At 44.4% G+C, this 72,089-nt stretch overlaps 1 protein-coding gene across 1 annotated transcript; it reads left to right on the top strand.

Annotated features, from left to right (window-relative positions):
* The first annotated feature begins 20,755 nt into the window (after positions 1–20,755).
* sstr1b (somatostatin receptor 1b) lies at positions 20,756–47,644 on the top strand. The gene is made up of 2 exons (XM_055938926.1): positions 20,756–21,519; positions 43,963–47,644. Exon 2 carries the CDS (start codon positions 44,931–44,933, stop codon positions 46,035–46,037), a length of 1,107 nt encoding a protein of 368 aa, XP_055794901.1. The 5' UTR covers positions 20,756–21,519; positions 43,963–44,930; the 3' UTR covers positions 46,038–47,644.
* Positions 47,645–72,089: the final 24,445 nt, after the last annotated feature.

Here is a 72,089-nt window from a genome sequence, read left to right as displayed (position 1 = left end):
CTAGCTGATGTGTGGTGAGCGCAAAATGATTGATGTGCATCACACATTGGTGTTGATTGAGGCGGGTTTCCTCCTTGCAGATGTAGGATTTGATCACTCTTTTGGTGTTGAGATATCTTCTGCCTAGCCGGTAATGCAAACTTGTGGCATATCCAAGGTTTAAAAAGGTATATGTATGCCCGCGGGCCTCTTGCCTAAGCACTTCCTAGGTGCCTTCCCCTTCCCCCCTGGGAACAAATTAAACAGAATATCAAACAATTACCCAAACTAAGAAACCAAGGACATCAAATAAGCTCTATCTGATAATGCAACTAACACAGTACATACCAAATCGCTTTCTGAGAAACAACAAACAATATATAACCCTCTGCTCCCTGAAAAATGACCTACACCACTCTCAGCAATTGAATTCTCTCTATCACAATCAAAATCCCAGCAATGATCTCCCTTCTGAACAGAACGCTGGCTTTTATATAGTTTCAGAAGGAATGGGTAATTGAAGACAGCTGCGTCCTGACGAGGGGGCAGGGTCAGCTCCAATTAGCCATGGAGTCGACCAATCAGCTGCTTGGGGAGAATTCAGGAAGCCATCTCCTGAACCACACACTTAAATACACAAACTACAACACAGAAACTGGGGAACGTAACACCCTGCGTATTCTTGTTTTGGCCGGTGTAGGCTGTCATTGTATATAAGAATTTGTTCTTAACTGACTTGCCTAGTTGAATCAATATAAAATATTCTACATCTGTACTATGTAAAGCGCTTTCAGTAATACCTCAGTAGGTAGGAAGGCACTATATAAATCCAATCCATTATAAGTGTACATTGCAGACGTGTTCAAATACATATGTATCAATACTTATTTCCTGTGTATTTTCAAATAATGTGGCCTGAATCAACTACTTCTATTGGAAGTATTTGAAAGTGTACTTCCAAATACATTCCAATATTCAACTACTTCTTTTCAAATAGAAAAAAAATCTAAATGTCTTTAAAAGTAATTGAAATACCCTGAATGGTTATTGAACCCAGGTCTGGTACTGTGCTGTGTCATTCTAGGTCTCACCTAGGTGACACAAAAGTGAGCTAAAGTAATAATATACAGTGATATACGCAACACAATGTCTCCTCCAGGTAATGCAAAGCTCTTCGTGTCACATGTAAAAGGTCACTGCCACCGCTGACACGTAATAATAAATATGCTCTAACATTTAGCAGATACTGATAATTATGAAAAATACCTGACGGTTACAGGTTAGTGAACGCTTTCTTCCATAGCACGACTTCCAAACCCCTGACACAGACAGAGATGCCCAGGTGCCAGATTCACCTTTATCTGAAAACCCTTGGCAAAGCCTTAATACATTCTCCAAGGTGAATGCGGGAGATGGCATTTAGACGTGCCTATCTTCAAGTTAGGTCAGGTTATCATTGGGGGGCTGGAAAGGACCTGGCTGGAACAAATGTCTATATTTACTGTACCCAAGGATGATGCTTCTCTTATCGGTTGGTAGTTGCCACGGCAACGAGGGCATCACTTAATTGAGGGCATCACTCCGGCGATGCGGGAGAGGGAGGCATGCAGACGGTACGGACACAGCTACACACACATCTGCCATTGTTCTTTCCCTTCCCTTCTGAGTCTTAACTCCAGAACACACACACACACACACACACACACACACACACACACACACACACACACACACACACACACACACACACACACACACACACACACACACACACACACACACACACACACACACTCGCACATTTCAACACTGCCAAGATCTCTTAAGCCTGTGTTTACCACAGACCGTATTTACGGCATTTATCCAAAAACCCTACAAAAACGCAATTCATTTTCCTCATAGTCTTTGTCCAACTCTACGTCAGTGCCTACAAAAAAGACGCCATTACTATCTTTCTCTATTCCAAGTATCTAAAAGATAATCACATCCGAGGAGATGAGGAAGCATCCTGGGATAATTTACAATGAGAGCTGGGTTAAAATACTATTTAATATAACTAAATTACTTTCACATACAGTGGTGTCCGAAATGATTGACGCCCTTGATAAAGATAAGGACAAATGACTGTATGAAATAAATAATAAAAAAATCTGAGCTATATTGTAAAAAAAATCTGAGCTAAATTATTTTATACTAATAGAATTTCTCAGAGAAAGAGATTTTGTTTAACAAGTAGGCTATATCTTTGAACTTGGTTGTAGCTCTAATGCAGAAAATAAAGCCTGATGAGGCACTGTATCTCTCTCCCTTTCAAGTCCATCATTGATGCATATGCAGAAAAGAACCCCATAGTCGTGTAGTCGTGGGGAATACAACCCGTGGTTACCTTGGTTACACAATTGACTCACAGCAAAAACTTGACCTTTTTCAAACGCAATTTTCTTGTTGTCTGTTTGTTTCAGTCAATTACAAAACTGCTCCCAAGAGTTATCACTGCTTAGAAACATCTAATATCGTAGGGCTTCCCTCATGCCCCTTTTCATGATGGTGCTAACGTTAGTGTCAGCTACCAACCAGAACATTAAGCTAGCCAAGACCAACAACACAAACAAAACGGACTATAAAGCTACAAGTAACAAGTGGAGTTACAAACGGACTATACTAAACGAGCTAAATGTCTTACCTGTGATAAAATGAGCTAAAGGCTCCGCACTGAGCTAAAGCCTAGAGCTGCCGCTTTCAAGAAGCGGGACTCTGATCCGGAAGCTAATAAGAAATCCCGCTATGCCCTCCGACGAACCATCAAACAGGGAAAGCTTCAATACAGGACTAAGATTGAATCGTACTACACCGGCTCTGATGCTCGTCGGATGTGGCATAGCTTGCAAACCATTACAGACTACAAAGGGAAGCCTCAGCTGAGAACTGCCCAGTGACACGAGCCTACCAGACGAGCTAAACTACATCTATGCTCGCTTCAAGGCAAATAACACTGAAACATGCATTAGTGCACCAGCTGTTCCGGAAGACTGTGTGATCACTCTCTCCGCAGCCAATGTGAGTAAGCCCTTTAACCCTTTCATGCGTGAGTTCCAAATATCTCTAACGGTCGCCCCAGCGTGAGTTTTTTTATGCACGTGATGTTAGAATGTGATTGTTATGCAACAGTACATTTAATCCGCGCTGCCCTCAAACCAAGGAACTTAGCCTGTTTTTACTTATGGGCTGTTTCAACTTCAATTTCAAATGATTTTCGAACAAGTTTTTATTTTCTAAGAACAGTTTGAATTGAGGTGTGTTCCGCCTCCTCTTTCATTCACATAAAAATAGTCCTTTTTACTTTTGCGGGCAATACATTTTTGGGACATTTCTGACCCAGACAAGATTCCCCAAGCACTTCCCAATTGTTTGTGCAGTTTAAGTCTGCAGACATTTGCACATCTCCTGTGAGAACAGGATCTACACACATGTTCCCATCGCAATCATTGTTGGTTTTGTTACTAATAATAACTTTGGAAATGTGTGCGTTTCTATCAAAGTAAGTGCCTTATTACGTTGTAATTGTTTCTGTATGTCGTTTCTATTGTAGCTTACTCTATGGGGCGGCAGGTAGCCAAGTGGTTAGAGCATTGGGACAGTAACCGAAAGGTTGCAAGATCGAATCCCCGAGCTGAAAAGGTTAACATCTGTTGTTCTGCCCCTGTTCCTAGGCAGTCATTGAAAATAATAATTTGTTCTGACTTACCTAGTTAAACAAAGAAAAAAAATGTGTGGAGCATAATATATTTGTGTATATTCCTAATAACCGCGGACACGTGAGTCAACGTTATTCATTTCATAACCTTTATGACGTTATATTCAATCGCGCTTATGTAGCTAGCTACATTCTTCTATTAGCTCTGTAAAACAATGCTAATTGCATCAGAGAAGTATTAGCTTGTGCTGTATTTTGAAGCTAACCTGGCCTTATGAATCCCAAGTGGCGCAGCGGTCAAAGGCACAAAACCTCAATGCTAGAAATGTCACTACAGACACCCTGGTTCAAATCCAGGCTGTGTTTCTATCAAAGTAAGTGCCCCCAAGCCATAAGACTCCTGAACATCTAATCAAATGGCTACCCATACTATTTACATTGCCCCCCCCCCCCTTTTACACCGCTGCTACTCTCTGTTGTTATCATCTATGCATAGTCACTTTAATAACTCTACCCACATGTACATATTACCTCAATTACCTCGACTAGCCGGTGCACCCGCACATTGACTCTGTACCGGTACCCCCCTGTATATAGTCTCGCTATTGTTATTTTACTGCTGCTCTTTAATTACTTGTTACTTTTTTTCTTATTCTTATTCATATATTTTTAATATATATTTTTTTTTAACTGCATTGTTGGTTAGGGTCTCGTAAGTAAGCATTTCACTGTAAGGTCTACACCGGTTGTATTCGGAACATGTGACTGATAACATTTGATTTGATGTTTTCCACACACCCGTAGCCCACTTGGACACCGGGTTCCCACATTTCCCACACTCCCACACCGAATAGCCTGAAGCCACAGGGCTCTTCTCACAGAATCTATTTCCCTACTGGGGAGCATTGCAAACTGGAGGTCGGGATTTTCCACCTAGTTACATGTACATTGAACAGCACTGCAGCCTTTAGGCCTTGTTTGTTATTTCTGCATAACAAAAAATCGATGAAGAAGTTGCTTTTTTACAATGGTGGTCAATGGGAAACAATCTTTGTTTTCCCCAATTTGTGGGCGTTGTTGAGGGGAATTCCTTCATATTACATGAATTCCGACTCGGAGAATACCTACTGTAAAATAGGGTGGTGGATCTTTGATGTTATGGGGCTATTTTGCTTCCACTGGTCCTGGGGCCCTTGTTAACGTCTTACGGCTGAGATCCCGTTAACAGGATCGATATGACAACAGCCAGTGAAAGTGCAGGGCGCCAAATTCAAACAACAGAAATCTCATGATTAAAATTCCTCAAACATACAAGTATTTTACACCAGTTGAAGGATAAACTTGTTGTTAATCCCACCACAGTGTCCGATTTCAAAAAGGCTTTACGACGAAAGCAAACCATCTGATTATGTTAGGTCAGTACCTAGTCACAGAAAAACACAGCCATTTTTCCAGCCAAAGAGAGGTGTCACAAAAAGCAGAAAAAGAGATGATCTTCATCAGATGACACTCATAGGACTTCATGTTACACAATACATGTATGTTTTGTTAGATAAAGTTCATATTCATATCCAAAAATCTCAGTTTACATTGGCGCGTTATGTTCAGTAATGTTTTGCCTCCAAAACATCTGGTGATTTTGCAGAGAGCCACATCAATTTACAGAAAAACTCATCACAAACATTGATAAAAGATACAAGTGTTATATGTGGAACTTTAGATAAACTTCTCCTTAAAACTTCTTTGGGGTAGGGGGCAGTATTTTCACGTCCGGATGAAAAGCATGCCCAGAGTAAACTGCCTGCTACAAAGCCATAAAAGTGAGAATATACATATTATTAATATAGTTGGATAGAAAACACTCTGACGTTTCTAAAACTGTTTGAATGATGTCTGTGAGTATAACAGAACTCCTCAGGCAGGCAAAAACCTGAGAAAAAATCCAACCAGGAAGTGTGAAATCTGAGGTTGGTATATTTTCAACTCAGCTCCTATTGAAGATACTTTGGGATATTGGTAATGCTGCACTTCCTAAGGCTTCCACTACATGTCAACAGTCGTTAGAACCTTGTCTGATGCCTCTACTGTTTAGTGGGGCCGAAGGAGAGAGGATTTTTTATATTTTTTAGTAATTGTTAAACAAGATATCTTTCTCTGAGCAATTGCATTAGTATAATAATATGTAATAATATAATTTCCCGAAAAATGTATAGCTCAGTATTTTGGATTATTTATTTTATACAGACATTTTTGCTCATCTAATCAATGGTGTTAGCGACATTGGACCCCAAGTATTTACAGTTGAAGTCGGAAGTTTACATACACCTTAGCCAAATACATTTAAACTCAGTTTTTCACAATTCCTGACATTTAATCCTTGTAAAAAATTCCCTGTGTTAGGTCAGTTAGGATCATCACTTTATTTTAAGAATGTGAAATGTCAGAATAATAGTAGAGAGAATGATATATTTCAGCTTTTATTTCTTTCATCACATTCCCAGAGGGTCAGAAGTTTACATACACTAAATTAGTATTTGGTAACATTGCCTTTAAATTGTTTAACTTGGGTCAAATGTTTCGGGTAGCCTTCCACAAGCTTCCCACAATAAGTTGGGGGAATGTTGGCCCATTCCTCCTGACAGTGCTGGTGTAACTGAGTCAGGTTTGTAGGCCTCCTTGCTCGCACACGCTTTTTCAGTTCTGCCCACAAATTTTCTGTGGGATTGAGGTCAGAGCTTTGTGATGGCCACTCCAATACCTTGACTTTGTTGCCCTTAATGCCATTTTGCCACAACTTTAGAAGTATGCTTGGTGTCATTGTCCATTTGGAAGACCCATTTGCGACCAAGCTTTAACTTCCTGACTGATGTCTTGAGATGTTGCCTCAATATATCCACATAATTTTCCTTCCACATGAACCCATCTATTTTGTGAAGTGCACCAGTCCCTCCTGCAGCAAAGCACCCCCACAACATGATGCTGCCACCCCCGTGCTTCACGGTTGGGATGGTGTTCTTCAGTTTGCAAGCCTCCCCCTTTTTCCTCCAAACATAACGATGATCATTATGGCCAAACAGTTCTATTTTTGTTTCATCAGACCAGAGGACATTTCTCCAAAAAGTACGATCTTTGTCCCCATGTGCAGTTGCAAACCGTAGTCTGGCTTTTTTATGGCGGTTTTGGAGCAGTGGCTTCTTCCTTGCTGAGCGGCCTTACAGGTTATGTCGATATAGGACTCGTTTAACTGTGGATATAGATACTTTTGTACCTGTTTCCTCTAGCATCTTCACAAGGTCCTTTGCTGTTGTTCTTGGATTGATTTGCACTTTTGCACCAAAGTACGTTCATCTCTAGGAGACAGAGTCTAGGCGACTCCTTCTTGAGCGGTCTGACGGCTGCGTGAACCCATGGGGTTTATACTTGCGTACTATTGTTTGTACAGATGAACGTGGTACCTTCAGGCATTTGGAGATTGCTCCCAAGGATGAACCAGACTTGTGGAGGTTAGAAACTTCTAAAGCAATGACATCATTTTCTGGATTTTTGCAAGCTGTTTAAAGGCACAGTCAACTTAGCGTATGTAAACTTCTGACCCACTGGAATTGTGATACAGTGAATTATAAGAGAAATAATATGTCTGTAAACAATTGTTGGAAAAATTGCTTGTGTCATGCAGAAAGTAGATGTCCTAACCGACTTGTCAAAACTATAGTTTATTAACAAGACATTTGTTGAGTGGTTTAAAAACGAGTTTTAATGACACCAACCTAAGTGTATGTAAACTTCCGACTTCAACTGTAGATATATTTTATTTAAAAGAAAAGTAGTTACATATTCATTGCTTTTAATCTAGGTATTTAAAATTAGTATTTGGTAGAATACAATTTGGTAGAGTATTTTGTTTTTACAAATAACCATTCCAATACTCAAATAAAAGTACTTGTTTTGGGCAGTGTATTTGAAAATATTCAAATACACAGAAAACATATTTTAAATGCCAGATACTCAAATACACATGTATTTGAACCCAGGTTTGCTCACAATACATCAGCTGTGGTTCATGACATATGCTCACAATACAACTAAATTGAAATGCCTTATCGGATCGACTGACCCATTACAACCATTCATCACCTTGTCAACCAACAAGCAACATTTGTCAAGGAGTGCAGAGAGAGGGAGCATTTATTTTGATCAAGGAGATGGAGAGTGCTTTCTGTCCACGCAGATCAACAACCATGTTGTCTGAACCGAGCAATTTCTCTCCAGCTTTTTCAAATATACGTCAAGAGATTACAAAAATGGAACGATGATGGACTAGAAAGGGACAGAGTTCATCGGGCTTTATTTTCTGCATTAGATCACAACCAAGTTCAAAGACATAGTCTGTCATACTTCACTCACACACAAGGATGTTATGTTTGGTGTCCATCCGTCCACATCTCTCATGGTGTTGGAGAAAAGTCGATATTTCACAGAATCTATGCGGTCAGACTTAGTGTCCGTCATGGCTGTTCTAGGTGGGTGCGTTGGTGGCAGAAGTGTAACATCATTTGACCCGCAATGACCTAGTCAGAGCGCTCAGTTGATTGCTAGAAAGGCCTTGAACTCTGGATGGCAACAACAACAAAAAAATCCACCAGATTTGTGCATTCCTAACTTTGGAGTGCCCGCAGAAAAAAAGACTGGAGTTGTGCACTCAAGTAAATTGAGTTCTCAAGAATAAATGTTGAAGAATTGCTGTACAAAAGGGTCTTGTATGGAATTCTGAACATAGCTTTCCACTACCACGAAATCAAACATAATTTTTGCACTCAAGTAACTTGAGTGCTCAAGAAAAACTGTTGAGTAGTTAGACAAAAGGGGCTTGCATGAAATTCAGAGTAAAACTTCCCACTACCGTGAAATCTGAAAAAACGTTCAGTTAATTCTTCCTCTGCTGAGATCGAGTGGTAATGAGACCATTTATATCTGTCAGTGACATAATAAGAAAAGAGCTGTGTTGTGAAAAGTTAAGTGCCTTTTTGCGTTTGTCTTCAAATTGACATAGTCAAAGAGAAATGGACTGCTGACATTTCTAACTAAGTCTCTCCTGTACTGGGTTAGCGACAGTTCAAAGTGAACGGGTACAAACTAAACCCACAAGAAGTCATTTTCAACCGCAATTGGACACATGCTTTCTTCAGTGTTAATTTGTATAGCCCTTTGGTCAGCAATTGCTTGCATGAAAACTGATAAACCAAATCAAATTTCAAATCAAATGTATTTATATAGCCCTACGTACATCAGCTGATATCTCAAAGTCCTGTACAGAACCCCAGCCTAAAACCCCAAACAGCAAGCAATGCAGGTGTAGAAGCACGGTGGCTAGGAAAAACTGCCTAGAAAGGACAAAACCTAGGAAGAAACCTAGAGAGGAACCAGGCTATGAGGGGTGGCCAGTCCTCTTCTGGCTGTGCCGGGTGGAGATTATAACAGAACATGGCCAAGATGTTCAAATGTTCATAAATGACCAGCATGGTCAAATAATAATAATCACAGTAGTTGTCGAGGGTGCAGCAAGTCAGCACCTCAGGAGTAAATGTCAGTTGGCTTTTCATAGCCGATCATTAAGAGTATCTCTACCGCTCCTGCGGTCTCTAGAGAGTTGAAAACAGCAGGTCTGGGACAGGTAGCACGTCCGGTGAACAGGTCAGGGTTCCATAGCCGCAGGCAGAACAGTTGAAACTGGAGCAGCAGCATGGCCAGGTGGACTGGGGACAGCAAGGAGTCATCATGCCAGGTCGTCCTGAGCCATGGTCCTCGGGCTCAGGTCCTCCGAGAGAGAGAAAGAGAGAATTAGAGAGAGCATACTTAAATTCACACAGGACACCGGATAAGACAGGAGAAGTACTCCAGATATTACAAACTGACCCTAGCCCACCGACACATAAACTACTGCAGCATAAATACTGGAGGCTGAGACAGGAGGGGTCAGGAGACACTGTGGCCCCATCCGATGAAACCCCCGGACAGGGCCAAACAGAAAGGATATAACCCCACCCACTTTGACAAAGCACAGCCCCCACACCACAAGAGGGATATCTTCAACCACCAACTTACCATCCTGAGACAAGGCCGAGTATAGCCCACAAAGATCTCCGCCACGGCACAACCCAAGAGGGGGCGCCAACCCAGACAGGAAGATCACGTCAGTGACTCAACCCTCTCAAGTGACGCACCCCTCATAGGGACGGCATGAAAGAGCACCAGTAAGCCAGTGACTCAGCCCCTGTAATAGGGTTAGAGGCAGAGAATCCCAGTGGAGAGAGGGGAACTGGCCAGGCAGAGACAGCAAGGGCGGTTCGTTGCTCCAGAGCCTTTCCGTTCACCTTCACACTCCTGGGCCAGACTACACTCAATCATATGACCTACTAACGAGATGAGTCTTCAGTAAAGACTTAAAGGTTGAGACCAAGTCTGCGTCTCTCACATGGGTAGGCAGACCATTCCATAAAAATGGAGATCTATAGGAGAAAGCCCTGGCTACAGCTGTTTGCTTAGAAATTCTAGGGACAATTAGGAGGCCTGCGTCTTGTGACCGTAGCATACGTGTAGGTATGTATGGCAGGACCAACTCGGAAAGATAGGTAGGAGCAAGCCCATGTAACGCTTTGTAGGTTAACAGTAAAACCTTGAAATCAGCCCTTGCCTTAACACAGGGGTGTCAAACTCATTCCACGGAGGGCCTTGTGTCTGCAGGTTTTTGGTCTTTCCTTTCAATAAAGCCCTAGACAACCAGGTGTGGGGAGTTCCTAACTAATTAGTGATGTTAATTCATCAATCAAGTACAAGGGTGGAGCGAAAACCCGCAGACACTCGGCCCTCCATGGAATGAGTTTGACACCTGTGCCTTAACAGGAAGCCAGTGTAGGGAGGCTAGCACTGGAGTAATATGATCACATTTTTTGGTTCTAGTCAGGATACTAGCAGCCGTATTTAGCACTAACTGAAGTTTATTCAGTGCTTTATCCGGGTAGCCGGAAAGTAGAGCATTCTAGTGGTCTAACCTAGAAGTAACAAAAGCATGGATACATTTTTCTGCATCATTTTTGGACAGAAAATGTCTGATTTTTGTAATGTTACGTAGATGGAAAAAAGCTGTCCTTGAAACAGTCTTGATATGTTTGTCAAAAGCGAGATCAGGGTCCAGAGTAACACCGAGGTCCTTCACAGTTTTATTTGAGATGACTTTACAACCATCAAGTGTCACGGTATTCTAAAGTTGAACCCAGAAGCAGACCAGGACAAGGAGAGTAAGACGAAGGTGAGTATTTATTTACAAGTTTGAATGTAGTGATAAAAAAATCCAAGTGACGGAGCGGGCAGCGGAGGTGAGTTGATGGGATTGATAAGGCAGATCCAAGGAAGTAACTGAAGTCACCGACGACCAGGTAGGGATGAGATGAGTGTTCCGGGTGAATGATGTTCATGACTAACGATCCGGCAGGGAATGGATGTCAGGTCAGTGCTTATGAAGTGGAGGGGTGATGATCAGGACCAGGTGTGCAGATAGCGGATTGGAAACAGGTGCGGTAAATCAGAGATCTCCCAACCAGCTACGTCGCCCGGCAACCAGACAGGGTGCGTTCCAGGACACCGGAAAAAACACTCCAGGACAGAACACAGGCAAAAACAGACTCAGGAAGCGGGATTCGTGACATCAAGATTAACTGTCAGATTCAACAGAAGATCTCTTTGTTTCTTGGGACCTAGAACAAGCATCTCTGTTTTGTCCGAGTTTAAAAGTAGAAAGTTTGCAGCCATCCACTTCCTTATGTCTGAAACACAGGCTTCTAGCGAGGGCAATTTTGGGGCTTCACCATGTTTCATTGAAATGTACAGCTGTGTGTCATCCGCATAGCAGTGAAAGTTAACATTATGTTTTCGAATGACATCCCCAAGAGGTAAAATATATAGTGAAAACAATAGTGGTCCTAAAACGGAACCTTGAGGAACACCGAAATGTACAGTTGATTTGTCTCTGGAAGGGCATCAAGGAATCTTTGTGTTGTCTGAGAATTTATAGCACGACTTTTTGATGCTCCTTGGTTGGGGTCTGAGCAGATTATTTGTTGCGATTGCAAACGTAATAAAATGGTGGTCCGATAGTCCAGGATTATGAGGAAAAACATTAAGATCCACAACATCCACAACATAAACAAATGGCATTTATCAATATTGTGATCATTATTCTTCCCAGTTATATGAAAATAGCACTGGAAGTCTGCAGCGGGATGTCCAGTGGGGTGTACAAATACACAATGTGCAAAACAAAATACATTCTTTTTGGGACAGTCGTTCATGCTGCTCATCATGCAGGTGTGAAGACAAGGTAAAAAATAACATCAACAAAAAGAACAGTGTGTAAGTAGCTGTGAATTATACAAACCATGTATACGCAAGGCACTAAGTAGGCTAGATAATAGCCATTCAGATGTCGCACAAGCGTCGCCCCATGATAATTACCTCCATAATACGTTAGCAAGCAGTTGTCTCCTTTGCCTGAAGTGTTCGTTCAATACTGTCAACACTGTCACACTGAGCACAGACATCAGTTTAACATTTAGTTTTGATTTACATTTGGTTGAGTCCTCAACTAACGTGAATTCAACATGAAATCAACGAAAAAAGGGTACATTATCATTGGACTTTTTTAGGTTAAAAGTAAAAATAATTAAAAAATGATCTTATGTTGATAACTTTTTTCAAATCCGTTTTCCACACTGATTCAACACCATCACATAGATTTTTATTTAAAAAAAATGTACAGAAAAAAACGTTGATTAAAACAGTTTTGCCCAGTGTGTGTGTGTGTGTGTGTGTGTGTGTGTGTGTGTGTGTGTGTGTGTGTGTGTGTGTGTGTGTGTGTGTGTGTGTGTGTGTGTGTGTGTGTGTGTGTGTGTGTGTGTGTGTGGCTTTGAAAATGTACTTTGGATTTAGATAACATATCTCAGTAGTATACTATCTGGGATTCATAATTGAACATTTCACAATAACCAAATTACAGATTGGATAATGGAGTTGCAATTGTGGTAGTGGGCAACGTGAAAATACTTTTTTGTTGTCTGGCATATAAAGGTCTCTCACACACAACACACGCACGCACGCACGCACGCACGCACGCACACACACACACACACACGCACACACATGATGGTATGTGTATGTGTATAAATAGAGACGAAAGTATAAATCAGCTCTATACTCTTTTCTATACTCTATTTAACACTATGGAACACTATGGTACACTATGGAACACTATTTAACCCTATGGAACACTATGGAACAATATTTACACACATAGGGCTCTGATAAAAAAGTAGTGCACTGTGTAGGGAATAGGTTGCAATTTGGAATGCATACAGCCTATGGTAAACAGAAATAGACCTGGATAATAAGTTACATGTCAAGTGTCTCGAAGTTTCACGTCAATATGTATCAAGTCATGGTGAGATTTAAAAGATATAGATGTTTGGAGACGCTGTGGGTTCACTCATATGTTATTAGTGTTAATACTTATTACTGTACAGACCATTTACATTTCTCAACATCAAAATGCTACTTCAAATATCTGAACATAATTTCCAATGGTCCAATGTTCCAATGTTCCGGCATTGCTTCAAACACATACATCCCAGAGTACTGTACACATCCATGGCTGGCCCCAGCAGCTATTTTGGACTGCTCATTTCGTGAATCATCTTCTGCCTGGAGTAGGGTGGTCCACACACACAGAGAGAGGGTCAATTAGGTTTCTTTCTACAGTTTTGAAAAGGCACTAGGAAGGGAGTCATCTCTGAGGGGAAGAGAGGAAAAACTCAAGCGTGAGGGATGATAAACCAAGATTCCGAGTCTCAGAGGCTTTGTTTGCTACAAATCCACCTAAATACACATCCAAACAGCCCCCGAATCTTTGAATTTAATCTCCAAAACCCTCGCAGAGATATACTTCTAAACGAATGGATCAAAATCAGGAGACCTGGCTGCAGCTTCAAGTGAGACCTAGCTATCTGGTGGTTCAGGTGGTCTGAAAAGATGTTGTGGGAGTGAGTAAATCTCCAAATTCTGGAGCTGGAGTTTAAAGAATGGAACACTAGTCACTTTAACAATGTTTACATACATATCTGGCATTACTCATCTCATATGTATATACTGTATTCTATACTATTCTACGGTATCTTAGTCACTTAATATTGTTTACATATCTGGCATTACTCATCTCATATGTATATACTGTATTCTATACTATTCTACGGTATCTTAGTCAATTAATATTGTTTACATATCTTGCATTATTCATCTAATATATGAACTCAGCAAAAAAAGAAACATCCTCTCACTGTCAACTGTGTTTATTTACTTAACATGTGTATTTGTATGAAGATAACAAGATTCAACAACTGAGACATAAACTGAACAAGTTCCACAGACATGTGACTAACAGATATGGAATAATGTGTCCCTGAACAAAGGGGGTAGGGTCAAAATCAAAAGTAACAGTCAGTATCTGGTGTGGCCACCAGCTGCATTAAGTACTGCAGTGCATCTCCTCCTCATGGACTGCACCAGATTTGCCAGTTCTTGCTTTGAGATGTTACCCTACTCTTCCACCAAGGCACCTGCAAGTTCCCGGACATTTCTGGGGGGAATGGCGGATTGAGATCCGGGCTCTTCGCTAGCCATAGCAGAACACTGACAATCCTGCCTTGCAGGAATTCACGCACAGAACGAGCAGTATGGCTGGTGGCATTGTCATGCTGGAGGGTCATGTCAGGATGAGCCTGCAGGAAGGGTACCACATGAGGGAGGAGGATGTCTTCCCTGTAACGCACAGCCTGCAATGACAACATTGCTTGCAATGACAACAAGCTCAGTCCGATGATGCTGTGACACACCGCCCCAGACCTCCAAATCGATCCCGCTCCAGAGTACAGGCCTAGGTGTAACGCTCATTCCTTCGACAATAAACGCGAATCCGACCATCACCCCTGGTGAGACAAAACCACGACTCGTCAGTGGAGAGCGGTTTTTGCCAGTCGTGTCTGGTCCAACGACGGTGGGTTTGTGCCCATAGGCGACGTTGTTGCCGGTGATGTCTGGTGAGGACCTGCCTTACAACAGCCCTACAAGCCCTCAGTCCAGCCTCTTTCGGCCTATTGCGGACAGTCTGAGCACTGATGGAGGGATTGTGCGTTGCTGGTGTAACTCGGGCAGTTGTTGTTGCCACCCTGTAACTGTCCCACAAGTGTGATGTTCGGATGTACCAATCCTGTGCAAGTGTTATTACACGTGGTCTGCCACTGTGAGGACGATCAGCTGTCCGTCCTGTCTCTCTCTAGCGCTGTCTTAGGCATCTCACAGTACAGACATGGCAATTTATTGCCCTGGCCACATCTACAGTCCTCATGCCTCCTTGCAGCATGCCTAAGGCACGTTTACGCAGATGAGCAGGGACCCTGGGTATCTTTCTTTTGGTGTTTTTCAGAGTCAGTAGAAAGGCCTCTTTAGTGTCCATAGTTTTCATAACTGTGACCTTTATTGCCTACCGTCTAAGATCTTAGTGTCTTAACGACCGTTCCACAGGTGCATGTTCATTAATTGTTTATGGTTCATTGAACAATCATGGGAAACAGTGTTTAAACCCTTTACAATGAAGATTTGTGAAGTTATTTGGATTTTAACGAATCATCTTTGAAAGACAGGGTCCTGAAAAAATGACTTTTCTTTTTTTTTGAGTTTATATACTGTATTCTATACAATTCTACGGTATATTCGTCACTTAATGTTTACATATCTGGCATTACTCATCTCATGTGTATATACTGTTTTATATGTTATTCTACGATATCTCATTCACTTAATAATGTTTACATATCTTGCATTACTCATCTCATATGTATATACTGTTTTCTATACTATTCTACTGTAATTTAGTCCGTTCGCTCTGACATCGCTCATCCATTTGTATATAGTCTTAATTCATTCCTACTTAGATTTGTGTGTATTGGGTATATGTTGTGTAATTTGTTCAATTTTACTTGTTAGATATTACTGCACTGTCGGAGCTAGAAGCACAAGCATTTCGCTACACCCGCAATAACATCTGCTAATCACGTGTATGTGGCCAATAACATTTGATTTGATTTGATATGGCAGCCGCTGCTCTATTCCTTTCCATCCCACACAAAATGGAAGGCCTTTAACTTGAATCTAAGGGTTAAGTGGTTGAGACATGACATCACTCCCACGGCGACTTTTAAGTCTAAACCAAACTTCAAAGCCGGTCGAGTCCAGAACCTCAAACGATACTCTGTAAAGATTCCGCCGGACTGAAATATAACATGCATGAGTAGAAAATAGCCCGAGAGCTGGGGGTGGGTGGTATGATCCTCCAGGAAAGGTCTGGTTCTAACTGAGCGAGACCGCTCCTCTAATGTGGAGGCACGCTGAGACTGCATCATTAGCGAGAGAGTAGGCCCTGACTCCGACGGTGGCGTAACCATGACACACAGCTTCAACTTAGCATTCTGGCACTCCCATCTTGTCACTCAGCATTTCTGCTCTGGTGCTCGTGCACTTTAATTGGATGTTGCTGGGTGGGTTGGTGAGGAGGACTACTTTACCGCACTGCGGTTCTCCCCCTCTCTGGACAGGCCACTTCAGCTCAATTCGTATTGATCTTGTTTCTTCGTCTCACCTGGTGTCACCTGGCTGGTCCACTGGGCTCCAGTATTATCTCTGAGTCACCAGCCACTGAGGATCCAGTCAGGCCTTTAGCCCAGTCTGGGGAAAGGCAGAATGGGACCGGATGAAGGCCCTTATTCCTGGAGTGTGTGAGTGTGTGTGTGTGTGTGTGTCTGAGTTGTTTCTGAACGCTCTCTCTACTGCTACTTAAAACTGTATACTGATGGAAGTGTTCCTGCTGTTGGGTGTGAATGGGGTGCTACTCCTACAAAGTGGATAGACTAGAGTGGGCGGGGGGGGGAGGGGGTTGACCCATACCGAGAACCCAGAACTCCAACCCAAGAAAATTTGAAATGCCAGTTAAAGTGAAATGTAACTCCCCAAAATAAATAACATTTTAAAAGAGTAGACATTCTTTGACACTTTCAAGGTGGTGTTAGCACACCTAGTGTGTGAAGTGGATTCACAGGGAGAGGTGAGTCAGCACGGATAAAGGTTTTATCTTTCAAACAAACGTCATGAACATGACAGAAACTTTGATAGTCAGTCAACCTTTCTTTCTTTTTTTTGCAAGTGACAAAATTGTCACCAAATAGACACATTTCCTCATCGCCATATTTGTTTTTGTTTTTCTGCTCTTTTGCACACCGGTATCAAATAAAATAAAATAGTATTGGTCACATACACATGGTTAGCAGATGTTAATGCGAGTGTAGCGAAATGCTTGTGCTTCTAGTTCCGACCGTGCAGTAATATTTAACAAGTAATCTAACAATTTCACAACAACTACCTTGATACACACAAGTGTAAAGGAATGAATAAGAATATGTACATTAAAATATATGGATGAGCGATGGCCGAACGGCATAGGCAAGATGCAGTAGATGGTATAGAGTACAGTATATACATATGAGATGAGTAATGTACGGTATGTAAACATTATATAAAGTGGCATTGTTTAAAGTGGTTAGTGATACATTTATTACATCCAATTTTTAATTATTGAAGTGGCTAGAGATTTGAGTCAGTATGTTGGCAGCAGCCACTCAATGTTAGTGATGGCTGTTTGAAAGTCTGATGGCCTTGAGATAGAAGCTGTTTTTCAGTCTCTCGGTCCCCGCTTTGATGCACCTGTACTGACCTCGCCTTCTGGATAATAGCGGGGTGAACAGGCAGTGGCTCGGGTGGTTGTTGTCCTTGATGATCTTTTTGGCCTTCCTGTGACATCTGGTGGTGTAGGTGTCCTGGAGGGCAGGTAGTTTTCCCCCGGTGATGCGTTGTGCAGACCTCACTACCCTCTGGGGAGCCTTACGGTTGTGGGCGGAGCAGTTGCCGTACCAGGCGGTGATACAGCCCGACAGAATGCTCTCGATTGTGCATATGTAAAGGTTTGTGAGTGTTTTTGGTGACAAGCCAAATTTCTTCAGCCTCCTGCACAACCTCATCTGCACATATATCACTCCATTGCAAATTGCTAAATTGTAATTACTTCCCCACTATGGCCTATTGATTGCCTTACCTCCTTACTTCATTTGCACACACTGTATACAGATTGTTCAATTGTGATATTGACTGTATGTTTGTTTATTCCATGTGTAACTCTGTATTGTTGTTTGTGTCACACTGCTTCTGCTTTGTTTTATCTTGGCCAGGTCGCAGTTGTAAATGAGAACTTGTTCTCAACTGGCCTACCTGGTTAAATAAAGGTGAAATTATTTTTTAAATATTTTTTTAATTTAGTAAAACAGAAGACACATCTCATTAGGACACAAAGCACATCAAATATGCAAATCTACCTCTTTTTTGGGTTCATGCTAATTTAGAATCAAAAGCATCCCGCATAGTTAAGCCCAGAATTATATTCTGTGGATGCAGTGGCTTCCAATTGGTAGTTACTGTACAGTCTTGTCCCATCGCTGCAACTCCCGTACTGACTCTGGAGAGGCGAAGGTTCGAGAGCCATGCATCCTCCAAAACACAACCCTGCCAAGCCGCACTGCTTCGTGACACGCTGCTAGCTTAACCCGAAAGCCAATCGCAACAATGTGTCGGAAGAAACACCATACAACTGGTGACCGTGTCATCGTGCATGCGCCCGGCCCTCCACAGGAGTTGCTAGAACGCGATGGGACAAGGACATCCCGGCCGGCCAAACCCTCCCCTAATCCGGACGATGCGACACAGCTCGGGATCGTATCCGGATCTGTACTGATGCCTCAAGTGTCTCGCCCTGACCTTAGAGAGCCTTTTTACTTCTCTATTTGGTTAGCTCAGGGTGTGACTTGGGTGGGCAAATCTATGTTTCTATTTCTTTGTTGGCCTAGTATGGTTCCCAATCAGAGGCAGCTGTGTATCGTTGTCTCTGATTGGGGATCATACTTAGGCAGCCCTTTTTCCCACCTTAGATTGTGGGATCTTGTTTTTGCATAGTTGCTGTCTAGCCCTGCAGAACGTTACGTTCGGTTTTTGTATTTTGTTGTTTTGTCGGAGTTCAGTAATATCACGAACACTTTCCACGCTGCGCTTTGGTCTCATTCTTCTAACGACTGACGTAACATCAAGCACTGCAGTGCCTTAGACCGCTGCGCCACTCGGGGAGGCTGGTGCAATGTTTATAGGTGGTAGAGAAGGTTCAAAACAAGAGATAATTCAATATTGTTGTCTTTGGTTGGTGTGTAGAACAGACTTTGTCATTCATTTAAAGTAGAAAATGTGTGTTTTGCACTCCAAAAGTTGTCTAAAGTTTTTACTTAATTTTCCTGTTTCTTGAATAAAAAATAAAATAAAGTATCTGAAGAAGTGGTCTAAGGCAATGCAGTGCTAGCTGTGCCAGCAGAGACTCTGGGTTCGAGCCCAGGCTCTGTTGCAGCCGGCCAAGACCGGGAGGTCCATGGGCCAACACACAATTGGCCTGGTTTCGTCCAGGTTTGGCAGGTAGGGATGTCTCATCGCGCACTAGTGACTCCTGTGGCGCGCCGGGCACAGTCCACGCTGACCAGGTCACTAGGTGTACAGTGTTTCCTCCGACACATTGGTGTGGCTGGCTTCCAGGTTGGATGCATGCTGTGTTAAGAAGCAGTGTGGCTTGGCTTGGTTGGGTTGTGTTTCGGAGGACACATGTCTCTCCTGAGCCCGTACGGGAGTTGTAGTGACAAGACAGTAACTACTAACAATTGGATACCATGAAATTGGGGAGAAAAAGGGGGTAAAAAAAGTAAAGTATTTTTAAGTATCTGGAGAAGCATGTTCGCCATAGGAGCCTTCTACAGTGTGACCTAAGGCATAGGGACACAATCATTTTTCCCACATACACACAGAGAATAGAGTCTAGGGTAAAGAGAACAGTGGGGGACAGAGTACAGAGAGAGAAAGACAGAGAGAGAGAGAGAGAGAGAGAGAGAGAGAGAGAGAGAGAGAGAGAGAGAGAGAGAGAGAGAGAGAGAGAGGAGCGGGGATCTGAGTCTAAGCGATACAGTAGTGGTAGGCTCCCCCATCACCATCTCCTTCTGGTCCACCTGACTGCTTTGGAAGGAATCAACCTTGCAGCAAAAAAAGACAAACACACAGGGGTAAAGAAAGATAGAAAGAGAGAGAGAGAGTGAGCTCACTCCATCCGATGCTGCCAGTGGCAAAAATACCCACTGAGGTGCTGAAAGCCCCACTAAAGAAAGAGAGAGAAAGAGAAAGAGAGAGTGAGATAAAGGAGTAGAGACTTGAGGGATGGTGAGCGACAGAGAGAGAGTGAGAGAGAGAGAGAGAGAGAGAGAGAGAGAGAGAGAGAGAGAGAGAGAGAGAGAGAGAGAGAGAGAGAGAGAGATAAAGGAGTAGAGACTTGAGGGATGGTGAGCGACAGAGAGAGTGAGAGAGAGAGAGAGAGAGAGAGAGAGAGAGAGAGCGAGATAAAGGAGTAGAGACTTGAGGGATGGTGAGCGACAGAGAGAGAGAGAGAGCGAGATAAAGGAGTAAAGACTTGAGGGATGGTGAGCGACAGAGAGAGTGAGAGAGAGAGAGCGAGATAAAGGAGTAGAGACTTGAGGGATGGTGAGCGACAGAGAGAAAGTGAGAGAGAGAGAGAAAGAGAGCGAAATTAAATAGTAGAGACTTTAGTGATCGTGAGAGACAGAGAGAGAGCGAGAGAGCGAGAGAGAGAGAGAGAGAGAGAGAGAGAGAGAGAGAGAGAGAGAGATAAAGGAGTAGAGACTTGAGGGATGGTGAGCGACAGAGAGAGAGTGAGAGAGAGAGAGAGAGAGAGAGAGAGAGAGAGAGAGAGAGAGAGAGAGAGAGAGAGAGAGAGAGAGAGAGAGAGAGAGAGAGAGAGAGAGAGAGAGAGAGAGAGAGAGAGAGGGAGCTCACTCCATCCGATGCTGCCAGTGGCAAAAATACCCACTGAGGTGCTGAAAGCCCCACTAAAGAAAGAGAGAGAGAAAGAGAGAGCGAGATAAAGGAGTAGAGACTTGAGGGATGGTGAGCGACAGAGAGAGAGTGAGAGAGAGAGAGAGAGCGAGATAAAGGAGTAGAAACTTGAGGGATGGTGAGCGACAGAGAGAGTGAGAGAGAGAGCGAGATAAAGGAGTAGAGATTTGAGGGATGGTGTGCGACAGAGAGAGAGTGAGAGAGAGAGCGTGAGATTAAATAGTAGAGACTTTAGGGATGGTGAGCGACAGAGAGAGAGTGAGAGAGAGAGAGACAGAGAGAGAGACAGAGAGAGAGAGAGAGAGAGAGAGAGAGAGAGAGAGATTAAATAGTAGAGACTTTAGGGATGGTGAGAGACAGAGAGATAGAGAGAGAGAGAGAGAGAGAGAGAGAGAGAGAGAGAGAGAGAGTGAGAAGATCGCGTGAGTGTGCAAGCTTCGAGATCCTCAGAGAGAGAGAGAGAAAGAAAAAGAGAGCAGAGAGCGGTAGAGAGCAGCAACAGCAACACTGAGAAATTGTAAGTGCTATGGATAAGTGGACTGCTGAAAGATAGCGGATAATGGACAAAGTGAGACGAAAGACAGTTCTCCACAGGTCTATCACATTTTTATCTATCCATCCATCCTGGAGAGGGAGAAGGAGAGAACGGAGGACTTGAACAGGCTGACTGGGATGGGACTCTGACACTACTCAGTTACCTGGATACGGTGAGTCTCTCCTTTCCTATGAGGACTCTGACACTACTCAGTTACCTGGATACGGAGTCTCTCCTCTCCCATGCTTCCAGGAAAATATTAGATTTTCACTATATTCATCAAAGATCCACCACCATATATTACTGTAGGTATGAGGTACTTTTCTGCATACGCTTCTGTTTTACAACGCCAAACCCACCACCGGCATGTGTGGCCAAAGAGCTCTATGTTCATGTAATCTGACCATAGCACCGCCTGGAGTTTGATCAACGGCTTTGGCGCTTAGAATGGAACCGGCTCTACGGTCAGATGAAGAACACAGAGCTCTTTGGCCACACACACCTGTAGTGAGTTTGGCGTTGAGAAACAGAAGCGTCTGCAGAAAAGTACGTCATACCCAAGGTCAAATATGGTGGTGGATCTTTGTTGATATGGGGCTATTTTGCATGATTTATTGTCTATTCAAACAATGTATATGTCAATTCTACAGCTCACAATTCTATGCAAAAGACGAATTGTTGTTCAATATTTTGTTTATCAATAGATGATTATGTTTGATTATTGTTGATGATTTTTATCTCCTGTCTTTGAGATTAATTGGGATGTCGTGCCTCTATCTCAGAGCAATACTGTAGGCTACCAATTTTTTGCTTTTGTATATCGACCATTATTACATGCGTCAAACACCTCCATTCCCCCCCCCCAAAATAACAATATTTTCTTGTAATAAAATGGATCAACCACTAGAAGTTGTGGGTACGCACAGTCTGAGCTGTGCTTGGAGATACACACAATTTCGCGTCAAGTTCAAAAGTAGAAAATGGAATATAGAAGGTTCAGATTATTTGTTTGTACAAACACACCTTCAGTTCAACATCTAGTTTGGATTTACATTTGGTTGAGTTCATTTTTTAAAAACCTTTATTTAACTAGACAAGCCAGTTAAGAACAAATTCTTATTTACAACGACGGCCTACCCCAGACAATTGTGCGCTGCTGTCACGTTCCTGACCTATTTATGTTAGTTGTTATGTGTGTTAGTTGGTCAGGACGTGAGGTTGGGTGGGCATTCTATGTTTTCTGTTTCTGTGTTGGTTTTGGGTTACCTGGTATGGCTCTTAATTAGAGGCAGGTGTTTGGCGTTCCTCTAATTGGGAGTCATATTTAGGTAGGCGTTGTCACAGTGTTCGTGGTGGGTGATTGTCTCCTGTGTCAGTATGTATGTTCGTACCACACTGGACTGTAGCGTTTGTTTGTTTCGTTTCGTTTCGATGTCGTCTGTTTCCTGTACGTAAGTTTATGTTTAGTTATGTAAGTTTATGTTCAGGTTTCGTCAACGTCGTTTTCTTGTTTTGTAGTTTTGAAAGTGTTTTGTTTCGTTTCGTGTTGCCATCGTATTCATAATAAAGATGGCTTATTTCCCAAATGCTGCGTTTTGGTCTGAAGATCCTTCTCTCCTCACCTCATCCGAGGATGAGGAGAGCACCAGCCGTTACAGAATCACCCACCACGCTAAGACCAAGCGCCAAGGGAAAAATAGACGGAGTAAGGGACAGGAGAGAAAGGAGCAATGGACATGGGATGATGTATTGGACGGAAAGGGTTGCTACACTTGGGAGGAGATCCTGGCTGGTAGGGATCGCCTCCCATGGGAACAGGTGGAGGCACTGAGGAGAGCAGAGGCTACCGGGGAGAGGAACCGGAGCTATGAGGGAACGCGTCTGGCACGGAAGCCAAAAAAGCCCGTAAGTAATTCCCAAAAATTTCTTGGGGGGGGGCTAGGAGGTAGTGGGCCAAGGGCAGGTAGGAGACCTGCGCACACTTCCCAGGCTTACCGTGGAGAGCGGGAGTACGGGCAGGCGCCGTGTTACGCAGTAGAGCGCACGGTGTCTCCTGTACGAGTGCATAGCCCAGTGCGGGTTATTCCACCTCCCCGCACTGGGAGGGCTAGATTGGGTATTGAGCCAGGTGTCATGAGGCCGGCTCAACGCGTCTGGTCTCCAGTGCGTCTCCTCGGGCCGGCATACATGGCACCTGCCTTACGCATGGTTTCCCCGGTTCGCCTACATAGGCCGGTGCGGGTTATTCCACCTCCCCGCACTGGTCGGGCAACCGGGAGCATTCAACCAGGTAAGGTTGGGCAGGCTCAATGCTCAAGAGTGCCAGTACGTCTCCACGGTCCGGTATTTCCGGCACCACCTCCCCGCCCCAGCCTAGTACCTACAGTGTCTACACTACGCACTAGGCTACCAGTGCGTATCCTGAGCCCTGTTCCTCCTCCACGCACTCTCCCTGTAGTGCGTGTATCTAGCCCGGTGCCTCCAGTTCCGGCCCCACGCACTAAGCTACCAGTGCGTCTCCAGAGCCCTGTACAAACTGTATCTTCTCCCCCTACTAATCCTGATGTGCTTGTCCTCAGCCCGGCGTCACCAGTGCCGGCACCACGCATCAGTTATAGAGTGGGCTTTGAGAATACAGTGTGCCCTGTTCCTGCTCCCCGCACTAGTAGGAAGGTGCTTATCCTTAGCCCGGTGCCTCCAGTTCCGGCACCACGCACCAGGTCTACAGTGCACCGTATCCGGCCAGAGCCATCCGTCTCCCCAGCGCCATCTGAGCCATCCGTCTCCCCAGCGCCATCTGAGCCATCCGTCTCCCCAGCGCCATCTGAGCCATCCGTCTCCCCAGCGCCATCTGAGCCATCCGTCTCCCCAGCGCCGTCTGAGCCATCCTTCTGCCAGGAGCCTGCAAAGCCGCCCGTCTGCCATGAGCCTACAGAGCCGTCAGCCAGACAGGAGCCGCTAGAGCCGTCAGCCAGACAGGAGCCGCTAGAGCCGTCAGCCAGACAGGATCTGCCAGAGCCGCCAACCAGACAGGATCTGCCAGAGCCGCCAACCAGACAGGATCTGCCAGAGCCGCCAACCAGACAGGATCTGCCAGAGCCGCCAACCAGACAGGATCTGCCAGAGCCGCCAACCAGACAGGATCTGCCAGAGCCGCCAGCGAGCCATGAGCAGCCAGAGCCGTCAGAGAGCCATGAGCAGCCAGAGCCGTCAGAGAGCCATGAGCAGCCAGAGCCGTCAGAGAGCCATGAGCAGCCAGAGCCGTCAGAGCGCCATGAGCAGCCAGAGCCGTCAGAGCGCCATGAGCAGCCAGAGCCGTCAGAGCGCCATGAGCGTCGAGAGCCGTCAGCCTGCCATGAGCGTCGAGAGCCGTCAGCCTGCCATGAGCGTCGAGAGCCGTCAGCCTGCCATGAGCGTCGAGAGCCGTCAGCCTGCCATGAGCGTCGAGAGCCGTCAGCCTGCCATGAGCGTCGAGAGCCGTCAGCCTGCCATGAGCGTCGAGAGCCGTCAGCCAGCCATGAGCGTCGAGATTCGTCAGTCAGCCATGAGCTGCCCTTCAGCCTGAAAAGGCTAGATACCCAGAACTGCCCATCAGTCCAGAGCTGTCTCTCTGTCCGGAGCTGCCTTTCAGTCCGGAGTTGCCCCTCTATCCTGATCTCCCTCTCTATCTTCATCTACCTCTATATTCTTATCTATCCCTCTGTCTTGATTTATCTCTCTGTCCCGGTGTTGTCCTTATTAGGTATGTTATTAAGAGGATTTTGTGGGGGAAAAAAGAGGGTGGACATTCTTGGAGGGAGGAAGCTAGGATGGATTATGGTGGGGTGGGAACCGCGCCCGGAGCCTGAGCCACCACCGTGGTTAGATGCCCACCCAGACCCTCCCCTAGACTTTGTGCTGGTGCGTCCGGAGTTCGCACCTTGTGGGGGGGGGTAATGTCACGTTCCTGACCTATTTATGTTAGTTGTTATGTGTGTTAGTTGGTCAGGACGTGAGGTTGGGTGGGCATTCTATGTTTTCTGTTTCTGTGTTGGTTTTGGGTTACCTGGTATGGCTCTTAATTAGAGGCAGGTGTTTGGCGTTCCTCTAATTGGGAGTCATATTTAGGTAGGCGTTGTCACAGTGTTCGTGGTGGGTGATTGTCTCCTGTGTCAGTATGTATGTTCGTACCACACTGGACTGTAGCGTTTGTTTGTTTCGTTTCGTTTCGATGTCGTCTGTTTCCTGTACGTAAGTTTATGTTTAGTTATGTAAGTTTATGTTCAGGTTTCGTCAACGTCGTTTTCTTGTTTTGTAGTTTTGAAAGTGTTTTGTTTCGTTTCGTGTTGCCATCGTATTCATAATAAAGATGGCTTATTTCCCAAATGCTGCGTTTTGGTCTGAAGATCCTTCTCTCCTCATCTCATCCGAGGATGAGGAGAGCACCAGCCGTTACAGCTGCCCTATGAGATGCAGCCTGAATTTGAACCAGGGACTGCAGTGACGCATCTTGCACTGAGATGGAGTGCCTTAGACCGCTGCACCACTCAGAAGGAGTTGTCAAGTTATGTGAACTCAACATGAAATCAACAAAACATTTCACCATGACATTGGATTTACAGTGGCTTACGAAAGTATTCACACCCCTTGGCATTTTTCCTATTTTGTTGCCTTGGAATTAAAATACATTTTTTGGGGGTTGGTATCATTTGATTTCTACAACATGCCTACCACTTTGAAGATGCAAAATATTTATTATTGTGAAACAAACAAGAAATAAGACAAAAAAACTAAGAACTTGAGCGTGCATAACTATTCACCCCGCCCAAAGTCAATACTTTGTATAGCCACCTTTTGTAGCAATTACAGCTGCAAGTTTCTTGAGGTATGTCTCTATAAGCTTGGCACATCTAGCAACTGGGATTTTTGCCCATTCTTCAAGGCAAAACTGCTCCAGCTCCTGGGTTCTGCTGGTGTACAGCAATCTTTAAGTCATACCACAGATTCTCAATGGGATTGAGGTCTGGGCTTTGACTAGGTCATTCCAAGACATTTAAATGTTTCCCCTTAAACCACTTGAGTGTTGCTTTAGCAGTATACTTAGGGTCATTGTCCTGTTGGAAGGTGAACCTCCGTCCCAGTCTCAAATCTCTGGGAGACTGAAACAGGTTTCCCTCAAGAATTTCTCTGTATTTTGCGCCATCCATCATTCCTTAAATTCTGACCAGTTTCCCAGTCCCTGCTGATGAAAAACAACCCCACAGCATGATGCTGCCTCCACCGTGCTTCACTGTGGGGATGGTGTTCTCTGGGTGATGAGAGGTGTTGGGTTTGCGCCAGACATAGCGTTTTCCTTGATGGGCAAAAAGCTACATTTTAGTCTCATCTGACCAGAGTACCTTCTTCCATATGTTTGAGGAGTCTCCCACATGCCTTTTGGCAAACACCAAACGTGTTTGCTTATTTTTTCTTTAATGTTTACATACCCTACACTACTCATCTCATATGTATATACTGTACTCTATACCATCTACTGCATCTTGCCTATGCCGTTCGGCCATCGCTCATACATATATATTTTTATGTACATATTCTTATTCATTCCTTTACACTTGTGTGTATAAGGTAGTTGTTGTGAAATTGTTAGATTACTTGTTAGATATTACTACACGGTCGGAACTAGAAGCACAAGCATTTCGCTACACTCGCATTAACATCTGCTAACCATGTGTATGTGACCAATAAAATTTGATTTGAGATGAATACTTTTGCAAGGCACTGTAGGTTAAAAGTTGGTTGAAAAAGACACGAAAAGCTCTTACAGTGATGACTTTTTGCAAATCGAATTAGTTTCCCACGTTGATTCAACGTCATTACATAGGTTCTTGGCCTCGAAATGACTTGGGAAATGTTTGATTTTCAACCAGTTTTTGTCTAGTGGGTTTGATAACTGAGGCCCTTGATGGTCTGTTGACAGTTAATTGGACTTTGTGTATTCTGGTGCTGATTGGAAAAGTGGCCGTGTCTATTTCCTACATGGAGTGGTCCCTTCTGCCTTGAATGCAATGCATGCCATTGTAGGAGCTTCCCTGCTTTGCTGTTAGTTATGGACTGGGCCAAAGAGCAAATCGTTTATTTCTTTGAATAGTTAATTATTTAAAATCCTGTGAATTCAAAGTGAATCAGGAAAATCTGCATGGATGTTTTCAAAAAGGCATGGAGGAGAAGAGAAAGAGAGAGAGAAAGAGAGACAGACAGAGAGAGAAAGAGAGAGAGTATTTTTAATGTTGCAGTTGAAAGCAAGTTTGCTGCAATTCTACACATTTTGCCATGGGACTGATCATTTGTTTGACAGTTTTACACCTAATGTCATGCAATTCCACACAAATGTTTGCAGTTTTGACATATTTATTATAGTTCTTTTGCGTTTTGGGAAGTTGGTCCCTACAAAAGGTGCCCATCCCCGGGTTAGGCCTTCTCTGTATTCCCATTCCTCCTATACTATCTGTCTTTCACCCACAGCTAAGTGGATCCTTTAATGAGGGTTTTAGGCTCGTTAGGCCGCTTAATTAGCCCCTTTACACTGAACCATAAATGGACCCTTTTAAGATGATTGATCAGTTGATGCCTCACAGTTATTGATTGATTAGATACACTAGAAGCACAAGTAGCTCACTCAACAAAAGAGGAGCTGTCCTCATAGTATAACATGGGCTGGTTTCTTACTTCCGTATGCACATCCTTGATTTGGGAATCGCAAGCACGCATAATTCCAAAGGGGCGGTCCACGACATAGAATGTGATTATATATACGTACATCATGTAGTGTAGTCTTCTGTACCTCTGTGAGTGGATGGTTATATTATTGACTACAGATGCAGTTCCAAGACTGCACCTGCATGTGTTCTGATAGTAAACGTGGAAAAGGTGACGTTGTGGTCCATGGACTGTGTAATATGATTGTGAGACTGATGAGCTACACCTGTTGCCTGACCGCTCACCTTTATTTGAATTCCTCTGCTCTATCAATCGCTACGTAAGTTCAGTCTGAAACTGACATCCTAGGAGTTGTTTGTGTGACTTGAAAAAAATGAGGGGCGTTGGTACAGAAACAAATGTGCTTAATATGAGCAGCTGATAAATACATATAAGAACACTTGTTTCAGTCCACGCATCAACCACTGTATGAGGAGCACGTTCTCCCTGCGCGGCAGGTGATATTCCACCCAAACTCTGAATGCCAAGGGCTCTAGAACCTTGTTCCTGCAGCTACCAAGTGCTTATTAACTTGGAAAACCAAGTGAATTCTGTTTGGGGACATCGATAGTAACATGTTTTCACAACTAAACATATTTCACTGACAGACCGTCTGAGCGCTCTAGAAAGGAATAGAGGAGAGAGAGGAGGAGATTGAAACGCCTGGTGGTGAGATACCCTGTATAGTCAAAGGTAATGTGTCACCTAATTAATACAAACATTCCTTATTACTAGGCTATTGTAACGGTCCTGACCTGTTTTATGTTGTTTTTGTATGTGTTTATGGTCAGGGCGTGTGTTTTGGGTGGGCAGTCTATGTTTTGTATTTCTAGGTTGGTTTTTGTGTTCGGCCTGGTATGATTCTCAATTAGAGACAGGTGTGTATCGTTTGTCTCTAATTGAGAGTCATACTAAGGCAGCCAGGGTTTCACTGGGGTTTTGTGGGTGTTTGTTCCTGTGTCCACACATGGACGGTTGAAGGTTAGTCACGTTTGTTGTTTTGTAGTTTTGTAGTGTCTTGTTTGCTGTTTTCATTAAAAGATGGCTTATTTCCCTCAATCCGCATCTTGGTCCTATCCATGCTCCTCCTCGTTTGAGGAGGAGAACAACATTGACTGCCTTTACAGAAACACCCACCATAACAGGACCAAGCGGATTGAGGAGAGAGAAAAGGAACTAAGGCACTGGACACAGGAGGAATGGTCTTGGGAGATCATGGACGGAAAGGGACCCTGGGGAAGGGTTGGAGAGAATCGCCGCTCTCGGGAGGAGAGGAAGGCAGCCACAGCCCAGGAGCGGTGGATTGAGGAGGCAGCACGTATGAGAGGCTGGAAGCCCGAGAGGCTCACCCAAAAATGTCTTGGGGGGGGGGGGGGGCTAAAGGGGAGTGTGGCGAAGCCGGGTTGGATACCTGAGCCAACTCCCCGGGCTTGCCGTGGAGTAAGAGGGCATCGTACTGGTCAGACACCGTGTTATGCGGTAAAGCGCACGGTGTCCCCAGTACGCGTGCTTAGCCCAGTGCGGGCTATTCCACCTTGCCGCACTGGGAGGGCTAGGTTGGGCATCGAGCCGAGTGCCATGAAGCCGGCCCAACGTATCTGGTCTCCAGTACGTCTCCTCGGGCCGGCGTACATGGCACCAGCCTTACAGGTGGTGTCCCCGGTTCGCCTGCATAGCCCAGTGCGGGCTATTCCACCTCGCCGCACTGGCAGGGCTACGGGGACCATTCAACCTGGTAGGGTTGGGGAGGCTCGGTGCTCAAGAGCACGTGTCCTCCTTCACGGTCCGGTATATCCGGCGCCACCTTCCCACCCCAGCTCAGTACCACCAGTGCCTACACCACGCACCAGGCTTCCAGTGCATCTCCAGAGCCCTGTTTCTCTTCCACGCACTCTCCCTATGGTGCGTGTCTCCAGCCCGGTACCTCCAGTTCCGGTACCACGCACCAGGCCTAGAGTGCGCCACGAGAGTCCAGTGTGCCCAGTTCCTGTTCCCCGCACTCGCCCTGAGGTGCGTGCCCTCAGCCCGGTACCTCCAGTTCCGGTACCACGCACCAGGCCTATAGTGCGTCTCAGCCGGCCAGAGTCTGCCGTCTGCCTAGCGCCAGAGCCGTCCTGCCATGACCAGCCAGAGCCGTCCTGCCATGACCAGCCAGAGCCGTCCTGCCATGACCAGCCAGAGCCGTCCTGCCATGACCAGCCAGAGCCGTCCTGCCATGACCAGCCAGAGCCGTCCTGCCATGACCAGCCAGAGCCGTCCTGCCATGACCAGCCAGAGCCGTCCTGCCATGACCAGCCAGAGCCGTCCTGCCATGACCAGCCAGAGCCGTCCTGCCATGACCTGTCAGAGCCGTCCTGCCATGACCTGCCAGAGCCGTCCTGCCATGACCTGCCAGAGCCGTCCAGCCAGGGCCTGCCAGAGCCGTCCAGCCAGGGCCTGCCAGAGCCGTCCAGCCAGGGCCTGCCAGAGCCGTCCAGCCAGGGCCTGCCAGAGCCGTCCAGCCAGGATCTGCCAGAGCCGTCCAGCCAGGATCTGCCAGAGCCGTCCAGCCAGGATCTGCCAGAGCCGTCCAGCCAGGATCTGCCAGAGCCGTCCAGCCAGGATCTGCCAGAGCCGTCCAGCCAGGATCTGCCAGAGCCGTCCAGCCAGGATCTGCCAGAGCCGTCCAGCCAGGATCTGCCAGAGCCGTCCAGCCAGGATCTGCCAGAGCCGTCCAGCCAGGATCTGCCAGAGCCGTCCCTACGCCCGGACCTGCCAGAGCCGTCCCTACGCCCGGACCTGCCAGAGCCGTCCCTACGCCCGGACCTGCCGGAGTCCCTACGCCCGGACCTGCCGGAGTCCCTACGCCCGGACCTGCCGGAGTCCCTACGCCCGGACCTGCCGGAGTCCCTACGCCCGGACCTGCCGGAGTCCCTACGCCCGGACCTGCCGGAGTCCCTACGCCCGGACCTGCCGGAGTCCCTAAACCAGGACCTGCCGGAGTCCCTCAGCCAGGACCTGCCGGAGTCCCTCAGCCAGGACCTGCCGGAGTCCCTCAGCCAGGACCTGCCGGAGTCCCTCAGCCAGGACCTGCCGGAGTCCCTCAGCCAGGACCTGCCGGAGTCCCTCAGCCAGGACCTGCCGGAGTCCCTCAGCCAGGACCTGCCGGAGTCCCTCAGCCAGGACCTGCCGGAGTCCCTCAGCCAGGACCTGCCGCCCCTTATCCCGGTGCTGCCCCTTATCCCGGTGCTGCCCCTTATCCCGGTGCTGCCCCTTATCGCGGTGCTGCCCCTTATCCCGGTGCTGCCCCTTCATTTAGGTGGTGTTAGTGGGAGGGTGGTCATTGGGAGGGGGATAAAGAAGCGGGGATTGATTATGGTGGGGACCTCGCCCTCAGCCTGAGCCACCACCGTGGTCAACTGCCCACCCAGACCCTCCCCTGGACTTTGTGCTGGTGCGCCCGGCATTCGCACCTTGAGGGGGGGGGTTCTGTAACGGTCCTGACCTGTTTTATGTTGTTTTTGTATGTGTTTATGGTCAGGGCGTGTGTTTTGGGTGGGCAGTCTATGTTTTGTATTTCTAGGTTGGTTTTTGTGTTCGGCCTGGTATGATTCTCAATTAGAGACAGGTGTGTATCGTTTGTCTCTAATTGAGAGTCATACTAAGGCAGCCAGGGTTTCACTGGGGTTTTGTGGGTGTTTGTTCCTGTGTCCACACATGGACGGTTGAAGGTTAGTCACGTTTGTTGTTTTGTAGTTTTGTAGTGTCTTGTTTGCTGTTTTCATTAAAAGATGGCTTATTTCCCTCAATCCGCATCTTGGTCCTATCCATGCTCCTCCTCGTTTGAGGAGGAGAACAACATTGACTGCCTTTACAGCTATTCCAAATCAAATACAAATTCACTAAATGTAGGCTAACTGTAAGCCGCCCTGCACAATCAATGAACCAACAGCATCACCTAGGGCTTTCATGGACTCTTCCAGACTCATGGATATAAAGTTTGGAGCGTAGCATCAGGTAACCAGTCCATCCAGTATGGATAATAATACAGTCCTCACTCAAAGGTGATTACTAGAATTTGTTTAATGTTGGAGCATAGTCTAGAGGCCAAAGACATCTTCAATTAGTTTTGTTTGATGTTTTTCTGCCGTGCGTAATATGCTGTAGGCTATTTGTTGTATGAAGGAACAATCATAATTTGAATTCAGTTTTCTGGGGGGCTTGGGCCTGTGCAGGAACTTTAATATGTGTATACTGTAGGTGTTTTGAATGAATCATCACCTTAGAAAGCGCTGTACATTTCGTTGTATTAGGCTTTGAAACATCTACAATGAACATGTTTTGTACTCAGTGAAGTGAGTTTTAAAAGTAAGATATGCCTACTGTTTTGATGATAAGTGTTTGATGTGATTTTCGATGGCATTTGCATTGATGTCAAAGTGGTTAGAGGGACAATAGAGCCCTGAGTACCAGGCCATTAGGTCCTGATGGTTGTTAGTGACTTGGGTACTACCAACCATGTCCAGAGTGCATAAGAGGAGATTATGTGGTAATAGTATGGTTACCAAAACAGCCCTACTCTGGCCCAACCCATAGGTTTCTGGGACCAATCAGAACAGTCAAAATGTGTTTCCATTCTAGACATCGTCAGGGAGGGAGGCAAATCCAGATTTATTTTGGAGAAGAAACATCAGTTGGTAGGAATGATGTGGCTGGGTAGCCAGGCAACAACACCTGTTACCAGTGACCAGTGATAGCGAGTTGGGTGTCTGTTACTGATTATTTCCTGTCTACCCATGCCTATAATACTAATCATTTCTATAGCATATGTCTGATTCAGTGTCAGTGTCCATGTAAATTGGAAATGGTTTATGACAGAACTGTAGTTTGTATTGTAATGTATGGCTGTTAGTGTGGAGTTTGGTTTCTGTGACATGACACTGAGTCTATGGCAGGGATCAGCAACTAGATTCAGCCACGAGACATTTTTTCTTTTTTTTTTCTTGAGCGGATGGTCAGGGGGCCGGAACATAATTACAAATAACTTGTAGAATGCAAATTGACCGCAAGAAGCCCAAACAGATATAACATTTTACTAAAATAATAATTTCAAGATCCCATGTCTCTCTATAATGCATGGGAATACTTGGGAACAGTTTTCCAAAATGTAGAAATCATTTGGAGATGATTTCCTGTTTTTCTTTTACAGTCTTTCATGTCCAACAGTGAAAATATATGTTTTTAAATTAAAATATTAATAATCTGAAAACTTGGGTGGCCAAATAAACCCCCCCGTGAGCCAAATTCGGCTGGCAGGCCGCCAGTTGGGGAACCCTGGTCTATGGTGTGTGAAACTAAGTCTGAGCCTTCTGTGACGTTAGTGAGTCTATAAAAGTTTGTGGTGTTTGATACTGTTTGGATAGTTTAATCAGTGAGGAGCTGAAGCAGTTGCAGTAATATCGATAGCAGACAGCCTTGCTGTCGAGTGAAGGGGCTGACTGGGTAGATAGACAGCAGCTCAAACAGCCAGACGGACTCAAGCTATCTTCCCTCTGACAGACTATTTCTCAGTGTCTCAGAAAAAATCCATGGTGTCTTGTATATTAATTTCTCCAAAGAGTTGAGTGAGACCTGCCTATAGCTTAAGTTTAAAAAATAAATATATTTATTAACTCTATTTAGACAGTTATGAAATGCTTTGCACAGAGACTTGTATCTAAATCTGTCTTTAGGACCTTTTCTCAGACCACCAACTTGACGGTACACATCGCTTGTCTATTTGTTGAACTACACAACATGTGGTTGGTTAGCGAGGCTAAATGTCATGTTTGATGTGTAATGAAGGTGCTGGTGCACCAACTGTTGGAGAGCAGAAATATTAAACATGCAATTAATTAAGAGGCATTTAATGAATTCTACAGCACGTCTGGAGAACTCACCTCCTGACATATCATCATGGAATCAGAGATTCAGAAGTGATGTACCTGAAAATGTACAGCCTAAAGCGTAATACAACTGAAAACAGAAACAACAAAAAAAATCCTACATTTTGCGAACATTGCTCACAACTAAATCAAGAATTCAATTCAATTTCAAGGTTGCTATATAATGATGAATACCACAAACTACACTATTGAGAAGGATACTGTGTTCTTATTCTCACTGAAACGTGCAAATGAAGCACCAACCACTTGCCTGTCAAGTTGTGACAACTGTTCCGTGAGTGGGGTTGTGCTACAGACCGTTATCAACAATGACAGTTTAAACATAATTCACTATGGGACAGACCAGTTCCACTTCAATGACTCTCTGTCTCATGTTGTCCTGTTGTGTGTCTGTTTCCCTTCACCAAGTCATTAGAATAAATGCATGTCCTTCAGTAAGGACCGCGTGTGCTCTCTGGAGCTTTCAATGTCTTCTTGGTACTTGTCATTTGACCACAGGATGAAAGAGAGCATACCATTTCCTTGTCAATGCCCTGACAGCCAACCAACCAACAGACACAGAACATGCACACACGTGCACACACATGCACGTCCAAACACGCACGCACACACACAAACCGAAAAGCAAACTGCCATGCGTCTATACATACATTACAAGACCGAAATTATGTGGACATCTGCTCGTCGAACATCTCATTCCAAAATCATGGGCATTAATATGGAGTTGGTCCCCCTTTGCTGCTGTAACAGTCTCCACTCTTCTGGGAAGGCATTAATATGGAGTTGGTCCCCCTTTGCTGCTGTAACAGTCTCCACTCTTCTGGGAAGGCATTAATATGGAGTTGGTCCCCCTTTGCTGCTGTAACAGTCTCCATTCTTCTGGGAAGGCATTAATATGGAGTTGGTCCCCCTTTGCTGCTGTAACAGTCTCCACTCTTCTGGGAAGGCATTAATATGGAGTTGGTCCCCCTTTGCTGCTGTAACAGTCTCCATTCTTCTGGGAAGGCATTAATATGGAGTTGGTCCCCCTTTGTTGCTGTAACAGTCTCCATTCTTCTGGGAAGGCATTAATATGGAGTTGGTCCCCCTTTGCTGCTGTAACAGTCTCCATTCTTCTGGGAAGGCATTAATATGGAGTTGGTCCCCCTTTGCTGCTGTAACAGTCTCCATTCTTCTGGGAAGGCATTAATATGGAGTTGGTCCCCCTTTGTTGCTGTAACAGTCTCCACTCTTCTGGGAAGGCATTAATATGGAGTTGGTCCCCCTTTGCTGCTGTAACAGTCTCCATTCTTCTGGGAAGGCATTAATATGGAGTTGGTCCCCCTTTGCTGCTGTAACAGTCTCCATTCTTCTGGGAAGGCATTAATATGGAGTTGGTCCCCCTTTGCTGCTGTAACAGCCTCCACCCTTCTGGGAAGGCTTTCCACTAGATGTTGGAACATTGCTGCGGGGACTTGCTTCCATTCAGCCACAAGAGCATTATAGAGGTTGGGCACTGATGTTGGGCGATTAGGCCTGGCTCCCAGTCAGCGTTATAATTCATCCCAAAGGTGTTTGATGGGGTTGAGGTCAGGGCTCTGTGCAGGCCAGTCAAGATCTTCCACAATGATCTCGACAAAACATTTCTGTATGGACCTTGCTTTGTGCATGGGGGCATTGTCATGTTTAAACAGGAAAGGGCTTTCCCCAAACTATTGCCACAATGTTAGAAGCACAGAATCATCTAGAATGTCATTGTGAGCTGTAGAGTTAAGATTTCCCTTCACTAGAACTAACAGGCCTAGCCCAAACCATGAAAAACAGGCCCAGAACATTATCCCTCCTCCACCAAACTTTACAGTAGGCACTATGCATTTGAGCAGGAAGCGTTCTCCTGGCATCCGCCTAACCCAGATTAGTCCGTCGGACTGCCAGATGGTGAAGCGTGATTCATCACTCCAGAGAACGCGTTTCCACTGCTCCAGAGTCCAATGGCGGAGAGCTTTACACCACTCCAGCCAACGCTTGGCATTGCGCATGGTGATCTTAGGCTTGTGCGCAGCTCCTCGACCATGGAAACCCATTTCATGAAGCCCGACGAACAGTTATTGTTCTGATGTTGCTTCCGGAGGCAGTTTGGAACTCAGTAGTGAGTTTTGCAAAGGAGGATAAACGATTTTTGTTCAAATATTTTTATTGAACACACACAGGAATGGTGTATAGGTATGAAAGGCAGGTATACAATTTTTAACTAAACATAAAAGAGCAGACAGAAATAAAAAGATCCAGAGTTCTGGGTACCAAACAATTATTACAAAACAAGGACAGGTAGAAAGAAAGAGGGTGGGTGTCACCCCCCCCTTATTCCCCCCCTTTATCCCTCCCCCCCTTTATCCCTTCCCCTTATATCCCTCCCCGCTGCTCGGGTGGCGGTGCCAGCACGTGCTGCCCAGAGGTGGATTAAAATATTACAATGGAGAGTGCGTTAAAAAGTACAAATTCACAGCGCCGAATGGTCCAAGTAAGAGAGGAAAGGCTGCCAGATCTGATCAAATGTTAATAATTTATTGTTCAGAATATATCTAATCCTTTCTAAGTGTACAGTGTTTGCCAATTCGCTGAGCCATAATTTGGTAGTGGGCGCTTCCCTCTTTTTCCAGAACAACAAGATTAGTTTTTTTGCCGAAATGAGACTGTAAGAGAGGAGTTGTTTTTGGGGGTTGGTTAGTCCGATTAGGGAATCAGACACTCCCAGGATTATCAGAAGCGGGTCTGGGTCAATTGAAGTCTCCAGAACTTCAGAGAGGATCCTAAAAATTCCACACCAGTAACCATGCAATCTAGAGCATAGGGCAAAGCAGTGGAGAAGTGTACCCTGTGCAGACTGACATTTATCACACAAAGGGGATGTATCAGGAAATATCCTATGCAGTTTGGTTTTGGAATAGTGTAATCTGTGTAATACCTTGAATTGTATGAGCCGATGTCTGGAGTTAATGGAGCAGGTGTGGATATACTCCAAGCTATCTTCCCAGTCTGCCATCGAAATGTCAGTCCCTAGTTCTTCCTCCCATTTTGCCTTAAGGATAAACGATTTTTACACCGTACGCACTTCAGCTGTTATACTCGTTGGTGGAATGAGTGGACCAAGGTGCAGCTTGGTAGACGTACATTTAAATGTATTAAATGAACACCGAAAAAAAAGAAACGTAACGTCTAGTAGGGCTAAACAGTGGAAAAAAGCTGCATAAGTATGATCCCCAATCAGAGACAACGATAGACAGCTGCCTCTGATTGGGAACCATACCCGGCCAACAAAGAAATAGAAAACATAGATTGCCCACCCTAGTCACACCCTGACCTAACCAAACAGAGAATTAAAAGGATCTCTAAAGTCAGGGCATGACATCAGCACTCGGCAGTCCCGTTCTGTGAGCTTGTGTGGCCTACCACTTCACGGCTGAGCCGTTGTTGCTCTCAGACGTTTCCACTTCACAACAACAGCACTTATTGTTGACCGGGGCAGCTCTAGCAAGGCAGAAATTTGATGAACTGACTTGTTGGAAAGGTGGCATCCTATGACGGTGCCACGTTGAAAGTCACTGAGCTCTTCAGTAAGGCCATTCTATTGTGTATGTTTGTCTATGGAGATTGCATGGCTGTGTTCTCGATTTTCTACACCTGTCAGCAAACGGGTGTGGCTGAAATAGCAAAATCCACTAATTTGAAGGGGTGTCCACATACTTATGTATATTTAGTGCACTTTGATGAGAAAGTACAATCTCAGAGACTTTCGCATGTCCCATATTCAGTTTCTCTCTTTCTGATTGCCTTTTGAAGACATCAGAAGATAGTGTTTCCATCAATTCCATCAAACACTGTAGAGGGAGACAGGGATAAGAGAGCCTGACTTGAGCTTTATTTCTATATTTAAATATATCAAGTCAGGCTCTCTTATCCCCGTCTCTCTCTATAGCACTTTACTGTTATGTGAAATGCCAATATTGCGTTGAGATGAGGAAAGGCTCCAGGCTCTGAGTACCTTAAGCCAGTGGAACCATCCAGTGTATGAAGTGCTTACAAATGTAGATGTGTTCTCCCCACAGGTCCTTTTCCCACTACTTTGTAATCCACCCAACTGATCATATGAAAATAGTGGGAACATTTCTGAAGAAGCAATTTCGTAAACACTACTATGACACAATCCAATTTGGTTCTAAATTGCATGGTGACAAATGTACTATTTTAATACTTATGGAATCATTAAAGCAGGAATTATGCTGTGGCTTTTGTTTTCCAAAGCAAATTAAATGATACAGGAGGTGAAAGGAAATGGGCCTTTAGAGATGTGGTAATGAACCAGTGTGTGTGTGTGTGTGTGTGTGTGTGTGTGTGTGTGTGTGTGTGTGTGTGTGTGTGTGTGTGTGTGTGCGTGATGGGGAACAGTGTATTTTCCATTTGCTTAACAAAATAACCGTGTCTGAATAATGCCTTTTAGGTAAAAACAGATAATATGGTAGTTTCATGATGGTTCCATGACTTATTTACGATTTCAAAAGCACTATAGACATGACTAACAATGTGTTGCTCAATGAAAAATCAACATAGACTTTGATGGTATTTGTATAATTTGTGCCTTGATCGAGTGGCCATTACCAAATCCTGAACTGCTAATGGATAGTGTATGATATTACAACATCCATTCGGGAACATGAAACACTGCTGTCAACTTCAAAGGTGGTCGTTTCAGTACACTCCGGTGGACGGAGAATAATCAATGCTGCTGCCTGTCTCCAAGGTGGACTGAACTTGTCAGGGTCGTTTCAGTACACTCCGGTGGACGGAGAATAATCAATGCTGCTGCCTGTCTCCAAGGTGGATTGAACTTGTCAGGGTCGTTTCAGTACACTCCGGTGGATGGAGAATAATCAATGCTGCTGCCTGTCTCCAAGGTGGATTGAACTTGTCAGGGGAAGAGTGATGAGGTGAGTGATGGACAAATAAATAGTAAGGGGTGAGAGGGAATGATTAGAGGGAGACAATCAGAGCAAGGCAGAGAGAGTGGGAGAGACAGACAGAGAAACAGAGAAACAGACAGACAGTGGAGTCTGCTGAGTAGAAGGATGGATCATAATAATGGCTGAAATGGAGAGAACATTTGAAAACCATTTGTGTTTTGATACAATTCCATTTACTCCATTCCAGACATTATTATGATCTGTCTTCCCCTCACTCAGCAGCCTCCACTACAGACAGACCAAATCCTTCCAAACTTCATTACCCAAACAAAGCTACACCCTCCACTACAGACAGACCAAATCCTTCCAAACTTCATTACCCAAACAAAGCTACACCCTCCACTACAGACAGCCCAAATCCTTCCAAACTTCATTACCCAAACAAAGCTACACCCTCCACTACAGACAGCCCAAATCCTTCCAAACTTCATTACCCAAACAAAGCAACACCCTCCACTACAGACAGCCCAAATCCTTCCAAACTTCATTACCCAAACAAAGCTACACCCTCCACTACAGACAGCCCAAATCCTTCCAAACTTCAATACCCAAACAAAGCTACACCTTCCTCGATGCTGTCCCAACCATGTGTTTTAAAAGGATGGTGGACTGACTAGAGGTGGTAGCAACTTAGACTAATGTCACCCTGCCATCCACAGGGAAATGTAAAAATGGGAAAGGGGGATACCTTGTCAGTTGTACAACTGAATACCTTCCGCTGAAATGTGTCTTCCGCATTTAACCCAACCCCTCTGAATCAGAGAGGTGCGGTGGGCTGCCTTAATCAACATCCACGTCTTCAGGACCCAGGGAAGAGTGGGTGCCTTGCTCAGGGGTAAAACTACAGATGTATACCATGTCAGCTCTGGGATTCAAACCAGCAACTTTTTGGTTAATGGCCCAACGCTCCAACCACTAGGCTACCTGCTGCATGTACGTGATGTTGCGTCGACCTGATTGGGAAACTTTCCGGCTGATTAAATTGCCTTGGTCCCTCTGACCCCCAACCCCATCTCCCACTCCGCCAATTATAAAGTCTGCATGTTTTATTAGAGGTTCACTGTGACTACCATTGCCTGAGTTTTTGGGTTGCCCTCACTGGCCACCAGGGGGCACTAGCTCCCATTGACACCCTGTAGTGAGCTGTGGTTAGTTTAGAGTAGTCACAAAGATACTTTTTGTGTTGGCCAGAAATCATCACTGGTTATGATGATGTAGGGAATTGTCTTCTATTATCTGTCTCCCACTCAAATACAGTAGTCATCACCAAGCTCTTTATCTATTGAAATAAAACAAACCGGTGCGTTCAATATCAAATCAAAATCAATGTTTATTTGTCACGTACATAGAGCAGGTATAAATGATGTCTACTTGCAAGCTCCCTTTAACAATGCAGTACAGATATCAATATACTCTACAACAAAAACATAGAAATACTACTATATATTAGTAACTGAATACAAGGAATACAATGAACCTAATAAGACACATGGATCGGGTAGATCGTCAGCAGTAATGGAGTTGAACCCTGTCTAACAGTGTCCCCTAGGAGATATGTCTACTGTCATGTGTCTCAAAACTGAGGTTTAATTCACTGGGTTCTATGGGAGATATTGTCCAGCTGGGACCTGCTGCTGTTACTTTGCTCTCTTTCACAGCCTTTCTCTTTCCCTCTGATATACACCCTTTGCATGTCATTTTCTCCTGCTGTTCCTGTCTCTGTCTCCGATGTCTCCTCTGTCTCTGTCTGTGTTTGTCTCGCATCTTTTCTCTCGCACAGCCATTTTCTCTCTGCCCTCTACCTCATATATTCATTTACATCATTTATCTTCTTCCTGTAGTTTCTCTCGCTCTCTCTCTCTTGCTCTCTCTCCTATCATTGCTAGACGATGCTTATCCAGCTGTCCATCTCCTCCTTTCTCTCTTTCTCTCTCCCTCTCCTACGTTCATCAATATCTGTTTCGCTGAGTGTTCAGAGAACAAGCGTGGCATGAATGTTATTTTAGCCTTTGAATGCTTTACGTCAATCTTCCCCTTCAAAACCCTACGTAGTGCCTATAGTTCTAATCCAAGCTCTCGTCCTCAAGAGGAGCCTACAGCGTTAATCTACAGTATATCGCTAATCTGAGCTCTCGTCCTCAAGAGGAGCCTATATCGCTAATCCAAACTCTTGTCCTCAAGAGGAGCCTACAGCGTTAATCTACAGTATATCGCTAATCTGAGCTCTCGTCCTCAAGAGGAGCCTATATCGCTAATCCAAACTCTCGTCCTCAAGAGGAGCCTACAGCGCTAATCTACAGTATATCGCTAATCTGAGCTCTCGCCCTCAAGAGGAGCCTATATCGCTAATCCGAGCTCTCGTCCTCAGGAGGAGCCTATATCGCTAATCCAAGCTCTCGTCCTCAAGAGGGGCCTGTAGCGCTAATCCGAGCTCTCGTCCTCAAGAGGGGCCTACAGCGCTAATCCGAGCTCTCGTCCTCAAGGTGAGCCTATATCGTTAATCCGAGCTCTCATCCTCAAAATGAGCCTAGATTGCTAATCCAAGCTTTCGTCCTCAGGGTGAGCCTATATTGCTAATCCAAGCTCTCGTCCTCAAGAGGGGCCTACAGTATATCGCTAATCCAAGCTCTCGTCCTCAAGATGTGCCTATATCGCTAATCCAAGCTCTCGTCCTCAAGAGCCGGTGAGATCAAAATAAATGAGTGACTCATATTAGCGACTTAATTACTTCACTACCTTTTCTGGTTAACCTATTTCTATGCTTGTCTCACATCTTTTCTCTCGCACAGCCATTTTCTCTCTGCCCTCTACCTCATATATTCATTTACATAATTTATCTTCTTCCTGTAGTTTCTCTCGCTCTCTCTCTTGCTCTCTCTCTATCATTGCTAGTTGATGCTTATCCAGCTGTCCATCTCCTCCTTTCTCTCTTTCTCTCTCCCTCTCCTACGTTCATCAATATCTGTTTCGCTGAGTGTTCAGAGAACAAGCGTGGCATGAATGTTATTTTAGCCTTTGAATGCTTTACGTCAATCTTCCCCTTCAAAACCCTACGTAGTGCCTTCCTGTGTTCTCCTTCTCTGCTCTGGGTAGAAGAAGCCCCCAGGGACTGATCTAGGATCAGCTTGTTCTCCCCAAATCCTAACCATAACTATTAACTTCACCCTATACCAGGGGTCAACAGGTTGGCAACAGGCTGCCCGCGAGCCAAAACCAGCCTGGGAGTGATTAAAATAAATAATTAAAAAATCTATTAAATATCAGCAAATAAAATCTGTTTTGATTTAGAAAATCTGTTCCCAAGTAGTCCCACAAATACAAAATGAGACCTGATTTTTATTCAACGTAATCAAGGTATACGAATACAATCTCTTGTGGGGCTTAGCTGTGGTAAATTAGTATTTGACAAATTATTCTAATTATGTTCCAGACCCCCGACTGAATCTAGTTGCATACCCCTGTACTATACCTTCAGCTCAGCCTTGTTTATCATGCCCGGTAGTCTAGTACCGCTGTGAGTAGAAATGGCGCCATGACTCAGGCATAATGGAACGGGAGAAGGTGACCCTTAAAGAATCAATAAAAGATACGTGATGATTGGTTGATAGAGATCAGCAATATCACAAGCCACAGTGTTAATGCTCACTTCATATCTCTACAGTTCTGCCTCGCCCTGCCAGCTACACACACACACTCACACATGCACACACATACACGCACACACACACTCACACATGCGCACACATATACACACACACACACACACACAGACACACAAATACGAACATACACGCACGCATGCAGCCACACAAGCAGTCTTGCACTATTTTGATATCAGCCTTGGTATTCTGTATGGATGCACGCACGACTGTCAGTCGCTTTGTAAAACACACTCAAACAAAAACAAGTTAGCTTATATAGATGTAATTTCTCCTTATGGCTATTCAGTCTTGTACAAACACTACAGGTCATTCTTAAAATGTCATGTCGGTGTGACGACTGGGAAATGCGAAGGCGACATGGAATTGTAGCTTGCCGTGATCATGTGACCTCAATTACCTTTTTGTTCCATTAAAGGTGCAGAGAGACAGTGATACCTCAATATTTAATCATAAGCTGTCGAAGGAAGACTCTCACGGCCAAATGTTTTCTTGTCTATGAAATAATCACAAACTGGTTGATGAACAGCTATACAAAACAACAATTCATGCATCAACCTTTTCTTTTCAATTTAAACTATTAAATAAAAAAGAGTGCGCAATATACGGGGCATTTAACATTCAGCCCTGTTCAGACTCTGCCATGAGGAAACAGAATCAACAGATTTCTTTTGGTGATGTCCTTCGATGGCTCACTTCTGGAGTCAGGTCCAGGACTGGTTGTTAAGTCATAATGTCTGTGTTCAGATGGACCTACAACCAGTACTGTTAGGAGATCTGTACAACCACCAGCAATCAATGGGGAAATAGGATTATACTCTTAGATAAAGTTTATTTTTATTTTTACAAATGGTCCAAATGGAGACGTTCAAAGACCCTCGTAAGACATCACAGAAAAAAATACATAAATAGTAAAATGGTAGTGTACTGGGAAATATTGGTTTAGTTTGTAGACATCTGAGGGTTAGAATTAAGATCAGTGTACTGTATATGTAATCGAACATAGCAGTAAGTATCAATAGAAGACGTATTGTTGTCCATCCATTAGCTTACTCCAATCAATGGAAGGGTGGTAGTGCCTTTTTTTTTATTTTTTTAAAGAACTAGGTGGATTAGAAATAATGCAAATAATTACTTTGAAAGAACCCATGGTCTATCTGCAATGTTGATGCTGATCTGGCCCATGTGATAGCTACATCTAATGAAACCTCAGAGTTGTTAGAGCCAGAACTCTTCTGCTGTTTTGGTTGGAGTTCATTTGGGGACTAGGCCAGTGATTGCTCTTTGTGTTTTCTTACAGGCTTCCTGGACTCAAAGAAAAGTGGGGGTGTAGCTGGGAAGAGCTCAAACCAAAACCCAGTGATTTACATGGACTTGTTCAGCCTGGGTGTAACGATGCAGAATTCACCGCAACACTTCTTACCACAAACCACTCCTGAGTGTGCCATTGGACCAGCATGGACGGACCAGACAGAACAGAACAACTCCCAACCACTCCAGAATTCTCTCCAACAGGACATTGTAATCAATCAAAAGGAATGTTCTCCCTTGGCAAAGTTTTGAGTGATACCCAGAAACCTTGCCTGATTTTAATTAAAGAAAATACTCCTAAGAACCGCTTACAAACAGATCGGTAATAAGATGTGAGTTTATTTGTGAATGAATATGGAATGTTAAGCGTTTGGCTGCCAAGAATCCATTGTTTCAGCCTCCTAAATTGCTTCAGTGCCCTTATCGGTTGGTTGAGAAGCTGGGTTCTATAATGACAAATCCCTGGGAAACATGAGAACTGTGAGAGACTCAAGGACTCTGATTTAGTTCAGATTAACCTCATCTCTGGACCCTGAGATAAGAGAATAACATTTTACAGATATAACATTCTCTTCAGAGCCGCACCTACAGTATTTAAAGTATGAGGATCTCTCCTGCTCCTGCTGCTCCTGCCTCACTCCTTTTTGACCCATTTATTTAAAGGAGTTTAACAGAGACCCATGGTACTTTACACTAAAGCAACACTTTGGCGATAACGAAGAGCCAGCTAATCACATTGAGAAGTGTACTATATTCTATAATGTGACATAGAGACTCATAGATTTAGTTTAGCCGGTGGTAACTTGTGGGAACAGACACCGGTTGGAATGTGATTTTAATCAATCAGCATTCAGGATTAGACCCATCCGTTGTATAAAAAATTATATACACAAAGTCAGATCTTAGCTCACAGTAGGAGAAACCCAAAATTAAGGTAAACTGGACAAAATAGACAACATGGCCGCCAATGGGACTAGCAACTACCCAGCATACCCCACCGACTTCCCCTACAACTCCAGCCTAGACTATGAGGACTACGACCAGGAACCTGACACCAGCAAGATCATCATCCCCTCCATCTACGCCCTGGTCTGCTGCGTGGGTCTAACAGGCAACACCATGGTTATCTATGTTATCCTTAAGTACGCTAAGATGAAAACTGCCACCAATATTTACATATTGAATCTGGCAATTGCAGATGAACTGTTTATGTTGAGTGTGCCGTTTCTGGCGACATCGGCGGCTGTACGTCATTGGCCATTTGGCTCGCTCATGTGCCGTCTGGTGTTGAGCGTGGACGGCATCAACATGTTTACGTCCATCTTCTGTCTGACGGTGTTGAGCGTGGATCGATACGTGGCCGTGGTTCACCCTATCAAAGCTGCCCGTTACCGCCGACCGACTGTTGCCAAAGTAGTCAACGTCTGCGTGTGGGGCCTCTCGCTCCTCGTCATCCTCCCCATTATAATTTTTGCTGACACGGTCCCGGCGCAGGACGGCGGTGTGGACTGCAACTTTCTGTGGCCTGAGGCAGCGTGGTCGGAGGCATTCGTGGTCTACACCTTCCTGCTCGGCTTCCTGCTTCCTGTGGGCGCAATCTGCCTCTGCTACTGCCTGATGGTGGCACGCATGCGGGCGGTCGGGCTGAAAGCCGGTTGGCTGCAGCGGCGACGCTCTGAGAAAAAGATCACACGGATGGTGGTGTGTGTGGTGGCGGTTTTTGTCCTCTGCTGGATGCCTTTCTACATCGTCCAGCTGGTCAGCGTGTTCCACCACCCTCCCAACCCCATGGTCACCCAGCTCTTCGTCATCCTAAGTTATGCCAACAGCGGCGCCAACCCAATCCTCTATGGCTTTGTGTCGGATAACTTCCGCCGGTCGTTCCAGAGGATTGTGTGTTTCCGTTGGTTGGAGTCTGGGCTGGACTGTGAACAGGTGGACTACCGTGCTGTAGCCCTGAAGAGACAGGCCACCAATGGACAAAAAAACTTCCCTAAAGAATGCCTGGCATCTGATATGGTGTTCCGGAATGGGACATATACCTCACGCACTACTACATTGTGACTGGGACCAGGTGTTGTGGTTGAAACCCCACACTGAGTGTGATGGGGAAGCAACGAATGACAAAGAATAAAACCACACATGAACAATGAGAGAGAGGCCAGTTTTGATAAGGACCAATTAAAAACATTTCATAAATTATGTTCTCACACTATATGCTGTGACCATTATACGAGCACTATTTAACTTCATACCACAGCGTTGTTGAATACTCGTTTCTGATTGGCTAGAAGGGCAATCTAGAATGGGCATTTAACAAGATATGCGGGATACCTAATCAAGACGCACTATAAAGCACTGCACATGCTACAACATTAGAGAAAGCTAAACTAGCAACCACACAAACCGATTATTGGATACATTGTCAACACAGGTCCAACGAGAACCTAGCAAGCTAGCTAGCATTCATTTGTTTTTGCAGAGACATCTGATGACCTAACGTGGTGAGTGATGGAATGAACATGAATTTCTATGCTGTCAAATCCACATGTTTCTAGTTTGACCTGTTTTCAGCCACTGATATTGAATTAGGTTGTCATATTGGCAGGTTTGCTAGCAACAAATTATTTAGCTTGCTTCTAGCCTTGTGTTTGATATGCAATGCGATCTCCTCAGTAAAAAATAAAAAAAGTGCCCTGACGAGAAGGGAAACTTTTCCCTGCCAGGCAAAATCACATCATCAGCTCATTGTTATGTATCCAAATGAATGTCAGTAGAAAACAGCTTAAACGCAAATGCGGCTACTTTTCTGTTAATTCTGGCTGCAGATGTTGACGTGACTGTGTTAGCCGTGGTTGGCTAGTTAGAAAGCAAGGGATAAGAACGTTGTCAGACAGCATGGCAATAAAAAATAAATAAAAATAACAATGGGTCTTGTCCATAGATATAGAACAAAAGTAATGAACAACAGCGATAGAACTACGACCAGATTTAGTGGAAAGATGAAAGTATGAATTCACTTACCAAAATGAAAATATCATGATTGTTATTTATATCGATAAATGTGTGCTTTAATATTGTTTGTTGGAAACCGTGGTATAAGCGGGATAAACTCCTCCGTTCTGTACATTACCTCTGCCTCGTCCCACTGCATCATCCATTATTTCCAAGGTAATGTACAGAACGTCGGTGTTTATCCCAACGCATAGCACAGGTGAATGTACGCACAAAATGGAGACTTTAGATGTCAGTGTGTTGGTTGACTTAAAGCCAAGTCAGGTGACAACTTCTCGTATTGAAGTGGTAGTGCTATGACGAGTTCATGATTTTGACTTTGCATTGGTCTTTTATCTGGAGTTTACAGTACATATGTTTGTTTGACCCGTGTCTGCCTGTCTGTAAATCTATTGTATCTGCTATATATTAAATAATTCATTTATTTGTTTATTTATTTGGGGGTTTATCATGTTTCATTTTTTTATTTAACCTTTATTTACAAAGGCAAGTCAGTTTTAAGAACAAATTCTTATTTACAATGATGGCCTACACCAGCCAAACCTGGTGCTTTGCTTAAGTACATGGACAATAATTGAATAATTGACAGACTCATTTTCCACAGAGGTCAAGTCTCTGAATCATTCTAGGGGTTATAAAGTATTCATGCCAAAGTCTCTGAGTGTTACTGTGTTCTCTGTTTCTTTCATTTGCTCAAACAAGCTCAGACAAGCAGCCCAAATGGACAACTGTAAATAGCCAAGCTGAAATAAACGTTCCATTTGGAACTGTGGTCATCCTTTTACAACAAGAATTGTACACACACACACACACACACACACACACACACACATTATTTCAGCAACCGATCTGTACAATCAATCATTTTCTCAAGGTTCTGTATCATCGGTGAGGTCTATCCAATTGATTTGCCTTGCGTCGCTTATGGAATGATATCGCCGTGGAGACGTCACAATAAATGAATGAGATTGTGTCTGGTGATTAACCCCGCGAGGTATGAACCAACAGGTCGACCTGGCCAATCAGGAAACTTTATCCACTTTACCACTATCTCCTCCATCCAACTGGTGACATCACTGTATCTAATCTATATGGTTAAGCCATGACAGCAGAGCCAAACCTTGTCCACACACACACACACACACACACACACACACACACACACACACACACACACACACACACACACACACACACACACACCAACGCACGCTTTAAATCCCCCCTCCAGATGGCCCCGTTTAGCGTGTGATTAGTTTTGCTGCTGATTCAATGAGACCAGCTCTGTTTGGATGGATTCTAAATAAAGTGCCTCAGCGTTTTGGACCGCAGTGACTCTTCACCTGTGTTCTGTCATAATCAGGACCCTACATCAAGTTTATGACAATGTTACGCAGAGGTTATGACTAGGGCCAGGAGCTCTCACAGTCTCCGAAGTTGCTCCGAACGTCAAATTTCAAAGTGTTTTTGACAACCTGGGTTGTCTCCTCATATCATTCTGTTTTTCCAAACGTCAAATCTTGAAGTTTCTCTTAATGTCAAATTTAGAAGGTTAGGGGTTAAGGCTTTGGATAGGGTTAAAACATTTAGTTAGGCACTCCTTCCGAATGGTTAAGTTAAGGGATAAGGTTTGGGATATGGATAAAACCCCCAAAACTAAAAACAAGTGTCCACCAATGGGATTGAACACGCAACCTACTTGATGGTAATAGCTCTCACTGTTGCCCCTTGTGGACGGTTTTGAAGGCATTTCCTGATGTCCTCAGGACAATGATAGATGTCCAATTTATAAGTTTCTCTTGAGCAATCTGCCTAGGAAAAACTCATGGACCCAGTGATGACTCGAAAATAAGGCCTGGCGTTATTTATGACCAGGTAACCTGACCAGGAAAAACTCCTGGCCGTTTAGCCATAATGCTTGCATAAACATGACTTAAAGCTATACATGTAATGGGCGTTAATGACTACATATGTTGTGTATCTGGTCTACGCCCCCATGCGTCTATGGTGAAGCATAATTCCCTGTTTGATGTTGAGATTAAAGTCTTTGAGTGGGAGACCAGGCAGCTTCCATATGTTACACACTGCTCTACAATGAAAGTGAATAACAACGAGGAGAGTAACACATTGCTGCTTGCAGGAAAACACAAATCAAATGCACGTCATGTTCAGAGTGCTCTCACGGTGCTCTCATGTTGTAGACAATGGAAATAGAGAGACGCTGTAATAGAATGTGAAGTACGCTACAGAAGAACAGCACGATTCAATTCAATTGAAAAGGGTTGGTTTCAATAACAATTACCTTTAAAGCCAGCTTTATATTGGTCATTGACAGTTCTGTTACTGAATGCCCTTTAGTGAACATATTTTTCAATATTTCAGTAATTTTCAGTCTTTCAGACAACTCCAAGATGGGGTCACAACAAATATAGACTAGATGTAATTCAGCTTCTAAACCCAACAATCTCCCTAATCAATACAAAAATATCTCACACAAAAGTTCAGAAACATCCCTTAAGATGAAAACATTTTACATAATTCATTTGAAGTTGTTTTCAGCCTTTCCAACAACTCTCCAGGGGATCACAACTCAAGTATTGATCGGGTTTGGTTAGTTTGTTAACTTCCAGATTCTCTCAATCAATTAATAAATATGTGAGGAAACATATTAGTCACATGACCCAGTTAAAGCATAACAAGCAGAACAAAGGAGAACACTGATTATAAACTGGGTAGTTCGAGCTCTGAATGCTGATTGGCTAACAGCCGTGGTATATCAGACCGTATACCACGGGTATGAGGTGAACTCTGATTAGACCACATTGAATCCAAATAAGTACAGAATGCCCTCTAAGCATATATACATGTAGTGTACACTAAGATGCCGGGGCGCAACCTTCACTGGGGACGGGGGGGGGGGGGGGGGGGGGGGCGACTTGGGCTGTTGCGGTGACCGTATTACCGTCACACCGGCAGTCACGAGTCTTGAAGGTAGTCAAATGCCACATGATCGTTTAGTCACTGTATTTAGGCTTCTCCAAGCTCTGATGCTGCTGCTGGTCATTAGTAGCTTACCAAACTTGCTAACTGCCTGGTACTCAGCACTCCATTGTCCCTCTAATCACTCTGACATCAATGCAAATGTCTTTGAAAATCGATTCAAACACTTCATGAGAGCCCATGAGCTCATGTTGCGCAACATTTCTATGCAATCACAGGAGAAAACAGAGTGATGGCCGCTAGTAAAAAGAGGAGTATCCCATCAGCGTTCTATTGTCTAGGCCTACTATATTTATTTCTCAACTTTCCTAATATTAAGCACATTGCTTCTCTTTACAATAGGAGTATAGCCTACCTGGTTGGCATGAAAATAAACCACGGGAAAAAGCATCCTCCATTCGCAATTTAAGTGCATAGATGACATACATTTTTTCCCGCAGCCCCTGTTTCGATACAGGTGCATGATAATGGTCCATTCTAAATCAAAACTAATGTCACACATATATTATTTAGTATATATAAAGACAAGATTAAATCAAGAACAGTCTGATGGGTGACAATAGTAGCCTATCACTTGTGAATGATATATTATCACTTGTGAATGATGCCCAGCATAAGAAACAATGTATTTTTTTTGCAACTTGTTCCATTCATAGTTACACACCTCATGTAGCCTAGCCCATAGGCCTACATGTTTTAATAAGGTTTGTATCACAACTAAAGTGGCCAAATAACCTCTTCAAATTAAGCACATTGATCCGCTTTACATACATACTAACTGGCATACATAAGCAGCGCTTAACTTTCAATTTTGGGGAAGACATATTTTGCAATAAAAATGCACTTTAATTAAAAAAGCATTAATTTCGTAATTGCTTTTGCAGTCACTTTGATAATGGTGTTTCCCACTAATGGAACATTCGCGCTTATAGCTTACTACCATGTGCGCATTGCTGCGATTATAATGTGAAGAAATAGACAAATAGTTTATCAACATTTTAAGCTTAACTTTCTGATCTGTTGCATCAGCCACATTGCATAAAAACATTTTTTTTTAATGCTAGTGGTTGTATTAATTTGGGATCTATCACATCCCACAACTGTCCCAGACTGTTTGGAATATTTATCTCTCGCACAGAATAGAATAGGTTGACTTTTGTACTATGTGGGATAGTAGATTGACATAGGCTACTGCTTTTGCTGTTCGTTAGGCCTACTCATCTTGTTGGCTGATGAAAAGCAAATGTGGACAGTTCTTCCAATATCTTCAATACGCACCTCGGAATTGGATCAGGAGTCACGCAGTTGCGTCCTCGATGTGTGTTAAAAATGCTCCGGGCTGCAAAAGGCATGGATTTTTTTAGCACTCCCTCAAATCGTTTGGAGAAGATATTTATATTTTATTCAGCTTTGTTCAATTGTATTCTTCATACTATAATATTAAATAATGCCACTGAATTCTAAGCAAAGCTTGTCTGCTAAATTAACTAGTGTAGCCCACAGCCATCTGGCTTAGCCACATCAGGACCTAACATAAGAACAACTATTCTATTCTGTTCTTCTGAAATAGACTACATTTTCTTCATATCATGCTTCCCTGTCTAAAATAGATAATGGATTTATTGTGAAGGTGTAGTCGGTAGGCTGTTTGGAGAGTTTATCTGACTGGATAAAAAAGGTAAAATAATATCAATAATGGGCCTCCCAAGTGACGCAGCATCGCAATGCTAGAGGCATCACTACAGACCCGGGTTCGATCCTGGGCTGTTTCACAGCCGGCCGTTATCTTGAGTCCCATAGGGTGGCGCATAATTGGCCCAGCGTCACCGGGTTAGGGGAAGGTTTGGCTGGGGGTGCTTTACTTGGCTCATCGCGCTCTGGCGACTCCTTGTGGCAGGCCGGGTGCCTGCAGTCTGGCCTCTGTGGCCAGTTGAATGGTGTTTCCTCCGACATTTTGGTGCGGGCGGGTGTTAAGAATCGCGCTTTAGCAGGTCATGTTTCGGAGTACACGTGACTCGACCTTCGCTTCCCGAGCCCGTTGGGGAGTTGCAGCGATGAGACAAGATCAAAATTGTGGAGAAAAATTGGTAAAAATTAAAAAAAAATTAAAAAAAATATTGAATAATAATAATTATGCCCCTCCACACTTCTAAAACCAAAGTTGCGTCCTTGCTAAGAGGTACTGTATTAAGGGGCTGTTTGGGTCTTCCAGTGATTAAACAAGTGTTGGCTGCACATCAAACAGGTTCACTGCAGCATGACTAAAAGACTGTCTGAGGCTGTAGATGACTTTAAATGGCTAGAAGGTCACTGAGCACTGCTAGCCCATATATAAGCATGCCTCGCTGTGACAATTTCTGTTTAGACTCTGTGTAAATATTTTACACATGGCCTTAAGACATCTTAAATTCATTAAAGGCTTAAGAAATGCTCTTGTATAATTATGGACACAAACGTCATAGGCTTGTATTAAGAGATGGGTCAAAAGTTGAGTCCCTGCCCAAAATAATTATGTTGGGAAGGGTCGGTGGTCAGGATGGCTATAGACTGTATAGGAATGTATGTAATCTTATACTATAAATGGGATAATGGTTGTACTATAAGTCAACATTATAACATATCCCGTACATAGTCAGAGAGAGAGAGAAGGGGGCAGAGAGAGAAGGGAGAGAGAGAGAGAGAGAGAGAGAGAGAGAGAGAGAGAGAGAGTCAACATAATAACACATCCACTACAGGGGCAGAGAGAGAGAAGGGGGGCAGAGAGAGAGAGAGATAGTCAACATAATATCACATCCACTACAGGGGCAGAGAGAGAGAAGGGGGGCAGAGAGAGAGAGAGAAGGGGGGCAGAGAGAGAGAGAGAAGGGGGGCAGAGAGAGAGAGAGATAGTCAACATAATATCACATCCACTACAGGGGCAGAGAGAGAGAAGGGGGGCAGAGAGAGAGAGAGAAGGGGGGCAGAGAGAGAGAGAGATAGTCAACATAATATCACATCCACTACAGGGGCAGAGAGAGAGAAGGGGGGCAGAGAGAGAGAGAGATAGTCAACATAATATCACATCTACTACAGGGGCAGAGAGATAGTCAACATAATATCACATCCACTACAGGGGCAGAGAGATAGTCAACATAATATCACATCCACTACCGGGTCAGAGAGATAGTCAACATAATATCACATCCACTACCGGGTCAGAGAGATAGTCAACATAATATCACATCCACTACAGGGTCAGAGAGATAGTCAACATAATAACACATCCACTACAGGGGCAGAGAGATAGTCAACATAATATCACATCCACTACAGGGTCAGAGAGATAGTCAACATAATATCACATCCACTACAGGGTCAGAGAGATAGTCAACATAATATCACATCCACTACAGGGTCAGAGAGATAGTCAACATAATAACACATCCACTACAGGGTCAGAGAGATAGTCAACATAATAACACATCCACTACAGGGGCAGAGAGATAGTCAACACAATATCACATCCACTACAGGGTCAGAGAGATAGTCAACATAATATCACATCCACTACAGGGTCAGAGAGATAGTCAACATAATAACACATCCACTACAGGGTCAGAGAGATAGTCAACATAATATCACATCCACTACAGGGTCAGAGAGATAGTCAACATAATAACACATCCACTACAGGGTCAGAGAGATAGTCAACATAATATCACATCCACTACAGGGGCAGAGAGAGAGAGAGAGAGAAGGGGGCAGAGAGAGAGAGAAGGAGCGCAGAGAAAGAGAGAAGGGGGCAGAGAGAGAGAAGGGGGCAGAGAGAGAGAGAGAGAGAAAGAGAGAAGGGGGCAGAGAGAGAAGGAGGGCAGAGAGAGAGAGAAGGAGGGCAGAGAGAGAGAGAAGGGGGCAGAGAGAGAGAGAAGGGGGCAGAGAGAGAGAGAGAGAGAAAGAGAGAAGGGGGCAGAGAGAGAAGGAGGGCAGAGAGAGAGAGAAGGAGGGCAGAGAGAGAGAGAAGGGGGCAGAGAGAGAGAGAAGGGGGCAGAGAGAGAGAGAAGGGGGCAGAGAGAGAGAGAAGGGGGCAGAGAGAGATAGAGAGAGAAAGAGAGAAGGGGGCAGAGAGAGAAGGAGGGCAGAGAGAGAGAGAGAAGGGGGCAGAGAGAGAGAGAGGGAGAGTCAACATACTAACACATCCACTACAGGGGCAGAGAGAGAGAAGGGGGGCAGAGAGAGAGAGAGAAGGGGGGCAGAGAGAGAGAGAGATAGTCAACATAATATCACATCCACTACAGGGGCAGAGAGAGAAGGGGGGCAGAGAGAGAGAGAGAAGGAGGGCAGAGAGAGAGAGAGAGAGAAAGAGAGAAGGGGGCAGAGAGAGAGAGAAGGAGCGCAGAGAAAGAGAGAAGGGGGCAGAGAGAGAGAGAAGGAGGGCAGAGAGAGAGCGAGAAGGGGGCAGAGAGAGAGAGAAAGAGGGCAGAGAGAGAGCGAGAAGGGGGCAGAGAGAGAGAGAGGGAGAGTCAACATAATAACACATCCACTACAGGGGCAGAGAGAGAGAAGGGGGCAGAGAGAGAGAGAAGGAGGGCAGAGAGAGAGCGAGAAGGGGGCAGAGAGAGAGAGAGAGGGAGAGTCAACATAATAACACATCCACTACAGGGGCAGAGAGAGAGAAGGGGGCAGAGAGAGAGAGAAGGGGGCAGAGAGAGAGAGAGAGGGAGAGTCAACATAATAACACATCCACTACAGGGGCAGAGAGATAGAGAGAGAGAAGGGGGCAGAGAGAGAGAGAGAGAGAAGGGGGCAGAGAGAGTGAGAAGGGGGGCAGCGAGAGAGAGAGAAGGGGGCAGAGAGAGAGAGAGAGGGAGAGTCAACATAATAACACATCCACTACAGGGGCAGAGAGAGAGAAGGGGCAGAGAGAGACCAAGAAAGAAAGAGTCTTAGTCAAAGTAATAGCATATCCACTACATAGTCAGAGAAGGGCAGTGAGGTGGGAGGTGGTGGTGATGTGGAGAGAAACAGAAGATAGGTGGGGAGAGAGCAAACTAAAGCCATAGGACAGAGAGAGAGAGAAAGCATCTATGTAGAAAGTTCCCATTTTCACAGGGGGTAGGGTGGTAAAGTGAAAGAGACAAAGAGATTGAGGGAGGGGAAAAAATAGAGAGAGCACTAACCAAGTCCCTGCCTACACCACAAGGCTACCAATGAATAAAGCCTCCATTATGTACCCACAGACAGAGAGGGGGACACTGGTTAGGGGGTGCAGAGTGAGTATGGGGGCCAGTGGACTAGCCCCCTAACCATTATCCCATTTAACCATCCCCTCTAGTCTGAAACAGTGGGATTCTTGGGTGGTTTATAGGCTGTCATTTTAGTGGTGATAATTAAGACTCTAGAGATACACACAGCCCAACCAACACAGTCAGCAGAACAGGCTATGGAAGGCAGTGAGAATCGTCCCCCTACTGACGTTATGTGCTGCAGGCTACCACATCAGGGTCAATGTACAGTAAGTGAAGAAATATGAATTTAAGAAGGTACAGTGAAGACAAAATACATTTTCACTCTTGGTGAAACTACTCTTGGTGGAATATGTTTATATTATTTTCTACTTTGGGAAATGCAATTAAATTCAAATTAATTTGTTCTGTACTTTTCCCCAATGGCGCCGAGTGAAACATTAGGCTAAAGTGATCATCCATAGAAAAGTTGAGCAAGCAGGTCATTGTACACAGCCTATAGAATGCACATACTGTACAGAATAACAGATTCTATGACAGAGCCCACCTCTCATAGAAATCGATTCTATTTCCATGACACCGACGTAGACCAAAGACACTGTTTTAATGCAGATGTTCCATCTCTATTCATTCATGTATTCATTCATTCCCATTCTGTTCCATTGTGCTTTTTTATTAGAACGGTGAACCACAATACTTCAGAGGTCAGGTTAGAGGTTGAGAGATATTTAGCATGTTCACCTGTGTGCCATATCTTTCACATTCACATATCCACGTCCAAGGTACTCTGAGGAGAGGGACATAGGCTCTGTATAGGGAGAAGTTGTAGGGTTAAATAGGATAATACCACGTGTCGATTCACAATTGTATAATATTCCTCTCAGTCTGTAAGGGTTTGCAGAGACAGCGAGTGTATTGTGAAGGCAGGGATACACACCGCTGAGAGCTCATATTCAATGGTTGTTTGATCTCCACAGATTTCATTAATTCAGAGAAAAGGTTTAGACAGGGAGCCCAATTCTGACCCTTTCATTTCACTAATTGGTCTTTAGACCAATCAGATCAGCTCTGAAAAAGATCTCATGTGATTGGTCAAAAGACCAATTAGTAGAAAAAATATCAGAATTGGGCTGCCTGTGTAAACAGCCAGAGAGACAACTGAATGTGTGTGTGTGTGTGTAAATGTGTGTGTGCGTGCCTGCCTGCCGTGTGTGTGCGTGCATCTTCTACCCGAACTGAACTTCTTCACAATAGATAGCACACATGTTTTAAAAAATCCTTCACCCAACAATACCACCTTTAAACAGAGCTGAGCCTTCCGGATGTTTAAAAATATACCATCAACCAGCGTCCTCCAGACAGATAAACAGACAGGTTGAGCTGGAATGGAATGATGACTACAGCCTTTACAATCCAGTTTACATTATTATAATGTTGTTTTGGTGGCTGAGAAGTTGTTTATTAAAAGTTCTGCTGCACAACGGCAACTAAGCCTTCCTGCTGAGAGAGAGAGAGAGAGAGAGAGAGAGAGAGAGAGAGAGAGAGAGAGAGAGAGAGAGAGAGAGAGAGAGAGAGAGAGAGAGAGAGAGAGAGAGAGAGAGAGAGAGAGAGAGAGAGAGAGAGAGAGAGAGAGAGAGAGAGAGAGAGAGAGAGAGAAACTACAAGACCAAAAGTATGTGGACACCTGCTCTTCGAACATCTCATTCCAAAATCATGGGCATTAATATAGAGTTGGTCCCCCTTTTGCTGCTATAACAGCCTCCACTCATCTGGGAAGGCTTTCCACTAGATGTTGGAACATGCTTCCATTCAGCCACAAGAGAGTTAATGAGGTCGGGCACTGATGTTGGGCGATTAGGCCTGGCTCGCAGTCGGCGTTCCAATACATTCCAAAGGTGTTCGATGGGGTTGAGGTCAGGGCTCTGCGCAGGCCAGTCAAGTTCTTCCACACCGATCTCGACAAACCATTTCTGTATGGACCTCGCTTTGTGCACTGGGGCATTGTCATGCTGAAACAGGAAAGGGCTTCCCCCAAACTGTTGCCACAAAGTTGGAAGCACAGAATCGTCTAGAATGTAATTTTATGCTGTAGAGTTACGATTTCCTTTCACTGAAACTAACGGGCCTGAACCATAAAAAATAGCCCCAGAACATTATTCCTTCTCCACCAAACTTTACAGTTGGCTCTATGCATTCGGGCAGCGTTCTCCTGGCATCCGCCAAACCCAGATTAGTCCGTCAGACTGCCAGATGGTGAAGCGTGATTCATCACTCCAGAGATCGCGTTTCCACTGCTCCAGAGTCCATTGGCAGCGAGCTTTACACCACTCCAAGGGATGCTTGGTATTGCGCACTGTGATCTTAGGCTTGTGTGCGGCTGCTCGGCCATGGAAACCCATTTCATGAAGCTCCTGACGAACAGTTCTTGTGCTGACGTTGCTTTTGGAGGCAGTGTGGAACTCGGTAGTGAGTGTTGCAACAGAGGACAGATGATTTTTTACACGCTACACACTTCAGCACGCAGCGGTCCCGTTCTGTGAGTTTGTGTGGCCTACCTCTTTGTGGCTGAGCCGTTGCTCCTAGATGCTTCCACTTCACAATAACAGCACTTACAGTTGACCAGGGCAGCTCTAGCAGGGCAGAAATTTAACGAACTGACTTGTTGGAAAGGTGGCATCCTATGACGGTACCACGTCAAATGTCACTGAGCTCTTCAGTAAGGCCATTCTACTGCCAGTGTTTGTCCATGGAGAATGCATGGCTGTGTGATCGATTTTGTCAGCAACAGGCGTGGCTGAAATAGCCGAATCCACTAACATAGTTTTGGATATATAGTGAATGCCTGTATATTCAGGTGTAATAGAACAGGGTTTCCCGAACTCGGTCCTTGAATCCCAAAGGGGTGCACATTTTGTTTGTTTTGACGTGGTACTACACAGCTCATTCAAAGGATCAACTAATCATCCAGCTTTAATCATTTGAATCAGCTGTGTAGTGTTAGGGCAAAAACCAAAACATGCCCCCCTTGGGGGTCCCAGGACCAAGTTTGGGAAACACTGTAATAGAGGATATCAAACCCCTAAGATAGCTGTGATGAAGTGTGTTGGGAAGTATAGCTTGTAGGACCTCAGCATACGATATTATCACCATACATAGGTCCTATATGTATTGCCTTTCGATACTGTGATTTTATTGCGATTTGATGTTCCAAACGTATTGCTCACCATATGTCTGCTGCAGAGGGACAAGAGAGAGTCATGAGAAAACAAGTTTTGATCAGTCATGGAAATTAAAGTGCTGAAAACAAATTGGATCCCTATTTAAAAAGAAGATGGAGAACAAGCTATGAAGGAAGAATACTGGAGTTTTGGTGCAGGTACAGCCAACTAGGGCAAAAGTTATATTGCAATATTGTCAAAACGATAGGATGTATCGTCAAAAATAATATCCCGATATGTAACTATACATTTCCCCATCACTAACAGCGTGTTATCAGTATACAACTAAAGCAGAGGTTTTCGATTCCCCTGTAAAGTAAAAGAGTCAACAACATACATTTTTAATGTGCATGACTTGGACAAAACGTCTGGCTTGACCTGACCTTGGCCCCCTAAACATGTATGAGGATGATGTGATGATATCCAATATCCCAATTTATGGTGGCAATAAAAAACACGACACACCGCTGATGATTTCCAAAGTGGATTTATTTGCCAGCTAGCCTCCACATCTGGTTCTACATAGGGGTCTTAAGAAGCAGCTATTGTGCACCAGTCTTCTATCCGGGGATTAGCAACACAAACTGAGGACCCTCACCTCAAAGACACAGCCGGTCCAAAGACATGCCTGACCTGATATCAAAGGGGAGGATGAGAGAGAGAGAGGGCTCTACGTTTTCTAATAGTCCAGGGAATTGTCCTACCCGTCCTTCCTGGCTCTCTGTTTCAACACAATAAATGGAGAGATATGGTTTCAGAAGCACATGTTTGACCTGAAGACCCAGAGAAAACACGCCATTGACTGAATCAGCAACACGGCCAGGAACTAAACAACAGTTGGCAAGGCGGAGATTTTACCGTGAGAAGGCATATGATGAAGATGTGGTTTTTCTTGCCCGGAGTGAGGAATAATGCCGGCGACTGAACAGGTATTCACAAAACAAATACTAACAAAGTGGTCATTGCAACAAATAAAAACTGAACTGAATCAAAACAAGTAGAAGTATATCACAGAGAAACCCAGGCTCAGTAATCCTGGAAAACCCTGCAGCACACCGTCCTTATCCTGTCCTGTCTCTCAAACAAGAAATAGGACTACCCACCATGCATCTGACCAATGGAAACCATACAATTCTTACAATGATCAATTACCATTCACAATGGTGTCACGTTCTGACCTTAGTTCCTTTTTTATGTCTTTATTTTAGTTTGTTCAGGGCGTGAGTTGGGGTGGGCATTCTATGTTGTTTTTCTATGTTTTGTTCTATACGTTATATTTCTATGTGTTTGGCCCAGTATGGTTCTCAATCAGAGGCAGGTGTCGATCGTTGTCTCTGATTGAGAATCATACTTAGGTAGCCTGTTTTCCCACTATGGGTTGTGGGTAGTTGTTTTCCGTTTTAGTGTTTTCACCATTCGGGACTGTTTCGGTTTTCATTTTGATTCTCTTGTTCTTTTTGTATTCATTCTCATTAAAAGTTATTATGGATACGTACCACTTATGAATTGAAATTCAATTCAGCCATATTCAGATCGTTATCCACACATAAATACTGTTTCATAAACAGTGTCTGGTCATTCATATAGGCGTGTATTTAGATTAAGTGACGGAGGACATTATGACAATGGTCACAGGCGTAAAGCCCCAGCGTCAGAAAGTCAATGAGGCTGTCCGTATAGCTCCTCTAGGCATGGACTCGACACTATATGGACCTGACATGTAAACAATACAAAGCAATTTCCCTTAAAGAGAGTGGCTCTACATGTACTGAACCCCCACATAATGAGCCATCACTCACCTGTCTGACACTGAACAGCGTTGTACTTGGTCATGTACGGAACACTGATGGACGGAACACTGATGGACGGGACACTGATGGACGGAACACTGATGGACGGGACACTGATGGACGGAACACTAATGGACGGAACACTGATGGACGGGACACTGATGGACGGAACACTGATGGACGGGACACTGATGGACGGGACACTGACGGACGGGACACTGACGGACGGGACACTGATGGACGGAACACTGATGGACAGGACACTGTTGGACGGAACACTGATGGACGGGACCCTGATGGACGGGACACTGATGGACGGGACACTGATGGACGGGACACTGATGGACGGGACACTGATGGACGGGACACTGATGGACGGGACACTGATGGACGGGACACTGATGGACGGGACACTGATGGACGGGACACTGATGGACGGGACACTGATGGACGGGAGAGAGTGGAGTCCTAAATGCTCTTTTCTAATCTACATACCACCGCTTCACTCGCAGGCTAAATCAGCCACTAGGATGAAAGAGCGGTCAACCCATCTTGGCCTGGTAGGATAGACCTGACTGCCGTGGGATTGGAGCTCGCGTTGACTGTAAAGACATCAGCGTTCACCAGATCTTTCCTTATTGACTTATTCAGTAAAGCAAATTCAAGTCTAAAGGCTGGCACACATCGCACCGAATGTGGATCTCGTGTTCCATCTGCCAATCGTTCAGCGTGCTGTGTTTTGGGGACCACCGCTGTAGATGTCTGACTGCTGACATTTTCATGCGATTGTACATGTAAAATCAGTGTGCACTCGCTTTACAAATTACAGCTGGCACTCTGTTCAAAGGTGCTAAGTTCTCTCGGCCAGTAAACGCTATTGGTGTGTCTGAGCCCTAAACCCTTTCCAGTCATACAGCATAAAAAAACACTTACCGTGGCTAGACCACTAATAGGGACATGACAAGGAAACTCCAGGCCCCACACAGTCTACAACAGGGACCCAGAGTTTTTCCTGGTCAGGAGGAAGAACTCAGGGACCTAAGCCTGACCTATTTCTCAGAGGAGAGGAAATCCCTAAGTCTCTAGTTTTAAACAAAGTCCAGAGCTAAACGAAGACAGATGGGCCGAGGCTGCAGCTGATAGCAGTCACGCTCCTGACCCCCGCGACCTGCAGAAAATAACCAGTTCAGCTGGAGTTTGCGAGGGACCAGATCTCTGCCTTCAAGGGGCGCCTATTGAGATAAATGGCACATGGATGGTGCTGCTAATGCTATAATATACAATCCTTCCTCAGTCCCATCACTGTTGCTTAACCCTTCACCTCGTTAAAGCAAGCTTAGATTTCTCTCCTTGTCAAAGCTACCCGTGAAAGTTACTTCAAGGTTCAAAGCTTGAACTCTTTTCGTAGTTTTTTGTTATCTTTTTTCTGTCCAATGACTTGTCAAGGGGTGGATGTTTTGTTGTTGAGTCAGTTTAGTTTAGTTTTAAATAGAGCTTCGGATGAGGGGGCTTAGAAAGCGAAAGTAGCGAATTTAAACACAGGGGTGGAGTTAAACATGTTGAATTGCCTAGACAGAAATCTCCAGAGAAACTTTGGCTTACTTTTCGGTAATTATGGCTTTAGGCTTCACTGACTCTCTGATTTCTGCATGAGAAGCAGACTAACTAATAGAATTTCTAGACGCTTCTCAATGTGATGACACAACAGCTCGTAACGGATGAGCGTTCACAAATGGTTCACAAATGAAGGAAAATAAATTAAGAGCAGTTAATTGGCATTCAGTGGGCTCTGTAGTTTGCAGTATCTTTGCTGAAAAGACAACGCTTGCTACGGGGGTCCCCCACAGACATTAAGGTGGAAGCATTGGGAAGTACGGGAGCCCAGGCACAAATTGTTCTCATTTAAATCAATTGAGCATCGATGAGTGAAAAGCAAAGCAAGAGAGGGAAAATGTTAAATACCTATTTCAGCATCAATGATTTCTCCATTACCACCGTGCAGCTCCCTGGACAGTTGTCTGGACAAGAGAGAGAGAGAGAGAGAGAGAGAGAGAGAGAGAGTGGTAGAAAGAGAGAGAGAGTGGTAGAGAGAGAGAGAGAGAGATGTCCTTCTAGGCACAACTACGACAACATAACCAACAACGGGTCACAACTCCTGCAGCTTTGTCACACGCTGGGTATGTACATAGTCAATAGTAGGCTTCGAGAGGACTCCTACGGTAAGTACAACTATAGCTCATCTCTTGGCAGTAGTACTGAAGACTACTTTATCACTGACCTCAACCCAGAGCCACTCAGAGCGTTCACAGTCAGCCCACTGACACCCCTATCAGATCACAGAAAAATCACAGTCTACTTGAACAGAGCAATACTCAATCATGAGGCATCAAAGCCAAAGGAACTGAATAATATTAAGAAATACTATAGATGGAAGGAAAGTAGTGTGGAAACCTACCAAAAAGCAATTAGACAACAACAAATTCAATCCCTTTTAAGACAACTTCTTGGACAAAATGTTTCACTGTAATAGTGAAGGTGTAAACTTGGCAGTAGAAAATCTAAACAGTATATTTGACCTCTCAGCTTTCCTATAAAATCTAAACATTTCAAGCAGACAACCTAAGAAAATTAACAACCATGACAAATGGTTTGATGAAGAATGCAAAAACCTTAGAAAGAAATTGAAACCCCTATCCAACCAAAAACATTGAGACCCAGAAAACCTGAGCCTACGCCTTCACTATGGTGAATCACTAAAACAATACCGAAATACACTACGGAAAAAGAAGGAACAGCACGTCAGAAATCAGCTCAATGTAATTGAAGAATCCATAGAATGTAACCACTTCTGGGAAAATTGGAAAACACTAAACAAACAACAACACGAAGAGTTATCTATTTTTATTTAACCTTAATTTAACTAAGCAAGTCAGTTAAGAACAAATTCCTATTTACAATGACAGCCTACTAATAGGCAAAAGGCCTCCTGCTGTGACGGGGGCCGGTATATATATATATATATTTTTAAATATAGGACAAAACACACATCACGACAAGAGAGACAACACAAAACTACATAAAGAGAGACCTAAGACCTGGTGGTAGCAACACAACATGACAACAACATGGCAGCAACACAACATGGCAGTAGCACAACATGGTAGCAGCACAAAATATGGCATAAACGTTATTGGGCACAGACCACAGCACAAAGGGCAAGAAGGTAGAGACAACAATACATCACGCAAAGCAGCCACAACTGTCAATAAGAGTGTCCAAGATGGAGTCTTTGAATGAAGAGATTGAGATGAAACTGTCCAGTTTGAGTGTTTGTTGCCGCTCGCTCCAGTCGCTAGCTGCAGCGAACTGAAAAGACGAGCAACCCTGTCACGACTCCCGTCGAAGTTGGCTCCCCCGCCTGTTCGGGCGGTGCTCGGCGGTCGTCGTCACCGGCCTACTAGCCGCCACCGATCCCTTTTCCCTTTTCTGTTAGTTTTGTTTTATTAGTTGCACCTGTTCCGATTTGTGTTTTCTTGATTTGCTTCCCTATGGAAGTGTGTTGTACCCGCCCTTTGTTGTGCGGGATTATTTTTGTGTTCACGTTTGTGTCGTAAGGTGTTGTTGTGCTCAGGACCGTGTTTACCCTGTGTTTGGGTTGGTCTGTGTTTTGCGCCCTGTGTTTGGGCATTTACCATTTTTGGTGCTGGAATTAAAGTGCATTTTTCCCCTGGAACTCTCTGCTCTCTGCACCTGATTCCTACCAACACACCTAGTCAGCTGTGACAAACCCAGGGATGTGTGTGCTTTGGGGACCTTTAACAGAATGTGACTGGCAGAATGGGTGTTGTATGTGGAGGATGAGGGCTGCAGTAAATATCTCAGATAGGGTGGAGTGAGGTCTAAGAGGGTTTTATAAATAAGCATCAACCAGCGGGTCTTGCAACAGGTATACAGAGATGACCAGTTTACAGAGGAGTATAGACTGCAGTGATGTGTCCAATAAGGGAAGCATTGGGGGCAAATCTGATGGCCGAATGGTAAAAAACATCTAGCCGCCCTTACCTGCCGATCTATAAATTACGTCTCCGTAATCTAGCATGGGTAGGATGGTCATCTGAATCAGGGTTAGGCAGCTGGGGTGAATGCTATCTAAAATGCTGGGGTGAATGTTTTATCTATCTAAAATGGACATATATGGATAAACCACTTCTTCAATCTTTTTGTCCCTATAACAAAGAACAAACAGCAAAAACATATACATGATCAAATACAAATCTTAGAATCGACTATTAAAGACTACCAGAACCCACTGTATTCTCCAATTACATTGAATGAACTACAGGACAAAATACAAACCCTCCAACCCAAAAAGGCTTGTGGTGTTGATGGTATCCTAAATTGATGGTACCACAAATTCCAATTGGCTATTCTTAAACTCTTTAAAATCATACTTAGCTCTGGCATCTTCCCCAATATTTTGGACCAAGGACTGATCACCCCAATCCACAAAAGTAGAGACAAATTTGACCCCAATAACTTCAGTGGGATATGCGTCAACAGCAACCTTCGGAAAATCCTCTGCATTATCATTAACAGCAGACTCGTACATTTCCTCAGTGAAAACAATGTACTGAGCAAATGTCAAATTGGCTTTTTACCAAATTACCGTGAGACAGACCACGTATTCACCCTGCACACCCTAATTAACAAACAAACAAACCAACACAAAGGCAAAGTCTTCTCATGCTTTGTTGATTTCAAATAATTTGGTATGAGGGTCTGCTATACAAATTGATTCAAAGTGGTATTGGGGGAAAAACATATGACATTATAAAATCCATTTACACAAACAACAAGTGTGCGGTGAAAATTAGCAAAAAACACATTTCTTTCCACAGGGCTGTGGGATGACAGGGATGCAACTTAAGCCCCACCCTCTTCAACATATTTATCTTGACAAATTGTCAAGGGCACTAGAAAAGTTTGCAGCACCTGGCCTTACCCTACTAGAATCTGAAGTCAAATGTCGACTATTTGCTGATGATCTGGTGCTTCTGTCCCCAACCAAGGATGGCCTACAGCAGCACCTAGATCTTCTGCACAGATGTAAATCTCAGTAAGACAAAAATAACGGTATTCCAAAAAAGGTCCAGTTGCCAGGACCACAAATACAAATTCCATCTTAACACCGTTGCCCTAGGGCACACACAAACTATACATACCTTGGCCTAAACATCAGTGCCACAGGTAACTTCCACAAAGCTGTGAGCGATCTGAGAGCCAAGGCAAGAAGGGCCTTCTATGCCATCAAAAGGAACATAAAATTCGACATACTAATTAGGATCTGGCAAAAAATACTATAATCAGTTATAGAACCCATTTCCCTCTATGGTTGTGAGGTCTGGGGTCCGCTCATCAACCAAGAATTCACAAAATGGGACAAACACCAAATTGAGAATCTACATGCAGATTCCTGACCACTGTTGCTGACCCAAACTTAAGGAAAGCTTTGACTATGTACAAAATCAGTGAGCATAGCCTTGCTATTGAGAAAAACAGTCGTAGGCAGACCCGGCTCTCAAGAGAATACAGGCTATGTGTACACTGCCCACACAATGAGGTGGAAACTGAGCTGCACTTCCTAACCCCCTGCCCAATGTATGACCATATTAGATACAAATATTTCCCTCAGATTACAGACCCACAAAGAATTCGAAAACAAATCCAATTTTGTTAAACTCCCATATCTATTGGGTGAAATACCACAATGTGCAATCACAGCAGCAAGATTTGCGACCTGTTGCCACAAGAAAAGGGCAACCAGTGAAGAACAAACACCATTGTAAATACAACCCATTTTTATATTAATTTATTTCCCCTTTTGTACTTTAACTATTTGCACATCGTTACAATACTGTATAAATACATAATATAACATTTTAAATGTCTTTAATCTTTTGGAACTTTTGTGAGTGAAATATTTACTGATCATTTTTTATTTTTAATCTAACTTTGTTTATTATCTATTTCATTTGCTTTGGAAATGTAAACGTGTTTCCCATGCCAATAAAGCCCTTTGAATTGAATTTGAATGGATATTGAACTGTCTTGAGAGAGAAAGGGAGACATGCAGAGATGTAGAGTGATGGGGCTTCAGTCTCTGCATGTTGCTGAGGAGCTCTGTCAGTTTTCTCCAGAGATACTTGTATCTCTCCCCTGTCCTCCCAATTTGAAGAACAACCCGTTATTAGGCTGATGTGTGTTTGGAGGGAGGAGGAGGAAGAACAGCCTGCCTGGTTGTATGGCCAAGAGTTTCTCCAGACATCTGGTTCTAATATCTCCTCCTGCACGTTCCCCTTCTCCCCCGGTCCATCCCCCCCCCCAGTCAGCCTTGCCATTGTTGTTGCTGCTCCACTCCGGCCTCTCAGTATCCCAGAACGCACCTGGCTGAGCTTCAGATCCGACTTCTGACCTCATCGCTTTTCTCTTGTCATTCGCCGCTGCTTTTTTTCTCCACAAAGTCTTGTGAACGTTGTCAGGATTTACATCAAACGTAGAGTCTCTGTATGCACAGGCTCTTCGCCAGTCTTTCATGGTAGACCGAAGCAGAATAGGATCACCTTCTTAATCATCATCATCGAGAAATAATTAGCATTCATACGAAGTGGCATCGAGGCTCTAAATGTGAAGTACTTATGTTTTATGAAAGACTACAATATTGTAATTATGATGAAAATCAAATACGTGCTAAACCTAAATGTCTCTTGACTTTAAAATGACAAGGAATATGACTCACTGTTGGCTACGCATGAGGTTTTCTAGGAAAGAAAGCTGTCCCTCATATTCCACTCCAGCACTACGGTTCTGAATCCTACTGTGTGTCAAGCCTCTTGTACAGATGTAGGATCTTCATTTGATCACCCTGTTGCATTTCCTGATTTTCCCTTATGAAAAATGTATCAACCCCTAAATTTCACCCCATTAATTATGATCCACATAATAATTCACATTTCCTGTTGCTGCAGGATTATTTTCCCGCTGTAGCAAACTGGCTCAAATTAAAATCCTACATCTGTAGTGTGTCGTACATGGAAGCAGAGATCCTTAGGGATGATCCTGAGGTGAACACACAAACAGGCATTATCAACTCTGATCTCCCTTTGCATGACATTTAGATAAGCTGAGGAGGATGTTGCCTTGTTTAAAGCGTTGGCTGAATCACAGTTAAACCCCTGCTCTCTTACCCATAGCTTCTTGAGTTGGTTCAAAATATCAATGGTGTCGTCAGCAAGAGAGGTAAGGAGTTGGCATTAAAGCACCACCAGAAAGCTTTCATATTAGTGTGAAGCCAGAAGTAAAGTACAGAGTGCCAATATACTGTAGATATGCATTTGGCATCTGTGCATTTCGAATAGAAGAAGCAATCCGAGCTTAGGAACGAGAAGAAACCGGAATGAGGCAGTGCAAATGGTTACTGGCAAAACAGTGGTTCTTTTTCAAAGTTTGCACATTTCCTCAGAACCTTTTCACTGAACTGTAAAGTTCAAAAATCTCTACTGTACTTCAAATGGCTCGTAAACACTGTTACTGTATATTTTTTTCTCGCAATATTGTTTATTTCCCTCGCGGCCATGTTGATGTGTCATCGGGTCGTCGTTGTAGGAACTATCCAACTAGAACAGTCTCAGAACCGTCCCTCTCACCCCAGGTTCCACAGTCAGGGGGGAGGTCCGATTTCGAACCGAGACAAAACATTGGCTGACAGACCAAAGAAACTCAACCGCTCCAGCACTTGTGCAAATAGATACATATACGATCGCCTATGATGTGTACCAGATTACAAAGAATGAACAGCGATAGTCATCAAGTTTCTCCTTTGTTTTATAAACACAGAGATATTGAGACAACTTGTTAACAGTGTTGTAAAGACGCTGTCTTGCGATTCGGGATGGTGTGTGTGGGGGGGGTGGGGTGGGGGGGGGGGGGGGGGTGAGGTTGTTATGGCAATCAAAAACAGACCACTTTTGGAAAGAGAGTTTTCCCATCCTTCGTGACCTTGGGAAGCAAACGCTAGGCAAACTCTAGGATCAAACTGCCACTCGATGGCAATCCGACAGGCTTTCGTGTGATCCCTTGCGAAACAAATATAACCAGACGATACAAGTTGGCAGCACATCTGATGTGTCTGGATGTGTGCTCTAGATGGAAACCCAGATATGAGAATAGGACATTTCGGTGGTTGCAAAAGGAGTAGGATGCTGATGTCACCAGACCTGGGAAACAGAACCGTCTTCACACTACACAATTTCTCATGTCGTGTATGGATTCTCATTTCTCATGTCGTGATGGTTATTACTGCATTGTCGGAACTAGAAGCACAAACATTTCGCTACACTCGCATTAACATCTGCTAACCATGTGTATGTGACAAATAAAATTTGATTTGATTTGATTCAGAGTGAATGTAAAGCAAACATACAAGACCTTGTAGCATTACTGTATTACATATTCAAATATAACACTGTATGGTCTATTACTGAACTGAATTAAGCACTTTCACTGAGAGAAATTCACTGATCCCTGACACAGCAAATGGTCATTATGTCTGTCAAGAGTGCACTGGTGTGGAATGGCTGAAGGGTACTGTACGCTCAACACTAGAAAGGCAACACTGACTGACAAGCGTAGCCCTGAGCAAAAGCTACACTCTGTATGAATTTGCATGTTCACCAACTCTTACAGGAAGTACAAATTCTAAATACAAACAGTGAAAAGAGAAACGTTCACACGTTCATATTCATATGTTCCCGTTCTCGTTCCCACGCATACACACACACATGCTTGCAGACGAGCAGGCAGACAGACAGGCAGACACACACACACGCTCGTAGACATTCAGGCAGACAGACAGGCAGACACACACACGCTCGTAGACATTCAGGCAGACAGACAGACAGACAGACAGACACACTCTCGCAGGCATGCAGGGACACACATACACACATAAACACAAGCACACTGCACTGTACAGAGAACAATAAACAGATGTGGATAGAGACAGATCCCTTCTGTGAGAAGGGGATGCACATTCCCGTCACCAGTGTTCTGCAGCATTATGTTCCCATTACACACTGTTCTAATTAGCCAACCAGTGGTAGAGACACATTGAGAATCCCCATGGTAACCAGATCCCCCATTGTCCCTTATATATTCTGCTTACTACTACAGACTATACTAGACCCCCAGTCCAAAGCCCTATTTCCTGTCTTCTTACTCTCCCTCTTCCTCCCTTCCTCCCTCTCATAGTTTAGATCAAATATTTCCGTATTCCATATTTCTCTGCATGTGTTGACAGGCCTCCATTACCAAAGATACCCTGCTTAGCCCCCGAGGCCCCGGGCGAGCATTGATCTGCCAGAAAGACGCTCAAAGTGCTGGCGTGTCTGTATGGAGGACTGCACATGGACCAGTCCCAGCCCAGCTTCCTCAGGGTCTATCTGGCAATCGACCAGAAACACAATGTATGTTCAAAGCAAACAGCCAGAGGCCGACAAAATCCAGTCAGTAAAACAGCCAGACAGTCAACTACACTAGGAGTCAATCCCAGCACCTTCCATTTGATTCAACACAATTCCCTTGCGAAGGAGCACGATTTGTAATTACAAGCCGTTGATCAGTGGGGGGTGAGACAGAGCGACACTCCCATCGATAAACACTCACTTTTTTCCTAATTACTTCACCCCATCGACCTAACACAACACAAGAGAACAGCAACAGAGGTGGATACCATGATGGAAACAGAGCACCATGGTGGCTCTGAAAAGTACCGAGGGAGTCACGGAGAGACAGTTCCTCTGTCAGATGTCTTGAGGGGAGGAGGGGGAGGCACAGGGGAGAGAAATGAGGTTAGGGGGTTAAGCCCATCTCTGTATCGATTTAGTGTCGATTTAGTGTCGATTATGATGACATACTTTTATATTGATGTCACCAATCTGAGGTAAAAAAATAATGTCTATTTTCACTCAATTGTGTGAGGTGAAAATGTGAGCTTGTGTAAGGTAGTAACACAAGCTGTCCGCGGTGATATTAGCGCATTGTAAAATAATTGAATATGGCTAAATAATGTTGGAGGACAGTATAAAGTATGTCACTAACTATTGCGAAAACTACATCTAGTTCTCACTCATTTAATCATTTAGAGAGTAAGAAAATGCTATCAAACACAATTTAACTGGGCACTGCTCTAGAGGTAGTGACTGCAGCTGCCTGAACGTTCCCCGTCCCTACTAATACAAACGCCACGTATTACATCTGAATTGACTTGCAATGTTTGCTGATTTGACTTAAGAAAATGGAGAGCTGGCCATTCAAGCAGGAGTCTGGTATTATTTGCTGGTGATGGCTGCAAATCGATGGCTTTAATTTGGCTGCCGAGTGGCGCAGCCTTCTAAGGCACTGCATCTCAGTGCTAGAGGCGTCACTACAGACCCTGGTTTGATTCCAGGCTGTATCACAACCGGCCGTGGTTGGGAGTCCCATAGGGGGACGCACAATTGGCCCAGCGTCGTCTGGGTTAGGGGTTGGCCGGGGTAGGCCGTCACTGTTAAATAAACACATTTTTAACAATAGTCTGCGTATGAGCAGATGCAGACACACAGATGCAGACACACAGATGCAGACACACAGATGCAGACACTCAGATGCAGACACTCAGATGCAGACACTCAGATGCAGACACTCAGATGCAGACACACAGATGCAGACACTCAGATGCAGACACTCAGATGCAGACACTCAGATGCAGACACACAGATGCAGACACACAGATGCAGACACTCAGATGCAGACACATGCTCCTGATCTCTCTCTCATACCTAGTTGGCACCAATCCTTCTTTGTGCTCTGTTCAATGCATTTCTGACTTCAACTTTAAGACCTAGGAATGTGTAATGAGGAAAACTGATGCTGCAGGTTCTCCCTCAGTCAGAAAATAGCTTCACATTTCAATAACTCAAGACCAGTGCATTAACAGCATGAATGGGAGTTTTTATTCTTTTTGCGAAGGTTGGGGCTATGAAAAAATGAACATTGGCAAGTTTTTAACTTTTTGAACATGGTTGAGGGCATGGGTGTCTGGATTTCACTTCATTTTGGAAGCGGACGACGCCCTTAAGACGTTTTGACATGAATAACGACCAGTTAGAGACAAGAAAAAAATTGTACACTCAACTTGTGTTCGACTGATCACCGACACTGATCAACGATGAGACAGCCTATAGGGAGGAGATCAGAGACCTGGCCGTGTGGTGCCAGGATAACAACCTATCCCTCAACGTGATCAAGACAAAGAAGATGATTGTGGACTACAGGAAAGGAGGGCTAAGCACACCCCCATTCTCATCGACGGGGCTGTAGTGGAGCAGGTTGAGAGCTTCAAGTTCCTTGGTGTCCACATCACCAACAAACTATCATGGTCCAAGCACACCAAGACACTCATGAAGAAGGTACAACAATGCCTTGGCATGGGTCCTCAGATACTCAAAAAGTTGTACAGCTGCACTATCGAGAGCATCCTGACTGGTTGCATCACCGCCTGGTATGGCAACTGCTTGGCCTCTGCCCGCAAGGCACTACAGAGGGTAGTGCGTACGGCCCAGTACATCACTGGGGCCAAACGTCCTGCCATACAGGACCTCTATACCAGGCGGTGTCAGAGGAAGGCCCTGACAATTGCCAGACTCCAGCCACCCTAGTCATAGACTGTTCTCTCTGCTACCACACGGCAAGCGGTACCGGAGTGCCAAGTCTAGGTCCAAAACGCTTCTTAACAGCTTCTACCCCCAAGCCATGAGACTCCTGAACAGCTAATCA

Source organism: Salvelinus fontinalis, chromosome 11, assembly GCF_029448725.1.
Source record: "Salvelinus fontinalis isolate EN_2023a chromosome 11, ASM2944872v1, whole genome shotgun sequence".
Lineage (NCBI taxonomy): Eukaryota > Metazoa > Chordata > Actinopteri > Salmoniformes > Salmonidae > Salvelinus > Salvelinus fontinalis.
This window is presented reverse-complemented; position numbering and strand designations above follow the sequence as displayed.

Excerpts from the sequence above, each read along its gene's own strand:
- sstr1b (XM_055938926.1), top strand. The coding sequence starts at position 44,931 with ATGGCCGCCAATGGGACTAGCAACTACCCAGCATACCCCACCGACTTC.